The sequence below is a fragment of the Sorex fumeus genome, unplaced genomic scaffold (genome assembly GCF_029834395.1).
Source record: "Sorex fumeus unplaced genomic scaffold, SorFum_2.1 ptg000035l, whole genome shotgun sequence".
Taxonomy (NCBI): Eukaryota; Metazoa; Chordata; class Mammalia; order Eulipotyphla; family Soricidae; genus Sorex; species Sorex fumeus.
The window spans coordinates 30,359,698-30,431,786 of NW_026606092.1; the positions used below are offsets into that span (position 1 = coordinate 30,359,698).

The 72,089-nt window shown below is 42.7% G+C and overlaps 1 protein-coding gene and 1 pseudogene across 1 annotated transcript; one reads left to right on the top strand and one right to left on the bottom strand.

Moving 5' to 3' along the window:
- Window positions 1–26,827: 26,827 nt before the first annotated feature.
- On the bottom strand, window positions 26,828–26,935 carry LOC130027009 (uncharacterized; annotated as a pseudogene).
- A 28,581-nt stretch (window positions 26,936–55,516) lies between these two features.
- CXCR4 (C-X-C motif chemokine receptor 4) lies at window positions 55,517–59,560 on the top strand. The gene is made up of 2 exons (XM_056117646.1): window positions 55,517–55,613; window positions 57,965–59,560. The coding sequence occupies exons 1-2, from the start codon at window positions 55,599–55,601 to the stop codon at window positions 59,009–59,011; spliced, it is 1,062 nt and encodes a 353-aa protein (XP_055973621.1). The 5' UTR covers window positions 55,517–55,598; the 3' UTR covers window positions 59,012–59,560.
- Window positions 59,561–72,089: the final 12,529 nt, after the last annotated feature.

Below are 72,089 nucleotides of genomic sequence, written 5' to 3' on the forward strand. Positions count from 1 at the left end.
ACGGTCCCATCATCTGTCACATGTCCTTGTAAAACTTTTATGTATTCTTTCAGCCACACCATCTTGAGAAGTTGGAGGCAGTGTTAGATTCATTTTTCAGGAAAGGAAACTGAGGAAGAATTACATTTTTGCTTTTGTTTTGTTTTGTTTTGTTTTTCTGCTATTCTGTTTTGAGGGTCATGCCTTGCAGTGCTGAGGGGTTACTCCTGGTTCTGCGCTCAGGAGTCACTCCTAGGTTGCTCAGGAGGCCAGAAGACATGCAGGGAATGGAGCCCAAGAAGGCCATGTGCAAGGCAAATTCACCCCCACCCCCATGGACTATCAATCCAGCTCTATTTTTGCTTTGCCTTTTGATCCACATCTGGCACTGCCCGGGACCTACTCCCAGCTCTCTGTTCAGAGGTCATTCCTGGCAGTACTTGGGGGATCATGTAGTGCCAGGGATCAAACCCAGGCCTCCCATATGCAAAATCTGTATTCCAGCCCATCAAGCTATTTCTCTGGCCCAGAGAGTACTTTTCAAGAGAAAAGAAACATATCTTTTTTTTTCATTCTTTTTTCAAAGCATTATCCTGGCCCAGAGTGGGCAATAGCTGAGTGAATTGTTTGAATATTATGGTAACGTAGTACCGAATTTAATATTAACAGGGCAAATATATAGTCAATCAACTCCTTTGTCTCTTTCGTTCATGTGATATCTAGTATCTAACACAGCTACACACGCACTATACATTAGTTGAACATGGGAAATCTTAAATAAACATCATAGTAAATTTGCAATGTATATAGTTGATATGTGGTGTGAACCTCTCTAGCACTTGGCGTATATATAATGTGACACATTATACAGAACTTTTGGGCTGAAAATTATAGAAATAGAGCACCACCTAGCTTAAGATAAAATGAAGGAGGAAGGAAAAAGAAATTAGCACATACAACTACTAAGATGGGAATATTTAGGTTGGACTGAATACAAGAGCTCAGTCAATAGCATTAAGACCATTTCAAATGCACTTACCAGTTCAATGACCCTTTCATAGACTCATCTATACAGTGACAAGGTGCTCTGTTTTATTGTCCTTAAAATTCACAGAGAGGAGTGCCTCTTTCTGCTTAGTTCTATCATAAGTCCCAGGAACACCTCAGACTGCACCAGCTGGAGAAAGACCCTGAACCCATCAAAGAAGTGAGGTGAATTAGAGGAGGCTCTCTGCCTTTCTTTGGAAAATACAAATGACTTTTCTTCCCAAGTGACCTGGAATTGGTTCCCTCTTAAAAACAATTTGGGCTGGGGGGAGGGGTCAGGAGACAGCATAGGAGTTAGGGTGCATACCTAACTTGCAGGGTTTGATTCCTGGCAACACATAGTCTCCCACCATGGCCAGCTGCAGCCTGGAAGCTCCCAGCCCCTGTGTGGCCTGGGCATCTCCATCACCTCAGGGTTTGAACAGTTAGCAGTTAGCAGCCTTGCATCAGACCACAGGCTCAGATAGTTAAGACTCTGCTGCGTCTCCCAGACCCCAACCTGCTAAACACTGCCTGAGACACAGTGCTCCCCCCAACCAAAACAAAAATCAAGTTTTGGGGGTTTTGTTAGTTTAATATTTTTGTCTGTTTCTTTTAGAACCACATCTAGCGGTGCTCAGGGCTTACTCCTGGCTGTGTGCTCAATGGTCACTACTAGCAGGGATCAGGGTTGTATGGGGTGCCAGCAACAGAACCTGGGTCAGCCGTGAGCAAAGCAAGTATCTTACTTGCTATATTGTTTCTCGGCCCCTAAGTTTTGATATTTTTTGGATGAAATAAAGAAGGAAGACCACACTGGGCAAAAATCTCTGGCCACCACAGTTTAGCGGCAAGTAAAGGTTCAACTTCCCTTTGTGAGTTTTGAGGTTTTCGGAAGAAGATGCCCCAAACATACAAATTCCTCATTACTTCCTCAACCTGAGTCTGGGGATCCCTAGGATGCAACCCCAAGATGTAAAATAACTTTGGATATGGGGCTGGAGCAACAGCACAGCAGGTAGGGCTTTTGCCTTGCACACACCTGACCTGGGTTCGATTCCCAGCGTCCCATATGGTCCCATGAGCACCGCTAGGAGTAATTCCTGAGTGCAGGAATTCTCTGAGTGCAGAGCCAGGAGTAACCCCTGTGCATTGCCAGGTGTGACCCAAAAAAGCAAAACAAAACAAAACAACTTCGGATCAGCTCCTTTATATCCTCCTCCCAGCTCCAGGACCTGCTCCCTCCGGACTGGGGGTCTTTTCTGGCTGCGCATCGGTGATATAGAACATGCAGGAAGCTGGGAGGAAAGTCATTCATCTCGCCTCAACCCCAAGCCTTGAAAATCCTAGGCTCATCTGTCCCACTCACGTTTTTGCTCCATTTCCCAGCTCCCTCCTGTGGATGCATCTTGCTCCCGATTCTGCTGCCATTTTTCAGCCCTTTATAATGGGGCCTTTCCCTATCACACACCAAGTGTAAATCGTGGAGTGCTGGCGCATCAATCATGATCCTGCAATGAAGATGAAAGATGGTCTCCATTCTCACGCATCATCACGAAATCGGCATTGTGTTCTGAGAAGTCAGCCCATTTATGAGAGGCTATGATCTGTAACAGACTCAATGACACGTTTCCAAGTGCTCCTGCAGGACGGCCTGGGGAGGGGGGGCAGAGCCAGGAGAGCACTGCAGGGCTGAGTCCTCCTTCTCATGGATTCTGACAGCCCCAATCAAGCTTAGGACTTGGATTGCACAACTTTTAAATGCAGTAAAACAGGGCTTAGGTTTACCTTCTGTGATGCAAGAACCTTCAGTTATTTCCAACTTTCAGACAAAGAATCTACTCATAAAGGTTCAGGGCCTCGGCCTAAGGGGTTCAGGAAGATGGTATGAAATCATCTCTCCAGTGGCAGCAAACTCACAGCCCCAGGCTGAATGTGGAACACAGATATGTTTTGTTACATTCTAGTAGTGCTTGCATATGAGGACATTTTACCTTTAAAAAATCCAGAGGTCTCACTTTGTTTGAAGTGCAAAAGATCAGAAACTAGACCCACAACCACCAGCTGGGGCAGAAATTGAAACTGAAGCTCCTTCAATGAGGTGAACAAAAATTTACCAGTTCTTTATAATCCCCACCACCTCCTACTGTGCTCCCTTCATACCACTCATTGAGTCCCTCACAGACATTTGCTTCTGCAGTATCCTCTGACTAGATCTCCATCAAACAAGTTTTGCCTTTCAAACTCTTTGAAAAAATAGAATTACATATTACAAAACCATTTAATACAGGCTCCAGTGTGGCATAATACCTCTGAGATTCATTCGAGGTTTGGGTATTACGGAGAGGTTTTCCCACGTCTACCTGCACTATAGTCTTAACAGAGGTGAAGTTCTTGATTCGAAGTTCAGAGAGGTTGTCCCGGGGTGCTGACTCACTCTAGCTCAGCAGAGTCTCAGTTTGCAGAAACAGTGTCCGGCTGGTTGCTAAACTCAGCTGTTAAAAAGCTAAATGTAAAGGTAAGAAGTGCTCAGATGCTTCACTTCCTGATTATGTTACTAAATTTACTACGAACCACCTCATGAAATTAGTTCATCTCTCTTTCTCTCCCTCGTGGGAATACTACAGGGCAGAGTACGACTTTGCAACTTCATATTGAAAGTGACTTTAAATTCATTGCAATGGGACTAAGAAGTTTAAAGTGACTTTCAATCCATCACAAGGGGACTAAGAAATCTGGAAGTGCTATAAATCAGGGCCTCTCCTTGTTTCCTTCCTTCCCCCTCCACCCGGCCCCCCTGCAATAGCAGTTGTAAAACATATGTTTGCACACATCATAGGGTGGGGAAGTTTAAGAGTCTGGATCCTCCTTACAGAAGAGGTGTCTTATGTCATCCTCCTTAATACACACAAACAGACACACACAGACACACGCGCAAACACACACACACACCACTCACCAACAGCCCCTGTCATGTCCACTTGCTTCATAGATTCACGCTTGGATGAAAGCTTGTTCCCCCTTGGAAAGAAATGACGGGGCTTTACAGGGTGCACTTGTTTTAAAGGCAGCGGAAACCGAGAACCCTGAACTGGAACTGATATCCTGGTCATTGCTCTGTTCATAGGAGCGTGAAGCCTGATTCCATCTTCCTTCCTCCCTGTTGTCTGAATCCTCCTTGCACCGGATCTCCTCCACCCAGAAGGGAGTGACAAGAAAAATCAGTTTTCAAAAAAGGTGATCTGCATGGATGGGGGAGCTCCCTCAAACTGAAGGCCTGGTATGTACAGGGTCCCAGGTTTCATCTCCAATATTGTATGGTGTCCTGCCACCCTGCTCCCAAGATTAAATAAATAAATAAATAGATAGATAAATAAATAAATAAAGGTGTCTCCAGAGCCCTGGGCGCAAAGGCACACCTGGTGGGGCTGGTGGGGGTGTGGGGACTGGAATCATCAGAATAAGGCTGCAAACACAAGGGGATGAGGCGGGGGTTCTGGACTCCCCAACAACCACATGAACTGAATTCCCTTAACTCTAATGCTTCTCTTCAATGTTTCGTAGTTGAAGAATCAACATACCATTTCATTTGGAAAAATAATTTTTTTCTATTAAAGAGATAAATAGCACAGCGGTAGGGCATTTGCCTTGCACGCAGCCAACATGGCCGACCCGAGTTCGATTCCTCTGCCCCTCTCGGAGAGCCCGGCAAGCTACCGAGAGTATCTCGCCCGCAGGGCAGAGCCTGGCAAGCTCCCCATGACGTATTGGATATGCCAAACACAGTAACAACAAAGTCTCCAATGGAGACATTACTGGGCCCGCTCGAGCAAATCGATGAACAACGGGAGGACCTTTACCTTTACCTTTTAAAGAGATAAAATTTGCAAATTAGTGCCAAAGAATCCCTATTGGTTTGAGCCTACAAAGTGGTCTCTAAGTTTCTGCTCTTGCTACCTCTGCTCTTCCTCCCCAGGCTCTCCCCTACACCAGCCAGGCCCCAATAAAATGAAAATAAATTCATCACACTGTTCTCAAGTTCCTTGACTGCTTCCCTTAATAGTCTGGATAAAATCTAAAAGGTCTTCAGTACGTTTCATATAAGATTCTTCAGAACTGGAACTGGGGAGCTAGCTCAGGAGCAGAGCACATGCCTGGCAATTTGATCCTCACACCTCATGGCACCATTAGCACCACTAGCACCCTACTGACCCCTCAAGTAACTTTCCAGAAGTGGCCCTGCACCCCCAGCACTGTTGGGCATGACCACTATTAAAAAACCTCAGGGTCAACAGAGATTGGCCCACATTCAAAACAACAAAAGCAACCAGTGTTGGCATGGATGTGGAGAGGAAGGGATGCTCTTTCACTATTGATGGGAATACCAACTGGTCCAGCCTTTTTGGAAAACAATATAGACATTCCTTCAAAAACTAAAAATTGAGCTTCCATATGAACCCGTAATACCACTTCTGGGAATATATCTCGAAGGTGCAAAAAATCACAGTAGAAATGACATCTGCATCTGTATGTTCATTGCAGCACTGTTCACAATAGCCAGAATCTGAAAACAACCCAAGTGCCCGAGAACAGAAGACTGGTTAAAGAAACTTTGGTACATCTACACAATGGAATACTATGCAGCTGTTAGGAGAGATGAAGTTATGAAATTTGCTTATAAGTGGAAGGTCATGGAGAGTATCATGCTAAGTGAAATGAGTCAGAGAGAGGGACAGACACAGAATTACTGCACTCATTTATGGAATATAAAATAACGTGAGACTGACACCCAGGGATAGTAGACACAAGGGCCAGGAATATTGGGCCATAGTTGGAAGTCTGTCTCATGAGCTGGGGGAGAAGGCAGCTTGAATAGAGAAGGGATTCAATGATGGCTGGAGAAATCATTTGTGATGGGAGATGTGTGCTGAAAAAAAGATAAAGGACCAAATGTGATAACCTCTCAGTATCTATATTGCAAACCGTAGTGCCCCAAAGTAGAGAGAGAATATAGGGAAAGTTGTCTGCAATAGAGGCAGGATTGGGGGGTGGAAAGGGGAAGTGGTTATACTAGGGACATTGGTCGTGGAGAATGTGCACTGGTGGAGGGATGGGTGTTCGATCATTGTATGACTGAAACTCAAACATGAAAGTTTTGTAACTGTATCTCACGGTGATTCAATAAAAAATAAATAAATAAGTAAAATTCAGGGTCAGATAGTACAGGGGATTAAGGTGCTGCATTGCTCAAGCCTGACTGGGATTCAACCCCTGGTACCAAATATGCTCTCCCAAGCACCCCAACAGCAGTAATCTTTAAGTACTGAGCCAAAAGTAAACCTTCAGAACCACTGAGTGTGGCCCCTCCAAATTTCAGTGAGATTTGACAGATCTGTTCTGCAGCCTCTATGACTACATCTACTCTCACTACATACTTAGCACACAGATAGCCTTTGTGCTGTCCTTCACAGGCATCAAGCGTGGTTCACACAACTCCTACTCCAGGACTGTGATATTATTCTGGAAGGCTCTTTGCCTACCCCCATGGTCAGTTTCGCCAAAGATGACCAAAGGTCACTATCAGTGAAGATTTCCAGAATCCCACCAATAAAATCCATACATTTTACTCTAATTCTCTCTCTCCTTAACCTGAAATACCTGTTCTAGAACTTAGCAACTGAGCAACATTCTTTCCTAAAATACAGTCATCGTGAAAAAGAAAAAAAAAAAGATAAGCATAGACCATTCTCCAAAGCCCAGAGATAACATTGTGCTCAATTTCTTTATAGTGTTTTCATTTTCCTCTCTTTTAATCTTAGTCTTACCAATATCGTTGTACACAGTTAATATCACCTAGATCTACAAAGTTTATCAAGAGAAGCAGCAATTTTCTACCCTTCCTGATTTCCCATTTCCCATTTTTGAGGGTCATTGCTTCCAAATCTCTTTCCAAAACCACAAGAACTTTTAAGCATTATCTTTATCATCCTTTCTCAAAGGTGATTTTGAAGATCTCCTACCTAAACCCTCACCAGACACACACACTTCCCATGCCTTGTCTGATAGATATATGGTACTCCAGGTTAAGTCAACATTCAGTGATACATACCCACACCTGTGCAAGCACAATGGATCACAAGGGGTTCCATGAATAATTTTTCTTTACAATTATTTCTTGCTCCTTATGTTGTTATTTTATGACTTTATATAAGTACTGTTTTAATTATCATTTATTCAGTTTTATTGTGTCCTGTTTTATTCCTTCTTTCAAATTCTGTGTTCAAGTGCTTTATCCATATTAAAACCCCATGATAGTTGCCTCAATGTTCTCAACAAATATTCAGACCCACTCTTTGTCTTACCAATTTACCTTCTTATAATTCTCTCCCTCCCAGATCCTCCACCCAGATCCTCCAAATTCCAGTAGGCGGGGGTCACACCCACCAACTGGCCCCCTGGCGCCGTGTAATCCCATCAGCAGCCAAGACTCTGAGACTATAAAAACCAGCTCCCGGAGGAGAAGAGTGCAGTCTCCTGCCCCCGCGCCTGGCTATTCCTCGCCGGGGCCCCTTGGAGGGGAGCGGGTTGAGCTTTCCTCCCCGCCATTCGAGGCCGCGCGACATCTTATCATGACATCTCATTCCTACTTTGACAAACTGGCAGGCTACCGAATGTAGCCGCTCACACGGCAGAGTCTGGCAAACTCCCCGTGGCGTACCCAATATGCCAAATACCAGTAACAATGATGGGTCTCATTCTCCTAAAGAGCCTTGAATATAACCTCAGGGCCAGGATGAAGGAGACGTTACTGGGGCCTGCTCGAGGCAATCGACGAATAACAGGATGATTTGTGATTTTGATTTTGTGAATTCTCTCCCTCATGTGATTCACCTCCTCATATGATTCCATCCCAAGCACTTTTGCTGCATGTCTGGACGATTGCTGACTCCCAGAATCTCTTTCTGCATCTTCCTAAGTATGATCTGTTTCATGCCTGTGACACCTTGATTTTTCTTGATTTACTCTTTTAGTTCAGTTCAGCACAAGCTCCACAAGTTTCCTAAGAATGGTTACATGGAGAACACACACTTTTTGAGATTTGCACATCTGAAATGTTTCAATTTTGCCCTCACAGCCCATTAATAATTTGGCTGGAAGTGAAATTCTAGGACTGAAATAATTTTTCCTCAGAATTTTGAAGGCACTGCTCCAATGTCTTCCAGCTCCCCAAGTTTCTCAATAAAAATGATTCTCATTAGTGATATTTTGTAAGGGACATGGTGGGGGTTTTTTGCTCTCTGGAAGATTTTAAGTTCTTTCTTGGGGCTGAACTGTAAAATGTCATGCTGATGTTAGTGTGGGACTATTTTCACCCATTGTGCAACTGTGAGAAGCTCTTGGTGGCTTTTCATCCTGGAGACTCAGGTTTTTTTTTCAATTCTAAGAAAATTTTATTGAATTCTTTCTTTCACAGTCCATTTCTCCTTTGATCTCTCTTGTCTGTCGTTCAGAAATCCCTATTATTTGGACCTCCTGTGTGACTCTTCTCATTTCCTCCTCTTTTCTCCCCGTTTAACACACCCTTTGGTCTTTGACTCTATTTGTTGAGAACTTTCTTCAACTTTTAGAGTTTTCCACTGTTTTCCTTTTATTTCTGTCATTTTTTTATTTCTAACATAGCCTTTATATCTGCCAAATATTATTTTCCAGAGCATGCCATATTTTTACATTCAGAGTTGCAGTTTTATTGACATCTTTGAGTATCCAGTGACAATTTTCTCCTTCCCTCCTTTCTCTCTGCTAAATATTTTCCTCTCCCTATACATTCTGTATCCTGCAAGCTCTGTGTGTGAGCGTGTGTGTGTGTGTGTGTGTGTGTGTGTGTGTGTGTGTGTTTCCTGGACATTTGGTTCCTGCTTGGTCTTTCTTGTCAGAACCTTTCCTCAGATGTCTGGTAATCCTTGGCCATCTGCTCCTCTGAGAAACAGGGAACTGAACACTGATTGGTAGCTCTGTATTTGCGGGTGGAGCTTGCTGAGTTTTATGTGCAGTGATCAGGCTACACTAACTTGGTTGGAAAACTCCAGTTTTCTGACCAAGAATCTTTAATTCTCGTTTGAGCTCATCAGGTTGTCCAGAGAACACATCAAACTCCAACTGAAAAACAGAAGCGTTACTGCCAACATTCTTGAGGATGAGGCTCAGCATGCTGCATATACCACTCACTTAAGCACCCTACTTATGTCCACTCCTCCACCCTCCACCAGTCTGAAAGTCTTCTCCAGAGAGAGAACACTCCACTCTTCTGACAAGGCTGCCCTACTCTTTTCTGTGGAGAAGAGAAGAGGGTCTAGAAAACCAACTCTGAAGTTCCCTCTTCTTTAATTTTACTTTTATAGATGCCCCGATAGCAGAGGCCGGGGTCAGAGGTCACTCCCAGTGGCAGTCAGGAAGGATATGCCTGACAGTTCAGTGACAGGATTGGACTTGGGGTTCTCCCACATGTAAGTCATGTACTCCACCACTTTGAGTATGTAGTTCTGAAGATCAAACTGAGGTCAGCCACATGCAGTCAAGTTCTTTACCCTCTCAGGTATCTCAGTCCCTCTCTTTACACACAACACACAACACAACACACACACACACACACGTATGAACACCATTCAAAATTAACATGTCACCTCAAATTCCTGAATTTTCAGAGATGTCTTGTGCAAACTAGGTTGGGTCTCAGCTTTCGCCCTCCACGCTTAAAACAGCTTTCACAGGCCTCCATCTTTGGTCCTGTTATCCCACTCTATGTCACCTTAACTATCAATATCTATGTCCTGAAAAGTACCTCTAATTGGGCTAGGGAGAGAGCTCAAAGGGCTAGAGTATATGCCATACCCCATGACACATGGACTCGTCAGCTATCCCAACACACCCAGGAGTAGTATCACAGTATTGAGCTCTGCCAGGGAGCCACCTGAAAAGGTGCTTTTGTGTATCTGTGGGGGATTTCACAAAGGGAGCAAGGGAAGATACATATTTTCAATCTGATATCTATACTAGCATCCCACAGTCTCTTTTGGTGTGTGTGTGTGTGTGTGTGTGTGTGTGTGTGTGTACGCATTGGAAATTGAATCTAGGACTTAATGTATGCAAAGAAGGTGCTTTGACCCACATTCTTGTTCCCAGAGTCCTTATCTATTTGTTTGCTTACTTTGTGTTCATATGAGCTCTATGGTGGTAAGAACAGGTAATTTGGTCACTTCTAATTAGAGAGAGAGAGAGAGAGAGAGAGAGAGAGAGAGAGAGAGAGAGAGAGAGAGAACAGCTGGCAGGGTATTTGCCTTGCACATGGACAACCCAGGTTCAATCCCTGGAACCACATGTGGTCCCTTAAGAACCACCAGGAGTGATCCCTGAGTACAGAGCCAAAAGTAAGCCCTGAGTACCACTGGGGATGACTCCCAAAACAAAACTAAATACGTAAATTGATATATAAGTAAAAAGTAAAGAAGACCCCCTCCTGCTCTACTTCAGTTTTAAAGATTCTATTCTCTTCATTTCCCGGGTTGATTCTAACTTCCCTTCTTAAGCTATGTTTTCTTAACCCCAAAAATCTCCAACATGGCTGTTACAAATATTTATTCTTTTCTGACAGTTTTCAGGTTTTTTTTTTTCTGGTACTCTGTCACATCTCTCTCTCTTTCTCTTTCTCTATCTCACTCACTTTCTCTCACTCTGTCTTGTGCTCTCTCTCTCTCTCTCTCTCTCTCTCTCTCTCTCTCTCTCTCTCTCTCTCTCCTGCAGTCTCAATTTCTATGTGGAAGCTTCAATTTTCACTCAGTAATTTTCACTCACCACATTTATCACATTTGTAAGAGATGGGTCAGACTAAGCGAATACTTGATTCCTAACTTCTTAGGAAGAACATAATTTAGCTATCTCTTTTTTAAAAATCCTACCTGAGACTTTAACTCAAGCTATGTTTAAAAAGAAAACTCTCTATAGGACAAAAGATTACCAGAGTTCTAGGAGCAGGTGGGTTAATAAAAGATGGGGATTTTGAGGGATTATTGGAAGGGAAAAAGGCCTAAGCTTCTAGACAAAGAAAAGCCAAATTAACACTCACAGTGCTCATACTAACCCTATTCATCCACCCCTTCTCTCTTGTATCCTTTAGCAAAATACTAGAGTTAAATTGTTTTTTAAAAAATGATCCTCTTTTTTATTTGATAAGAAAACATTTATTGTATTTTTCTAATATGTTCCAACACAAAGAGAACAAATCAGATATGGTTAGTATATTTAGGAATTGAAAACCTAGTAGGAGATTCATATTATAAAGAAGTAAATTAATATTTTCGAACATTAGTAGTTGTTACAATGAAAATCAGTAGGATTCAATAATAGAAGAACTAAGAGCAACTTGCTCAGATGTGACTGGACAGAGAAAGTACTCTGAAAAAAAAGATGATGAAAAATCTTTATCTTTTTCTCTCTCACACAACGTTTAATTTCCCATTTTGCCCACAAAAATTTCCCTTCATCCTCTGGAAACGTAAACTTTCCTGCCTCATGTGATACCCTCATTAGGTATGTGTCATCCATCAGCACTAAGAGAGAGTTCTAATGGATTCAAGCAAGCCCATTCCCTCCCTTCCACCATCAACTACCAGCCATAACTGGTGAGTACCCAGACATGGAATGCAATTAGGGCCACAGATTCTATTCTATTCTATTGACCCTCCCGTTGATCGTCGATTTGCTCGAGCGGGCCCAGTAACGTCTCCATTGGAGACTTTGTTGTTACTGTGTCTGGCATATCGAATACTCTCGGTAGCTTGCCGGGCTCTCCGAGAGGGGCAGAGGAATCGAACTCGGGTCGGCCATGTTGGCCGCGTGTAAGGCGAACGCCCTACCCGCTGTGCTATAAGGAAAACCTGTGCGTGAGCCAACTCTAGCAGAAAAGCAGAAGTGCCTCTCTGGGGAGGGTAAGGGCTAAGGATGCAACTCCTCAATGGCAGCAGCCACTTTGCATCTATAAGGAAAGAACTGATGCCCAACAGTGAAGGAATAGGGACATAGACTACGCCTTTCTTTCAGCTAGCACTGAGCTCCTGCAGAAGCCAGGATGTCACTTTATTTAGGGTTTATTTGAAAAAGGTTTTATCACAATAAGAGCAATATTGGGCTGGAGCGATAGCACAGCAGGTAGGGTGCTTGCCTTGCATGGCAGACCCGGGTTTGATTCTTCCATCCCTCTCGGAGAGCCCAGGAAGCTACCGAGAGTATCCCACCCCGCACCACAGAGCCTGGCAAGCTCCCTGTGGCGTATTCGATATGCCAAAAACAATAATAACAAATCTCATAATGGAGATGTTATTGGTGCCCGCTTGAGCAAATCGATGAACAACGGGACGACAGTGCTACATTGCTAAGAGCAAAATTACAACTGCTACAGAAGTCATGTTTAAGCTAAAAACTAAGAATTCACTAAGAGGAAGTAGGAGCATTCCAGACATAGAAACCAGCCTGAGGAAACTGTAGAGTAAGGAAATTCTTTATTTTTTTGCTTTTTCGGTCACACCCAGCGATGTACAAGGGTTACTCCTGGCTCTGCACTCAGGAATTACTCCTGACGGTGCTCAGGGGACCATATGGGATTCTGGGAATTGAACCCAGGTCGGCCTTGTGCAAGGCAAACGTCCTACCCGCTGTGCTATCACTCCAGCCCCAGGAAATTCTTAAGTATATTCAGGGAACTAAGAGCAACCAGTGTGGGAGCTACAGGATAAAAGTGAATGGAGGCCATACTGGCATGGGGGCACATGGGAGGGAATTCCAATGTTTGGGTTTTATTCTAAGGAAATAAGAAAACCCACTCTGGTTTATATTTCATAATTATGTATCTGGAAAAGGTAAGAAGAAAAGGATGGATTAGAAAAGGTGAGAATTGAAGAGGAAAATCTGGGAATGTACCTTAGTGCTAAAACACGTGCCTTGCATGTCAAATACCTGGGTTTCATCTCCAGCACCTTTAAAAAACAGTAAACAAAAAATACTAGAAGAGCCATATCATAAAAGGTATACACCCAAGCACTGCATGTGTAACCCTGGAGACCCCGCAGCACCACTGAACTGGGAAGCATCACACCACTGGCTCAAACATTGATCTCTCTTGTCCAGTTGGCCAAGTAGCGCTGGGTGCAGGCCGTGGGTACCCTGGCATTGTCTGGCAGGATGTGCCCTCCAACCCCTGCCCTCCTACAAAAATAAATAAATAAATAAATCGTGAACCTAGAAATGAAAATACACTTTCCCTACCCATAAAGATGTTTCCATTGAAAGGGAAGCAATTATTCTTAAAGTTAAAAGAGCTGAGGTAGAGATAACTACAAGGGTCAATGGCAAACCAGGAGAATGAATAACTGAGTTATTCATGGGAAAGGCAAGGGTGACTGAGAAGAAACAGAGTTCTTGATTTGCAGGAAGTGCTCAGTTCAGTGAAGACAATGTTCTCAGAAGAATGGAATGGCTCAGTGGAAAGACACGAAAAGTTGGAAAGAGTTTGTATCCAGGGGACAAGTAATCATGTCCCTGACTGATTTTTCTGCATTTTTTTTCTGCATTTAACTGATAAACTCGCACCAGTGGGTTACAGTACTGCTTTCACACTGAAAATACAGAGGAGCTCATGCTCACCAACTCTCTTTCTCCTCCCTGGCAATCATGGAGGAAACCTGGTGAAATGGAAATAACCTGTGGTCAAAGCAGTCTGACCCTCAGAGTCCCCATGAGGAGAACAGATCTTTTGCACCCAGACACAGCTGTACTCAGGTGCTTCAGAGTTTGTATAAAGATAGACAAAACCCTTGTTTTCTTAGGCCATCAAGATCGTGCAGTTGTTAACTTCATCTGACCAACACAGAGTAGAAAAGGACAAGATTAGACAGGCGGGCAGGATCAGAACTAACCTGACTCTCAGGGGCCTTGCGCAGAGATTGGGCTTTTGTAGAAATTTAAGAATCCTAGAGGAGTAGAGATAAATATGATATTATGAGTTCATCCTACTAAAGAGTGGGATGGATAGATAGATGGATATTTGGCTTTGGGGACTGAGGAGCTGAAGTAGTTTATAAAAGCAGACAAACTAGAAAACAGGTATTGAAATGTCATAGGAAAAAGATGACAAGAGCATAAGCCAAGTAGCAGTATAGAAATGAGTGGAGTATATAAATTTTACAGGTACACTAAGAGGGGTGACACACAATGATTGTGAATAATTGAATATTCAGTTGAAGGGAGGTAAGATGAGACAGAGAAGGGAAGTTTGGCTTCCTTAACTTCCTGCTTCCTTAGTCTTAAGAACAAACATCATCATCACCATTATTGTTGTTGTTGTTACTACAGTACCAGGGATCAAACCCGGTATCTTATACATGCAAGGAAGGTGCTCTACCATTGAACCACATCCCCAGCTGGATAACTTTAGGGAGGGAACTTTAGGGAAGGGTACAGGGGACTTAGAACACACATGTTAGTGTTCAGGGGCTACTTCAGGGGAATGTGTGGTTGTTTCCAGTGGTATTGAGGGTCCTGTGGTGCTGGAACTCCTGTGTGCAAAGCATGCACTCCAGCTCTTAAAATTATCTTTCCAACATCGTGGTCACAATTTTTATCTCTGTGGGTCTGACCATTGTCAGTGCCAAGAGAGGCATAAGAGCTAAAGGATATGACTAAGTGGATTTGTGACATAAAAGAAAAACACACGCTATGACTCAGAGACTCCAAACTGAGTCTGGTTTCTTTGGCTTCAGTAAGTTCATTGAACTGATCAACTTTAGTTTTCTCATTTGCAAAATTGAAGTCAGAGGACATACAGGTCTCCAAGGTCTTTTACCATGTTAATGTCTCAAAACGAAGATAAAAATGGGGGGAGGGGATGAAGATGGATGAGAAGTCTAAGGGAAAGGACAAGCAAGTGAAAAGGTGGATGTGGTTGCTCACACTGAGATCCTCAAACCCAAGGTTACCACCAAAATCTATCTCAGTATCATTCAATTTGCATGGTGAATATTTTGCTTCAGACAACATTTCATTGTTTTTTATAAATTTGTACCTTCAGTTGTTGAAATTATTATTATCCCTAATTCACAAAAATAAGTCAATGATTCAAAAGTGGTATTGATGAAAATCATAATTTAAATACTGTCATTCAGGATAACGTGTTCAATGTATAGAACAGATTCTATGCCAACAAAGGGAAGAAAAACAGTATGAGCCAGGAAAAGTATGAATATAATTGATATCAACCAACAACAACAAAAAATACCTTTAAGTCAAGAATCTGAAATGTGACAAGAAAATTCCAAAAATTGAATTGTATTGAACTGGTGATGTGTTTGCCCTCGACCTCCAAAGTGGCATCTGTTATAAAAATGTTTTCCAGTAACAGCAGGAAGCCATGAAAATTTCAGTGTTATTTTCCCACAAAGTACAATGACTTCTCTGATAGAACTATAAAATATTTCCAGAACAAGTGCAAACATTGTAAGTAGTTCTTCATCAATTTTATTGCCAAAGGTGATGGAGAAACCAAAGCTACAGAAGTGTCATAAAGAATGCACTCCTTCATAGGAAAATAGATATATGCTGCACTACTGTCTAGAAGTTAAAAAAAAAAACAGTTCCACAAGCAATGCTAAATATTACATTGAAAAAGAAAGCACAACTATCAGCAAAATTTCTTTTTCAAAGACTCTTGGCAGATATCACATAATCTCCATAGTGCATAGTGTGAAGAAAAGGTATTATCACATCTATGCCAGGGCAGGGACCTCAGGGGAAATTTGGTCCAGTTCTACAGGCCTTAAAAGGGTCAATGCCAGATAATAGCAATGTGGAGCTGTTCAAGCCAAGTGGTACTGGAAACCATCAGGATTATTCAGACTATGCTTGAGACACCATGCAATGGTGGGGATTGAATTTGGGGTCTGCACATGTAAGGAATGCACTCCAACCCTTTGAGTTATCCTCTCTGACCCTCATTTTGTTTTAAATATAGACAAACTACAGTTGAGGGTAGGACAAATATGTAAAAGAGAAGAACTTGATTCCACCCCTAGACTCTTTTTAAAATAATTTTACCATGATATATAATTTATATACTATATAATTTATCCACCCAAAAGCATTTCAGTTAGTTGACTTTGGTATATTACATTATTGAGTTTTTATGACACAAAATTTGATATTTTGACCATTTTAGTGTGCAAATTAGTAGCACTGAGGGTATTACCATGCATCTCTCAACACTAGATATGAGACCTTTTTTAATTGGGAAATAATCAACCTTACAAATAGAACTGAAAATTCATGTACCATGTGAAGATGCTTTTCACTTATCAATGCCCTATTTGGGGGCCTGGGACTTGAGCCACATTCAGTGGTGCTCAGAGGTTACTTCTAGCTATTTCTGTGTTCAGGGCTCACTCCCAGAAATCCAAGAAACCGGCAATGATGGTAGATTGACCTTCGGTTTGCCACGTTCAAGGAAAGCATCTTTTTTTTTGTTAGTGAGACACCATGAGGTACAGTTGTATACTTACAAGTTTTTGTGCTTGGATTTCAGTTATACAATGATCGAGTACCCATCCCACCACCAGTGCCCATTCTCTACCCCCACCAATCCCAGTAACTGTCCCACCTCCTCATCCCCCATCCCATCCTGCTTCTGTGGCAGGGCACTCCCTTTTGTTCTCTTTCTCCTTTTGGGTGCTGTGGTTTGCAGAAGAGGCATTGGGTGGCAATCATGTTCAGTCTATAGTCTACTTTCAGCATGTATCTCCCATCCTAGGCGGACCTTCCCAGCACCCTTTATTTGGTGCTACCTTCTCTATCTGAGCTGCCTTAACCCCTAGAGTGTGTGGCTGGCCTCAAAGCCATGGAGTGAACCTCCTGGTATGTATCACAGCTGTTCTTAGGTGTTAGTCTCTTATTTTGTTACTTTATGTTACCCAGATGAATGCAATCTCTCTATGTCTATCCCTCTCTTTCTGGTTCATTTCACTTAGCATGATATTTTCCATGTAGTACAACTTGTATGTAAATTTTATGACTTCATTTTTTGTAACAGCTACATAGTACTCCATTGTGTAGATGTACCAAAGTTTCTTTAACCAGTCTTCTGTTCTCAGGCACTCAGGTTTTTTCCATATTCTAGCTATTGTAAACAGTGCTGCAATGAACAAACAAGTGCAGATGTCACTTTGACTATACTTTTTTGTCTCTCTGGGGTATATTCCCAGGAGTGGTATTGCTGAGTCAAATGGGAGCTCAATTTCTAATTTTTTGAGAATCATCCATACATCTTAAACCCTGTATTATCTCTCTATCCTCTCAACACTTGGCACCGCATAGACACCACAGGAACCCCTGAGCACAAGTTGATATTACCTAGAATTGTGCGTGCATACAAGAGAGAAGAAACTGAAAAAAAAGTTGTCCAACTCAAGGGTTTACATACCATTTTTTAATCTGTGGGGATGGAGCAATAGTACAGTGGGTAGGGTGTTTGCCTTACACACGGTTGACCTGGATTTGATTCCCAGCATCCCATATGGTCCCCCCGAGCACCGCCAGGAGTAATTTTTGAGTGCAAAGCCAGGATTAACCCCTGTGCATCGCTGGATGTGACCCAAAAAGGAAAGGAAAAAAAACATATTTTGAGCTGATGTAAAGTGGGTACGTAGAGTGGCATCATTTGGATAAAGTGCCATCTCTGTGTGCATCAAGGACAGAATTCATTCCCAATTAACTGAAGGGGGTGAATCTGAACATCTGTCTGTTCACTGCTTTCCTCAAAGATCATCTGGCTGTCGGCAATATGCCTTGATGGTCTTGATTCTGTTTTGAAGGTGTTCCCTTCTGAGACAAATAGTAGCATGCAGAGTATTATCCTGGCATACGCTTAGGATCAAAATCTGTTGAAGGGAGAGAAAGAAAGCAAGATAAGGAAGGAGTTGAACTGTCAGACGATACCAACACAATCTTTAGCTATTCCTCAGAGAGTTGTGGGTCTATTTCACTTTAGAATGTAACTGAATTGGAGAGGAAGAACCACAACTTTAAACTCCATCCTTGTTTAATTTTGGATTAGTCTGCTGTACTAGGACATTTCCTCAGCCCAGGAGATCCCTTGAAATACTGTAAGCTATCTCCCAGCAGCATTCATCCTAAGGGAAGATCTGGGAGGGGCATCGTGCTCTCCAACAGTCTTCATACCATGAACTGCTTAGATCCACATTTTGGTATAAACTCTGAGAATATCTATTAGTGGAAATATAGAAGGTTACTGAGGTGAACCAGAGTCCCTATCACTGAATCTGGTCTGAGGACATCAAATAAGACTCATCATTCCCACTGCTTCAGCTCATCTAGATCCCCCTACAACCTAGCACCCATCCTCACTAACACATCAAGTGGTTTCACAGATTAGCTAATGGCAGCACTCAGAATGTAACCCATAAAGGGTCTGAGACTTGAACCATGCTCTTCTGAAACTAGAGTGACTGTGTTTGCTCATTTATCATTAAAGATGGGTACCCACTAAAAAGGTGACTAATCTGGGTGCCACATTCCTCCCTGCCCTCACTGTCTAATTAATAGTAATCCCATTTCCTTCTCATGATCAGGGCGAATTTCCTTACCAAGCTGGTGACTCCTCTTATTACCTGCTGGTCTCTTGACAAAAGGAACATAAAGTGTGGGATCTTCCTCTGATCTCTTACATATTTGTTTATGGCTTTCTTTGGGACCCTAAATTCTGAATACGAGAAGCAAAAATATCTGTGTTTTCTGGGGGCAGAGAGATACGATAGCAGGTAATGCATTTGCCTTGCATGTGGTCATCCCAGATTCTGACACCAATAACCCATATTTTCCCCCAAGCCTCACCAGAGTGATCTCTGAGTATGGCCCAGTGTGACCCCAAAATAAAACAAAATATGTATGGTTGGGGCCATATATTCTCTCCATCCCTATCATTGTGACTACTTCATGCATGCCTCATTGCACTGGAACAGTTGACAAGACCATCTGATGTCAGCTGGTAATTTGCTTTGCCTACTTGGCTGTTTGTTTCCTCTTCCACAATGGATAAACTTAGGGCTTTACCATAAAAACTGTATTTACCCTTATTACTCAATTCCATTTGCACTCGCACATGAATCTACCCAAGAATTTCTAATTTCTAGTCCCTCAATAATCTTCTAGACCCTTGAATAGTCAATCCATTCCCCACTGATCTTGTGTCTGTATTTTTTCTAACCGTTATACTTCTTAACACAAACGTATACCACTCAAACTATGCTCATAGGCAAGGATTTTTACATTGCACCATGTCTCAAGGCTACTCTAAGTAGAACCATAGCAAAAATCACCATGATTTTCAACTTACATATATATGCTAAGTCAATTCATTCCTGAGCTTTACTTAGATTTCTTGTTTTTGTATCTGCTTTCCCAAGCTGGATTTGCCATAAAACTAGACACATACTAAAACACAGCATGCATTTTAGAGTTTCTCTTGAAATCAACAAATGAAAAAGCAAGACATCAGGATTGGGCAGAAAGAGAATTTGAAGTTTGATCCAAGCCTGCATCAACTGGAACTGAGTTGCAGGGTAAGGCAGTGAAGCTTCTCCACTCAATACTGATCATTCAGGCACCAGTTAAGAAGTGTGACATTGGGCAAGCCATTTTTTTTTTCAACAAAGTCATCCCCATTAACCTGATGGGTGGGATATATTTCTATGAGATTCACTTGCTTGCAAGGCATGGAGGGGCAGGGGACAGGCAAGGGCCATCAAGATGGTTGGAAACAAGTTCTTCATTCTGAGTGATTATCTGGGAGTAGACATCACAAGACCCACCATTAAGGAAATGATAAAATTGGGAACATGGTAAGATTGCAGCTGCTGAGATAATGACATATGTTGGCTATTCTTAGGGAAGCATATGTGAAAATGAGAGTTGAGACTGCTTTTGTGACCATTTCTGTGATTTCATGTGGCTTGCAATGAGGGCACATCTCACTGATGTACTAAGGATCGTGAAGATCCTGAACCCGTAGGGTCACTTTAAGGATCAAGTATTAGAATTTATTTTTAAAGACTGAACTGTGAAGTGAAGAAAACTGGCTGGTGGGCTCCATAACTCCCAGAGAATTCTCCGGGCTCCATACTGAGCCAATATCACTGGAAGGTCCCAGATGGGGTAGGTACTATCTCCCCACCTTCTCCAGATGGAATCCCATCAATCATGAGCTTCTACAAGCATGGCTCTGGTATGCGGGCACCAGGACTATTCTTCCGAACCATGTGGGGTTGCCAAACTGGGCAGTTCTGCCCCAGTCAGCCCCTGATTCCGGAAGTCACGCCAACAACCCACCCCCAGCACCATCTTGCAGCACACAGCAGCAAAGAAAACTGGCGGGCAGGCTCCACAATTCCCGGAGAATTCTCTGGGCACCATACTGAGCCAATATCACCAGGAGGTCCCAGATGGGGTAGGTGCTATCTCCCCGCCTTCTCCAGAAGGAATCCAAGCCACCATGAGCTTCAACAAGCATGGTTCCAGTATGCGAGCACCAGGACTATTCTTCCAAACTGCAGGACCACTTACACAGCCGCAGGACATTTCCTGATATGCAAAGTGAGCAATGGAAAGTAAACGATCTAGCGTCTATCTCTGGAAGGCAGGCGTGAATGGTGGTGGGAAAATCTGAGCAAAATATAATGCCCAACTGAAACATATTTGGACTGTGCATTTAACTACAATGCTATGCCGCCCTGGTAGGAGAAGGGTGTTTGTCCCACCGCCTGTTCCCCCTTGCAGTGGCGACATGGTGGCCTCCATCTTTTAGAGCCTAATGGACAGCCAGGTATGAGGCTGCATTGATGAGGCACGCAGAGCCTCATGGGATGGGGGGTGGAATCGGACCTGCTCCCCGCCCTGACAGGGCCCCGGGTTGCCACACACAAATGCCTCCTCTGCCTCCTGAACAACCATGATCCCAGAGGCACACAAACCAATTTCAGAACCCAGGGGCTTTTGGCAGTAATCCCAGTAGGTTTATTACTAGAATATCAGAAATCCAAAATTGCGTGGCCACTATTGCGGCCACACAACACCATATGCTCTTCATAATCAGCAATACAAAACAAATTATCTAATGAGGTCTTTTTGGCAAGTCTGAATGTTGGGAAAAATTCCAAATAACAATGTTGGGTCTTTTGTCGTAATATTGAATGTGATCTACGTAGAGAGAGAAAGTAAAGTGGAAATCTGCCACACAGGCGGGGGGGGGGGAGGGGGGTGTCGAGACGGGGAGTATACTGGGGTTCATAGAGGCGGAAAATATGCACTGGTGAAGGGATGGGTGTTTGATTATTGTATGACTGACCAAGACTTAAACTGAAAGGCTTTGTGACTGTTCTCACAGTGATTCAATAAATAAAACTTTAAAAAAAAAAAAAAAGACTGAACTGTGGTTTAAGTAACTCAGAAATGCTTTTAAAAATTATTCATTGCCAGCATTTAATGACTTTCCTCATTTGTTGGAAAATAAACCCAATTATGAATTATTCATATATTTAAAAGCACATTTGAATATGGCAGGAGACATAAATAAATATTTTGAGAGCCATATGGAAGCCAAGAGTAGATTAGGAATCTGCTGGCTGTTCTCTCCTGATTTGCAGCACCAACCACTCCACATTTGGGTATGATAAGCTTATCTACTAAACCTCTGACAAATATCAGACATTGTTCTTAGGGAAAGCCCTTGTGATAATTTCTGGATATATGCATGACGAAAATATCCAGAAGCAAATATGTGTGACTTTCCTCCAATCCTCACAATTTTGAGATATGATGTTCTAATTTTAAAAAATATATGAGAAATAATGAAAGAAGAAAAGAATAATAAAGTGACCTGGACTAGCTCTGATCAATGAATCAAGTGGTTGATATAAATATTGCTGATATCCTCATGAGAGATTGCTGGCAATGTCATCCAACTAACTCACTGTAATGGTACAATTACCATCTAATTTGAAATTTGTGTTCATTTTTGTTTTCTGGTGAATATATTTTGTCATCAATTTGTTATCATTTACCTAAATTGGTCGAAAGAGGTTTCACACATGCATCGCTAATACACCCCTGCAACTAGAGCAGCTGTGTTTTCCTCCACTTTTCCCACATTGTATGCACTTTCATAATATTTAATCTCTTCCCTTCCCCTTTTTGTTTGAATACACTGGGTGGTGGTACTCACTAGGGGTTATACTTTGTTGTTGTTGTGGCTCTAGGGATCACAAACAGCAGAGCAGCCACTAGCATCGTACTCACCATGAGGGGGCTGCTGGAATCCAGCTTCATGACCGTCATGATTTTCATGCCAACTAGCCAGAACTCTATTGCTGAGTCATCCCCTGGTCCCAGATATATATCTTTTCAATAGAAAAGTTATACATCCTGCTGTTAAAATTAAATTTGACAATCACAATACTAAATTATCTAGAGCCCCCCCGTGGGGCCGATAATTATTTTGTTCATTTCTTTCCTTTGTATCACCTTCATTGCATTCATTTATTTGTTCATTATGTGTCTCTGACTGAAATACAACTCACTGAGTACAGGGACTTTGTTCCCGTCACCTAGAACAATGTCAGAAACATATTTAGAAAATATTTCTTCAGTAGGAGAATCAGTGAAGTTTCACTTATCCATTCGTCAGTTGTTTCTCTGACATCTGTCCATGCATCCATAATATGAGAAAGTCATTCATATTAGTGATTTTTGCTTTGTCTTATTTTTTAAAAATCTGAATATAATTTATAGACACTTATACAGGTGATTATATTATGTGAAAAAACATTTAGAAGAGATTCTTTTTATTTATTTATTTATTTGTTCGTTTGCTTTTTGGGTCAGACCTGGTGATACACAGGGGTTACCCCTGGCTCTGCACTCAGGAATTACTCCTGGTGGCGCTCGGGGAACCATATGGGATGCTGGGAATCGAACCCAGGTCAGCCGTGTGCAAGGCAAACACCGTACCCGCTGTGCTTTTGCTCCAGCCCCTAATAAAGATTATTAATGTGTTCATAGGCCCAAGATACTGGTGATTTTGGAGAAGGTTCTTCCCCAGTTGATGATAATGACAATGGGACAATCAGCCAAAGGAAGGACTGGGAGCAACACTACTGGGAACATAAGCTGTTTCACCCATTTTATGTTTTGTATGACTTTCTCTTTTAATAGCCTCCTCTTACTACCCTGCTAACGCAATTTAAATTACCTCCTTTGTATAATAGGGTATATGCCTAATGCTCAGGAATAATTTCGTTGGTCTGCCTTCTGCCCTTCTAGTATAGTTCCATTTGCTGTCTGATATTACTTCGGCAGTTTCAGCTATCTTTCCCAAGTTTGCTCACACATATTTTCTAAAAAGCAAGCTGCGCAATTTAGACTATCCCTGGAGATTATTGACCAGGTCGGGTTCGCATTTATGAGCACATAACTGAAACTGACATGACCTTTTACTGGAATTAATAGCTCTTGGAACAATTTGCCTTCACAGCATTTTGAAAACAGTTTCATAATACATCTGAGAAACAGACAGTTTTTAATTAGTGTCACTAATAGCTAAGTATTCAGAGGTGAACTAATTTAGTGACTGAACCAGTGAAAACAAGGAACAGAAGGTGAGTTTATAATCTGTGCAGGTTCAAGGTGGTAGACATTTCCACCTGTCTTTGGGGTGATGTTAGGGAGCCGCTCTTTTGTCTGAGATGAGTTTCTGTTAGCACTGCCCAGGAATTATGGCTGCAAATTCAGTAATGCACACACAATATCATACTGAAACACCCGGTGCTTCCTTCCTCTCGCCCTCGCTAGTTAGTTTCTCCCTTTATTTAATTTTAGTTGCTCTAATTTACAAGCAAAGCAGCTGCCAGTGTGGGGAAGAGGTGCACCATTCAGATTCATGGTTTATGGTTTGCTAAATGTAAGCTTGCCTAATCCTTTCATATCATTGGATTACTTTCTCCAAGCAAATTTTCCCAGCTTTCATCATGAGAATGGGCTCCCTGCCAAGAAACCACTCATCCCAGTCCAGGTCCACCTGGCCTTTCCCGATTGTCAACTCCTCCATCTTCTGCCATTAAAAAGGCTTCAGACTGAATATTTGCACAACCATTTCTGAAAACCAAACACGCTATCATTGTTCCATAGGGTCACTAATCTGTAGGCAGGGATTGTGGTATGAATTATTATAAGGAGGCAGTGTGAGAGAGAGAGAGAGAGAGAGAGAGAGAGAGAGAGAGAATGTAAGCCTTTAATCACTGTGTTAGTTTTCTCTTTATATCATCTAATCAGATTTCAAATTAAAAAAATTATGAAACTTTAAATAATAAACAAGAGGGATTTATAGAAAAACCATACACCTATAATACTAATGCTGCTCTACAGCTCTACAGATGGCTGCATTTGGCAGGTTAAGAAAGCATCCTGAAATTCCTAAATGTTCCATAAACTCTACATCAATTAAAGTTTTAGTGGGTTTTTCAAAAACATTCATGGTTATTTGCTGCCTAATTCCCTCCACAGGTCTAAAGGGGAACTTCTTGAATTTCAAAGGGAAAAGCTTCTTTGTAACTATAAAGCAGAACAAGAGTCTGATTCACACACACACACACACACACACACACACACACACACACACACACTCCTCTGTCAATCAGGTTTGAAATTCAGAGTGTACGTAAACTCTCATGGAGCCCTGCACACAATAGTACCTTGCCATTCATCTCTGATTTTAATCTATTTTCAGCTGAGCCTTAACTGTAAGCAGGCAATTAGGGAAAAAGAAGTCCAAGAGAGCCCTTTTTGACTTTGATACCCTGATTCATGAGATTTTAAACCTGAGGAATGCATAGCTTGCACAGGCAAATACCCAGACATTCACCTTGAATACTAAATCCCATTAAACTGTTATGAAAACAAAAGGGTCTTCTGCATGTTTTCCTCTGTCTATGGGAGTCTGAATGAATGAAGCATTCAAGGTGTTGGACAGACACTGGAGAGTAATATAAGTGGGGTTTTATTATGCTGTATTATTTATTTACTTGAGTGAAAAGTGGCAAAAGAAAAATCACGTTTTCTTTGACCCAGAGTTTGCTTTCCTATTCTTTGACCTTTCCACTGTTTTTAGTGCTGTCACAGCCAAAGGAGGAGGTAGGAGCACCTTTGCCAGGCTTGGTAATGACGTTACGCAAAGTGTTGGCCTTTCATCCTTCCCACTCCTTCTATCTTTCAGATGATGAAACAGAAAGGCCTTGCAATCCACTCTCAAAAGGTAGCACTTCTGGTTTAAATGAAATAATCCACATGAGCCTCTTTGAGAAGAGGTAAGAAATGCCTAATGCCTGAATGGACACATCTCCAAGACTATAGGTGGCCCACAGATATGTGTGAACATGCTCAATGACAGTTCTTAGAGGGAAATGCAAATCAAACCACAATGAGATATCAACTCACACTAGTAAGAATGCCTGTGCCACAAAGATTGGTAACAAGTGTTGACAGATGTAGAGGGGAAAAGGTTGGTGAGAATATGAACTGGGAGGGAGGGAGGGAGGGAGGGAGGGAAGAAAAAAAGGAAATGGAGATAGATATATCATATATCATATAATACAGTAACCACCCCTAGACATATATTCAAAAGATACAGAAAAGTAATTCAAAAAGATATTTGCATTGTTTTTTAAGTAGAGCATTAATTATATTAGCCAAAACTTGGACTCAACTTAAATGCCCAGTAGCAACTAACTTGATAAAGAAGCAGTGATATGTATATTCAGCGGAATACTTCTTTGCCAATTTGAAAAAAAATCAAACCATGCTTTGGGGGACAAAATATATAAATCTTGACGTTGTCATGTGAAATAAAACAAGCAAGGAAGTATTCCATACCAGATATGAAAAAGAAATGACAATAACCAAGCAAACTGGTGAAAAATAAAGAACATTAAAACTGATTTTACACACATGATAATTATGGTTATTATTAGAGCAAATTGATGAACAACAGGAGGACAATGACAGTGACAATTATTAGATGAGTAGAGAGGATGGTGGTATAAATTTCTGAGGGGGGTTTGAATGGTGGAATGGCACTGAAACTTTGGTGGGGGGTATATAGTGAATCTGATAAACATATGCAGTTCTGAGGCTAAACTAAAATTTTGCAACATTGTAAACCAATGAGAAATCAAATTTTTAAATGCCTTGCTTTATGACATCTTAATTCTAAATATAAATTCTTTAAAAACAAGCTATCATAATCTTGTGAATATTTTTATGTGACATCTAACAAATGGCATAGGCCGATAAGAACCTCAAGTGGAACTCAACTTCCATTCCTAGAAGTCTGTTTGGTTTGATATGTGTTCATGCTCCCAAGTTTCACTTTGTATTTCTGTGTTCATCAAACTCTCAGAGTCAATGCTGAAAGTCAAAGTGAAACCCCCCAAGAAGAAAACCACACTGATTTTTCACCTGCTTTAATGGTATTTTTTTTTTTTTAGAAATTGACATTAAATCAGTCCAGTTCACTCCACACTCACCTTTTAGGATATATAAACCACCTCCAGTAAATGTCAAGCAAATTTGATTTGTCTCCAAAATGCTCACCAACAGAGGGTTGTAAATTAAATATAAACCCTCCACATTGATTTCTTTCCTCCTCCACCACCACCAGCAGCAGTGCAGAATCTCTAAATTCACTCTGAGAGGCACAATCCGGCCCCTCAAATGTGATAAGATCTGCTTTCTGTCAGCACCTCTGTTCACGGTGATTTCTAAATGTTTTCAGTGACCCCTGCCTAAATATCTCAGTTCAGTTAAGTATTTAAATGGTTGGCAGAAGAAAAAGAAGGCACTTCTATATTATGTTCCTGTTATAGAAACTTCATGACATCTCAAGTTGTCAAGTGTCATTACCAAACTTTTCTATCACTATGCACACAATAATACTGCAAAGAAACAGGGGTGAGAAGGGGAGAAACAGTGTGATGAACGAGGATCAATGGGGAGAAGAAGAAAACGGGTAGAGTAAAAAAAAAATCCCAAAGGTGGGTTTCTTTTATCATTCATTTCTGCAACATGTAGAATTTTCACCTTAATTGATATGTGTTCTGATATTGATATCCGTCTGATTTGAACAGCACAAGTCACTGTGGGGCTAACTTTAGGTGGTTTGCCCTGGGTCACACTCGTCAAGTGCAGCTTCTCTGGGTGCTTCTCTGTCACCTGCAATGATAAGTCAGGGCTCACTCAAGTTACCTCTGAGGCTGCAAAGGAACTGAAGAATTGAAGAACCAAGAAGAAAGCCAAGATGCTGCTGCTTGAATGTACAGAACGAATGTACAGAACGAACAGCAGAAGAGATGTTCAGCTTTCTTCACATCTCCATATTCACAGAACGAAGGAACTGACCCCATCTCAGAGGCAAAGCTGGTCAGCTGAGCAGAGGCTGGGGGAGGGGGAACAGTGATAAAGGAGGAGTGCTTGGAGAGTCTCTAACACCTCTTGGCATCTGCAGAGAAGGGGAGAAGAGGGACCCTCAGCAATCTGATGAGCAGTTATGCTGCTTGTTGCAATGCAACAGTCCAATCCTTGGACTCAAAATCTGAATATCAAGAATACCCTGCCCTTTTGTGGAAATGGAAACACTAGGAGGCTTTATTTTGCAATAAAGTGAGACCCTTGACTCTCTTTTTCTTTTGTTTTCTGTTTTCATTGATCCAATTCAAAAGGATCCAAGTTGGGGAGCAGATGAAAAGATGTAAGACTAACCTTGGAGGACTGTAGAAACAAGGGGCAAGGGCAAATGGTCCTCAGTTGAAAGCTTGCCTCAAGGGCTTGGGGAGAGGGCAGTTGGGATAAAGAAGGGACCATTATGACGATGATAGTTGGAAGGATCGCTCTGGATGGGAGATGTGTCCTGAAAGTGGGCAAAGGACCAAAGATAATGGCTTCTCAGTGTCTGTTTTCCAAATCATAATGCAGAGATGCAGGGCGCGGGGGAGGAAAGAGGCAGGCTGAGGGGCTGGGATGGCAGGAGGGATACAGGGAAGATTGGTGGTGGGAAATGCACACTGGTGGAAGGATGGGTGTTGGAACATTGTATGACTGAAACCCAATCATGAAAGCTTTGTAACTGTATCTCATGGTGATTCAATAAAAAGAAAATAATAAAAGAAAAGAAATTAGATTCCCTTAGTCCACCAAACTGAATGACAGGCGACTCACGGTGGCAAGTTCTTGTGGACTGTGACTTCTATCTTTCTCCCTTTAGGAAATAATCTCATGCCTGGAAATTGGTAGTTATTCAATCAAAGTACTGAATTTGATGACCAAGAAGCTAAATGGTCATGGCTAGACACTGCTTGATATCTTTAATCTGCTGATCTCAGGAGGTTATCAAGGCATTTGTTCCCAGGCTCAACTAAGTCATGTCAATCAAGGAAGGCCCTAAGAGCCGCACTCAAGCTCAATTTGCCTTCTCTGCCATGTAAGTGGCTGTTTCTTTTTTGGAAAATGCAAGAGTGACCCATCTTCCCGCCTTTTTGTTTTGTTTTGCATTTTTTTCCATCTAAAATTCTTTTTTTTGGCCTCAAAACATAGTATGTATTTTCAAGCTGCAAAGAAACCGTTGAAAATTAAACCACAGAACGGCATTTTAATGAGAACATGATTACCTAACACCCCACTGTGGTTTCAGATGGCATAATGCCAACCTGCCAAAATGCTACCAGAAACTCAGAGCTTAAAAAAGAAGAAGGAAAAGGGAGGGGTGGGGGGAGTAATTAGCATCCCCTTAGTGAAGGTAGGTTTCTTGGATGGCCTCCAAAAAAGATGTCTCTAGAAAGACGTAGGTTATTGGTATCTGCAGTTGAACCAAACTTTCTTCCTGTTTTGAAAAGTTCAAGAGAGAGCAAGGGGCGGACCCCCTTGATTTAGTACATAATGTCCTGAACTCGTGTTTTTAGCACCAAAGCTTTGCTGTGAGCTGAGTGTATCTAGCCTGGTCTATCTCACCCACTTGCCTTCTGCGCACTCACTTGCTATTTCTGTAGCCTAGGTTACAAGACCGCAGGTGTTGAGGCATAGAAGTGAAAGCTCGTCCAGCCCCTCAGTGCAAAGCCAGAGAGAACCCACTCCTCCCTGGTTTGGGCTTACACTTCAAGTACGTCTCAGGGTAGAGAGGATGGTGGTTCCAGCCTGACCCTGGGGTCGTCTCTCACGGACCTCCTCCCTCTGTTGTCCAACTATCCCAGCACTTGAGCACTGGGAGGCTGCAGTTTCATTTCCACTTTGATTTCCTGACCTGACCCCTGAAATACCTCCCACAGTTGTTTTACCAGCTGTTCAACAATCATCAGGTGGTTCTTAGAGGCCACAGGGAAAGGTGGGTCCCGGTGCATGAAGACAATTGTTTGGAATCCCTTCATCTGCAGAGGAAGAAATGAAGGTCTGGAGAAGTTTAGAGATCCAGCCAAAGTCGTACAATTACTCAGCATCCTGACTTCCAGGTTGTGGGTATTGCTTTAGCCATACCATACCATTGGTATTACTCTAACAATACTCACCTCGTTTACATATTTCAAGAGAAAAGTGATTTTTTTTCCCATTTTCATTTAGGCACCAGGATTTTCAATGCCATTAATAATAAAGTTTCAGCCACACGCTGTTTCAACACCACACACATCCCTGGAATATCAGCGACCCTCTTCCCCAGCCCCCTCTCACCCCTTCACTTAGCAAATTTAGTTCTATTGCTTATCTCTCAGGGTGTGCTACTGATGTCCATTTGTTATTCCATTAATATTTTCTCATATATTACACTTTGGAGAGATCATTCTGTATTTGTCCCTCTCCTTCCGACTTCACTTAGCATGATACCTTCCATTTCTGCCCACTTAGCAGTGAATTTCATGATTTCGTCTTTTCTTCAGTAACAGAATCACATTTCGGTGACTCCTTGAAGGCAATGTACTGGATACAGACCAGACAGAATATTTACTATTTTTCTTCTTGCAAAGCATTCAGCACAGTGCTAATTCCTTCAAAAGATAAACAACAACAGATAAGCATGAGGCAGAGAAACAATACCAGCTTGCACAAGGCAGGGTATAAGGAGGCGCCTCAGAATGTCCGATGAAAAGCAAAACACTCTTTGCTCCAGTCCACCTGGTTAACTTAACTGGTTTTATCTTAGGGGTTTTTTTCTTCAGTATTTCAATTACTTCTTTTACGTTTTATCTTAGTTTTGAAGTCACTTCTTAGGAAGCTTTTCTGGATCTGGTCCACATTGACAGTAAGCAGCTGTGCATATGTCTGGGTCCCCAAAGCTTTCCATGGACACGTTCCTGGCTGGTTTAATGCACTAGACTTTGGCATATGTGCCTGGAACATAGTCTGTGCTTCTTGGACATTTGAAGGAAGAAGGGACTGAAGGTCCTTCTGAAAACTTTTAGTCAGCAAGTGGGATTTTTGATGGACCCCAAGATGAGAAGGAAGTGTAAGGTGGTCCAAAATGGATGCAGACTTGGATCTCTCCCTGCAAGACCCCAGGCGTCCTCCCAGATGCCTGGAGAAAAGCAGCTCTGAGTGCCTGCCTTTCCCTCTTCACTCCTCATGCTGCGCTGATCTCCTCCCCAACCCAGGTCAGTTCATCCGCCGGTACTTGAACCCGGGACTTGGATCTCTCCCTGCAAGACTCCAGGCGTCCTCCCAGAGCCTGGAGAAAAGCAGCTCTGAGCATCTGCCTTTTCCTTTTCACTCCTCAAGCTGAGCTGATCTCCCAAACACAGGTTCCCGTGGGGGCGTGGCCAACTCAGAAGTGGGCGTGGCTTCCGTAGAAGTGGGCGTGGTCTGTTTTTCAGCGGGCCAACGCTCACGCCGCTGCAAGTACTTTAGCCATACTAAGGAACCTAGTCCCCAAGCAACCTAGTCCCCAACCTACACAGCAATATGAAGAAACAACGCAAATCCCCACAACATGGGGAGGACAACGAAAAGAATCCAGAAGACTCTGTCGACACTGCTCACCTAAGGAACCTCTCTGACAAAGAATTCAGATACGAAGTTATGAAGATGTTCAATCAACTCAATGAAACACTCAGATATCCAATAACATGACAGAAAAAAATCGACAAATTACGCAAAGAAATCAGAGCAGAAATGTCACAAATCAAAGATTCTGTAGATGAAATGAAAAACTCAGTCTCTTCTCTCAACAATAGAATGACCGCAGCTGAAGAGAGAATCAGTGAACTGGAAGATCAGATGCACCAAGCCAACAGGCAACAACAAACAAGGGACCTCAAAATAGCTATACAGAGAATCAGAGTCCTAGGAGATGATTCCAAGAGGAACAACATTAGAATCATTGGATTAACAGAAGCTCAGGGAAACAATCCCAACAAAAAAAACACGGTTAAACAAATCATTGCTGAAATGTTCCCAGAGCTCCACAATGCAGCCATTCAGGTTCAAGGAGCCCAAAGTGTACCAGCTAAAAGAGACCCTAACAAAAACACTCCAACACATATCATAGTTAGAATGATTGATGCTGCCGATAGAGATACAATACTGCAAAGCAGCAAGGGCAAAGAAGGAAATCACATACAAAGGAGCACCCCTTAGGCTCACAGCAGATCTAGCAAAGGAAACCCTCCAAGCCCGAAGGCAATGGCGAGACATAGTGAAAAAACTCACTGAAATGAATGCTTCACCAAGAATACTCTATCTTGCTAAACTCTCACTCAAAATCGAAGGAACGGTACACTATTTTCTAGACAAACAGCAACTCAGGAACTTCATAAACTCAAAACCAAACCTAAAACAAGGGCTAAAGGGGCTACTATAAGACAAGACAAACCCTACAACCACAACAGACCCTTACAAAAAGATGACACAAAACCCTGTAACAATAATCTCTCTCAATGTCAACAGTCTAAATTCACCAATTTAGAGACACAGAGTGGCAAAATGGATTCAGAGACAGAACCCAACATTCTGCTGCCTACAAGAAACTCATCTCAACAGTCAGAGCAAACACAGATTCGAAGTCAAAGAATGGAAAATAATCCTGCAAGCAAACAGCTCCCTCAAAAAAGTTGGGGTGACCATACTAGTATCTGACAGCATTAATTTCACGTGAAAAAGATTAGAAGGGACAGCGAAGGCTATTTTCTATTCATCAAGGGATACATACAACAGGAAGAAATCACACTTTTAAATGTATATGCACCTAATGAGGAAACAGCTAAGTATTTAAAACAACTGCTAACAGATTTTAAGGAGGACATTGCTAGCAACACAATAGTAGCTGGAGATTTCAACATCGCCTTATCACCTCTGGATAGATCAACAAGAACAAAGCTCAGCAAGGAAACATTGGCTTTGAAAGAAGAAAGAGAAGAGAAATGGCTTATAGACCTATACAAGGCTTTACACCCCAAAAAGAAAGAATACACATTCTTCTGCAGCGCACATGGAACATTTTCCAAAATAGACCATGTCCTAGGCCACAAAACATACCTAAATAGAATCAGGAAGATAGAAATAGTATCAACAATCTGTTCAGACCATGATGCACTGAGAGTAAAAGTGAATCACACACAGACACGGAGAACCAAATCAAACACCTGGAAATTAAACAACTCAATGCTTAACAACAAGTGGATCAGGAAGGAAGTCAAGGACGAAATCAAAAGATACTTGGAAACAAATGAGAATGAAGACACGAGCTACCAGAACTTATGGGATGCAGCGAAAACTGTTTTAAGGGAAAAAGTTATAGCTCTGCAAGCATATCTCAGGACAGAAGAAAGGATGCACATAAACAACTTGACTTCACAGCTCAAGATCTTAGAAAAGTATCAACAGAAGGAGCCCAAATCGGGCAGAAGGAAAGAGACCATAAAACTTAGAGCAGAAATCAACGACATGGAAACCAAAGAAACAATCCAAAAGATCAATGAAACCAAGAGCTGGTCCTTTGAGAAAATAAATAAGATAGACAAACCACTAGCAATACTCACAAAGAAACAGAGAGAGAGAGAACCCTAATAAATCTAATCAGAAATAAGAATGGGGATTTCGCAAAAGAAACCAAAGAAATTCAAAAGATCATCAGAGACTACTTTGAAAGACTTTATGCCACGAAACAAGAGAACCTAGAAGAAATGGATAAATTCCTGGATTCCTATCATCTCCCAAAATTGAATCAAGAAGATATAAAGTACCTGAACAGACCTATTCACATCAAGGAAATTGAAACTGTAATCAAAAGTCTTCCCAAAAACAAAAGCCCAGGTCACAATGGATTCACTAGAAAATTTTTCCAAACATTTAAAGAGGACCTATTGCCAGTTCTTCTCAAGCTTTTCCAGGAAATTGAAAAAAGAGGAACTCTCCCAGTTTCTATGAAGCCCATATCTCTCTAATACCGAAAGGAAACAAAGACACCACAAGAAAGAAAACTACAGGCCGATATCCCTGATGAACACGGATGCGAAGATTCTCAACAAAATACCAGCAAATAGAATTCAACAACTCATAAAAAAGATCATACACCATGACCAAGTGGGATTCATCCTGGGAATACAAGGATGGTTCAACATTCAGAAATCAATCAACATACTCCATCATATCAATAAAAGAAAAGATAAAAATCATGATCATATCAATAGATGCAGAGAAAGCATTTGACAAGATCCAGCACCCGTTTATAATGAAAACCCTCGCCAAAATGGGGATAGAGGGGACTTTCCTCAATATAATTAAAGCCATCTACCACAAGCCTACAGCAAACATCATCCTCAATGGGGAAAAACTGAGAGCCTTCCCCCTAAGATCAGGGACGAGACAAGGATGCCCACTGTCTCCACTACTGTTCAATATAGTACTGGAAGTACTTGCAAAAGTGATTAGGCAAGAAAAAGATATTAAGGGCATCCAGGTAGGGAAGAAATAAATCAAGCTCTCACTATTAGCAGATGATATGATACTATACTTAGAGAACCCTAAAACCTCTACCAAGAAACTCCTAGAAACAATAGACTTGTATAGTAAAGTGGCAGGCTATAAAATCAATACCCAAAAATCCATGGCCTTCCTATATGCAAATAGTGAAGGAAAAGAAAGTGACATGAAGAAAACAATCCCATTCACAATTGTGCCTAGGAATCAGCTTAACTAAGGAAGTAAAGGACCTGTACAAAGAGAACTATAAAACGCTACTTCAGGAAATAAAAGAGGACACGAGGAAATAGAAAAAATATCCCCTGCTCATGGATGAGGAGAATTAACATTGTCAAAATGGCAATACTTCCCAAAGCACTGTACAAATTCAATGTGATCCCTATAAAGATACCCATGACATTCTTCAAAGAAATGGAGCAAACACTCCTGAAATTAATATGGAACAATAAGCCCTCACGAATAGCTAAAGCAATTCTTGGGAAAAGGAAAATGGGAGGAATCAACCTCCCTAACTTCAAGCTCCACTACAAAGCAGTAATAATTAAAACAGAAACAAAGGCAGAGCTGTAGACCAATGGAACAGAGTTGAATATACTGACATATCCCCCCAAGCATATGATCATCCAATCTTCGATAAGGGGGCAAGAAAAGTGAAGTGGAGTAAAGAAAGATTCTTTAACAAATTGTGCTGGCAAAACTGGATGGCTACATGCAAAAAAGTGGGCTCAGATCTCTGCCTAACGCCATCTACAAAAGTAAGATCAAAATGGATTAAAGACCTCAACATCAGACCAGAATCCATAAGGTACATTGAAGAAAAAGTTGGCAAAATCCTCCATGAAATTGAAGCTAATGGTATCTTCAAAGATGTCACGCCACTGGCCAAGCAAGTGAAAACAGAGATAGACAAATGGAACTATCTTAAACTAAGAAGCTTCTGCACCTCAAAAGAAGCAGTGACCAAAATACAAGACAGTCTACAGAATGGGAAAGGATATTCGCCGAATACACATCCAACAAGGGGTTGATATCAAGGATATACAAAGTATTGGTTGAACTCCACAAGAAGAAAACATCCAACCCCATCAAAAAATGGGGCGAGGAAATGAACAGAAACTTTCGCAAAGAAGAAATCCAAATGGCTAAAAGGCACATGAGAAAATGCTCTCCATCATTAATCAACAAGGAGATGCAGATCAAAACAACAATGAGATATCATTTCACACCACAGAGACTGGCCCACATCCAAAAGAACGAAAGCAACAGGTGCTGGCGCGGATGTGGCGAGAAAGGGACACTCCTTCACTGCTGGTGGGAATGCTGACTGGTCGAACCCTTTTGGAAAACAGTATGGACGATTCTCAAAAAATTAGAATTTGAGCTCCCATTTGACTCAGCAATACCACTCCTGGGAATATATCCCAGAGAGGCAAAAAAAAAAAAGTATAGTCGAAGTGACATCTGCACTTGTTTATTCATTGCAGCACTCTTTACAATAGCCAGAATCTGGAAAAAACCTGAGTGTCCGAGAACAGATGATTTGTTAAAGAAACTTTGGTACATTTACACAATGAAGTACTATGTAGCTGGTAGAAAAGATGAAGTCATGAAATTTACATACAAGTGGTACTACATGGAAAGTATCATGTTAAGCAAAATGAGTCAGAAAGAGCAGTATAGACACAGAAAGATTGCATTCATCTGGGGAACATAAAACAACAAAATGGGAGACTAACACCCAGGAGTGGCCAAGACTAGTACCAGGAATTTTGCTCCATGACTTGGAGGCCAGCCACACGTGCTAGGGGAAAAGGAAGCTCAAATAGAGAAGGGAGCACCAAATAAAGGGTGTTGGGAGGATTCTCCCAAGATGGGAGAAACATGCTGAAAGTAGACTATAGACCAAACATGATTGCCACTCAATGCCTCTCTTGCAAAACACAGGACCCAAAAGGAGAGAGAGTGAACAAAAGGGAATGCCCTGCCACAGACACAGGGTGGGATGGGGGAATGGGGGTTGGGAGGGATGCTGGGACCCGTGGTGGTGGAGGATGGGCGCTGGTGGAGGGATGGGTACTTGAAATTGTATAACTGAAACCCGAGCACAAAAATTTGTAAGTCTATAACTGTACCTCATGGTGTTTCACTAATAAAAAAAATTTTTTTTAAATGGATGCAAACCTCTCCCCATTAAAAAGTCACCATCCTCTGTGTGGGCAGAGATCAAGGAAGTGACTTTGGGATTTTCAGCATGAAGATCCCGAAAGTACTGTTGGATAAGGTACAAGAGGACAGACCCCCTGGAAGCCAGTGATGCTAAGGTGGTGATGGCCAACCAAGCAGAAAGGTGTATTACCCTTTGAAAAAAGAAAGAGAATTAGAGAACAAAAATCAAAGGCATGAGCACTTTCTCGGGCATGCAGCAAATCCCTCGGCTCAGTTTGAGATTCTGATTTTGCAAAGCAGTTTCCTCCTCTTACAACACAAACTCTGAGGCTCCCCTTTGGTCACTGGGTATTTTTCAACACCTGAAAAGACAGTCTGAGTTTCACCTTGGAAGAATGCAAAACAGTCAGCTGCAGGGAAGGGAGAAAAAATGAAATTTGTTCTCTCAATCTCAGATTTCTTTGAAACACAGTGATAAAGGGAATTCTGACAGGGCAAACTCATTTCTGCCAGTGAGTGGGATGAACGTTTAATGTGGTGACTCAGTGACCCGGAAAACCATTTTTCTTTAGGGAACTGTCCCTTCTGATTCTTCTTATCTAGACGCCTTTACCAAGCAAATGAGTATCATCTTTCACTTGGGGGCACCTGGTAGGCATTTAAAGAAAGGAGTTCCGAGAAGAACTATAATTATCAACAGCAAGAGAGGGCTCAGTTTCTGCTATCTTACAGCTCACTCTCAGCCTTATCAAAATTAAGGAACAAAACAATTTGTCTGGGAAGGTGTGTGGAGAGGGGGAGTTCCATCAAGAACAAAGAGTCTAAAGGAACAATAGGATTTTGTCAGTACCAACCCAGCCCTCCTCCCCCACATCCAAGGTTTGTAGGCAGCTAGAGGCTGCATGGAACACAGCAGACATTTCATGTCAACTCACACCTTTCTAGCAAGATGTTAACTTGGAGGAAATTCCAGGAAAATGAGAGGTTACAAGAGAGAAGAGGTGTGTTCCTACAGGCGTCCAGATGCCTGAGCTCTTGCTAGCTAGTATGGCCTTCTACTTCAACCAAGAGCACAGTGGATAGAAAAGCATGCCTCACCTCTAATGAAGAACCTGGGGAGGAGGGGTCAGAGAAATAGTATAATTAAGGCTTATCGTGCATGCAGTGGATCCTTAGCATTAAATATGGACCCTCCAAGCAGCTCCAGGAGTTACTTCTGATCACAGAGACAGGAGTTAGCCCTGAGCATCACAAAAAGTGACCCAATGCAGCCCCCCCCCCACACACACACAACAAAAGTAAAACCTTGTGTATGTTGATGATAGTACTGTTCCCTCAACCACCACCACAAGAAGATCACCTGGAGGTTATAGGTTAGAGAACTTAGCAGTCCTGTGGGCATGCCATTGTGCACGGGGCAGTCAGATCCTACTAAGCTAAGGATACTTTACATTTGCCCCACATGGTAGGTATTGGGCAAAGGGGTGGAGAAAGAGGGGAGGGGAGCCAGGGTCTTGGTGGGAGATGGGGGGAGTGATTAAACTTCCTAGAAACATCACAAACAGCCCACATCCCAGTGACTTCTAGGATCCATTTGACCAAAAGTCATTCCTAATGAGAAGTCACTGCTTAGCAGGCAAATGGGAGACCTGGGGAGTGGGCAGTGGCCTTGGATGGAGTGCTTTGCCTCCCATAGATTAAAACAGACATAAAAAATGGTGACTCAGAGCTGGGGAGAAAGCTTAAAGGGCAGCGCCCCAGTCCAGGACCCTCAGAGAGCTGGTGTTCACAGATTTTAACAGTGATAGCTAAACTCGGGTCAAGAAGGAGGCAATGCTTTGCATTGCCTTTATTGTGCTGAGGGAATGAAAGACTTATCACATTTGCAGACTAGCCAGAGAGATAGTAGAGAAGGTTAGGCACTTGTCTTGTACCCTGCCAACCGAGGTTCAATCTCTGGAACCACAAAACAGCTGCACAGCCCCAACAGGAGTGATCCCTGAGCACAGAACCCTGAGTAAGCCCAGGTGTGGCCACAAACAAAAATCAACTAACTTTTCGGAGTCCTTGAGCTCCAGAGCCAAAGCTTGTCAGCCACTGGCTCTACTCCTTTGGCAAATGCAATGTGCGTGGAAGGGCAGTTGAGGTTCCTAAAATAGTTTCCTAAACAGCTTTCCCCACAGTCCTCCATTTCAACAGCATTACTCTCCCATGGGCTGGAGCGATAGCACAGCGCGTAGAGAGTTTGTCTTGCATGCGGCCAACCCTGGTTCAATTTCTCTGTCCCTCTTGGAGAGCCCAGCAAGCTACCGAGAGGATCCAGCCCACATGGCAGAGCCTGGCATATTCAATATGCCAAAAACAGTAACAACAAGTCTCACAATGGAGACTTACTGGTGCTTGCTCCAGCAAATTGATGAACAACGGGACGACAGTGCTACAGTGCTAATCTTCCACCATTGGGGTGGTGCCCATTTTACATTTGCCAATCTCCATTGTGACTTTGAGGTCATGACTGTTTGTCCCACCTCAAAAGGTTGTCACACCCTGTGTTCCCTGGTTTCATTTGTACATTGGGGTTCCAACTGTCACTCCCCAGCCAGCACATTGGTTTCACTTCCCTGGCCCTAATTCATTCGTAGTGTGTGTGTGTGTGTGTTTTAAGTAAAAATCTATCTACCAGGGTGGGGGTGGGAAGTAAGAAAGGGGACATAAATATAAAACACACAGGAACCCCTCACGCATCAGTGAACACCTCACAAACAAAGGGCACTGCAAGGAAGTATTTTTGTCTTTACATAGCGGTCTTCTGTCTCAACTCAGACTGACATCAGAAACACCCAGAGCATTTTTTGAAAATCATATACCAAAGGCCCCTCCCAAGCCCTACCAAGACAGAAAGGACAAAGTTGAGGCCCAAGAATTTGAATTCCGTTGAGTAGTTAATCTCTGGTTGTACCACATCTCTACATGTCACTTCTCAAAGGTTTCATAGTGGATCCTTGACCAGGATCCCATCCAGGATAGGACGTGCATTTAGAGCACTTAGAAGGACCCTCCCAAATAATAGCCATCTTATTTAGATTGTTTTGGGTTGGCAGGTCTCTGCTGTAAGAAAAGTAACAACAAGTATATAGAAAAATATTCCTTCCATCTAATTCCTCAATGGACATCTCCCTGACTGTATCTCTGGCTTTGACCACCAGACAAAACCCATGTTCCCCAGAGACTGCCTTTCCTCTGCCAGGTGAAAAGGTCACTTTTAACAACCACAAAGTTTCCTGAATCACCCTATGAAAGCTAACCATGCTGTTAGTGTTTATTGGTGAAGAACATTCTAAAATACACACACAAAAACCTCAAACAAATAAAACCATTATTTTATTCATAAAATAAAATACACTTTCCAAAAAACTTGGTTCTTTTATTAATCACAACATCGTCATATGCACTTGAAAAACTGTAGTGCATCATTCATCTGCCTAAAGTCATATTTGGAACTGGCGAGTATTGGGCCCCTTTACAATAACTTCCCTGGGAATGGGAGCTTGCCCAAAGACTGTAAATCAGCATATTACCACCCTGTCAGGGTCAGTGTGCACCCACTGTCCACCTGCACTGTCCATGGCCAGCACCAATGTCAGGTGCCCATGCATCTGCACTCACCTGAGCCCTTAACATGACCCACCAAATCCAACTGTGGAAAAAGAGCGGTTGAATGGAGTCACATGCGAGCACCAAAGTGCAGAACAGTGATCTGAGGCCAAAAGGGAAAGGAAAAAATGGGTCTGAAAACAGTCTCTATGGCTTATGTATAATAGGCCGGAGCTGCATGTTAAAGGTGGCCTGGGAGACTCAGTAAAGTGACAGTTAGTATGGAAATTAACTGCATCTTTTTTTTTCCTGAAAAGTTACTGTGGTACAGTTTACAAATAAACGCAACTGTTGAGCAGGACATGGCAAGCAAACAACTGTGCAGGTTATTTGCAATGTTCTGCAAAATAAGTAAAGTAAGTAAAGTAAAGGTCCTCCCATTAATCATCGATTTGCTCGAGCGGGCCCAGTAACATCTCCATTGGAGACTTTGTTGTTACTGTGTTTGGCATATCGAATACGTCACGGGGAGCTTGCCAGAACCTGCTCTAAAGTTGTGTTTGTGACTTTACAGTTAAGTCACCCTCAAATTAGGCTAATTTCAGAGTATCTTTGATAGGCAATTCCAACAATGAGCCAGACCAGGGGTAAGTGGTGAAGTAGCCCTCACTTCTCTGTCTCAGCTTGTCCTCCATCACTTCTGCAGAGCTTTCCTGAGGTTCTCTGATGTGAAGCCACTTCTTCCTTGGAACTTCCAGGCCTGTCCCTGTTGATTACCAGGCTGCAGGGCAGAGGAAGGAGGATGTCATCATAACTTGTTTTTAACATAATTCATCTGTGACTATAGACGTAACAGGTGGTGGGATTCAAACTGTTAGAATGTAATGGGTGTCAATATGATCACTTTTTTTTTAATATCATTAGAGAGGTTGTTTTTTCCGTCTATATTTTCTTCTTTTCGCACTTAATACACTACACAGGTGTTCAATTCCTATGTAAGAATTTGCTCTGATTTGACAGGACTTTATCCCAGATAATTGGCTCCAAGTCAACCTAGGAACAGGTCTTAGAAGTACAGAAGAAGGATCTTGAAATCTGTAAGCTTTTGGTTTGTTTAGTTTAGATTTTTTTGGTTTTTTGATCTGACAAGTTTTGTCACCTCTGATCCTCTGATGATTATCTTTTAAACATATACAAGTAACAAAAGTCACCCAGTGACGTCAATAACAGGATATCCCCAATGACTTGTATCACATAAATGTACACAAGATACATCCAGCACCCAAATTTAGAAAAATTACACTTTTATAAACATTATGGTATACCTATATTTACATATAACATAGTTATAGCATGTAAATATTTATAAATATACATTTTTGTTGGGCTGGAGCAATAGCACAGCGGGTAGGGCATTTGCCTTGCACATGACCGAACCAGGTTTTATTCCTCCATCCCTCTCAGCAGAGCCTGACAAGCTCCCCGTGGCAATTTCAATATGCCAAAAACAGTAACAAGTCTCACAATGGAGACGTTACTAGTGCCCACTTGAGCAAATCAATGAACAACGGAGGACAGTGCTACAGTGCTACATTTTTGTTTAGAAGCTACACCCAGTAGTGCTCAGGGGCTACTCCAGGGAGATTTGAAGCTCAGGGCTCACTTCCAGTGGTGCCAGGGATCAAACCTGGGCCTTCTGCATGGAAAGCATGTACTCAGTCCTTTGAGCACTCACAGACCCCCAATAAATATATTTTACACTTAAATGTTTTAAGTTGCTGATGGTGATAGGGGGTGCAAGGTCACTTCAGGCAATGTTTTGGGGACCATAGAGTTCCAGGGTCCAGTGCATGCAAGGCATGTGCTCTACTACTTGTACCATATCCTTGGACCCTATAATTTTGAATATAAAAGCAAAGATATTTAAATTTCCTCCAATAGCTTCCTCTCCCCTCCCAAATAGTGTCTCTCCCTAAACCCTGATACCCTAGCAGAATTCTAGTTACCCTACCTTTTTCTTCTCCCTCAACGAGATATGACATGCTAGTTCCCAACTCATCAGCTTTCTTTCAATTCCCGCCACTAACCAGCCAACCCAGACCTACCATCTCCCACCTGAGCTTCCAGAGAGATTTCTATCTGTCCACTCCTCTTCGACACCCACCTTCCAACACTTTACTTCTTTTAGAATGAACAAATACTTTATGCTTCCTCATGAATTACTCTAAGGCATGTCTTTCACCATGCTCTTCTCCAACTCAAAGTCTCCAGTTTATCTATATTCATCGCCTTTCTATAAGCCATCTGTCTCTAACTGCAGGATACCTCTCCAGACAGCACTCCAGTCTATATTTCATTCATGCTGGTTCCTGCTCCTTCTGCAGTTCCATATTGAATCTTTTTAAATCTTTCTCATTTCAGTTAGCATGTTTTCTTTCATGCCCAATTTTGGCAAAGTCAAAGTGCTGCTTTCTGAATTGACATGTCCTATGTGAAGACCTCCTCCTACCCGACTTTGTTTCCTCTGTCCTTGCTTAATCTGTCCATCCTTCTCTGGTTATGTTACAAGCTTTTTCATATACAGCTTTATCTCAGTTTGTATTGTAATTAATTTTTCTCACAATAACGTGGGACAGCAGAAGGGAGAAGGAAAATTCTGACTTTACATTGTTGTCCTTCTTTTCTTTTTTCCAACTTCAGATTCTATGCTGGCCTCAATATTCAAACCATGCTTCTGCAAAATTCATTCAAAACAGCAACTCTCCTTTTGTATTTAAAAAAATTTTTTATTTAAAAAATTTTAGGCACAGTAAGCTTTGGATTTTAGACACAGTAATAACAATTCAGTTAATGACAGAGTTTCATGCATACAATGTTCCAACACCACACCCCCACCATATTGTCCCCCAACCTACCCCCTCCATACTCCATTATGGTAAGCTCAGTTCTGTAGACCAGTTCTCAGGTTCTGCTGCCGTTGGCCACTTGTTATCGCCTTTCTATGCTTCTAGATATTCTGCATATCAGAAAAATCAATCTGTATCTGTCCTGCTTCTTCTGACATATTTAATTCAGCATGATACTCTCCAGATCCATACACAAATGGCATGATTTTGTCTTTTCTCACAAAGACAGTAAGTTCTGTGGATGGGACACAAAGGTTAAAGACTGCAGCCTGGGGGTTAGAAGATCAGAGCATTCTTAGCGGTTTTCTCAGTTCAACCAAAGGTTAAAGCAGTTTTCAATGAGAAAATAAAGCATAGACTTTAAAAAGGTATAGAGCTAAAAAAACAGAACAAAGCTTAAGGTGTTTTCCTTGCATGTAGACAATCCTGATTCCATTCCCAGCACTACATATGGTCTCCCAAGCACTACCAGGAGTGATCCCAACATATATTACTGAACACTGAGAATTGTAAGGTGTGTTCCAAGACCCCTCCATCAAATTTGAAAAAATGTAGACTGAATTTTGTTTTTTCCCAGCATTTCAAAACAGCTGATTATTTTTGCAAATCAAAAAGCGAGCCACAGATAGGATGTGAATTCAAGAAGATCATCTTGGCTGCAGAACAAATAAACCAAATCTTTTGTGCCTATTCAGACTTTCAATAATGAAGCAAGAGATTTCTTCTTGGACCCACCCACAAAAGGTTAAAAAAAAATGTTCCTGTGGAGCACAGAAAGGTGGTAAAGTAGCTTTCTTGTCCTACCAGAGATGCCTTCTCATTTTCTTGGCTTTTCTGGTACCACTGAGGCACTTCTAAACTTTAAGAAGCCTAGAAAGAATTTTATGGCAGTGACAGGGTGAGCCTACCCCTTTTAGTAACTGAGTTGGGGGCACAGGGTAGGCACATGACAAAGGAGAGAAATCACAGGAACTGCTGGGATATCCAAAAATTCAGAATTACTGCAAGATACAGGTCTGGGGAGATCAGATTGTGTGTGCGTGTGTGTGTCTGTGTGTTTGTGTGCGTCTGTGTGTAAAAGAAAGGGAGCTGGGGAAAGGGTCTTGGTTGAAGGAAGGTTTGTTTGATTGAAATTTTTGCTAACTTATGACAAAAAATCTTATCCTATTCCATGAAAAGCAGCAGGTAATTAAATAAATAAATCACTGACACTGTCTTCCCATTGTTCATCTATTTGTTCCAGCTGGCCCAGTAATGTCTCCATTGTGAGACTTCGTTGTCACTGTGTTTGGCATATCGAATACGCCACAGGTAGCTTGCCAGGCTTTGCCATGCAGGCAAGATATTCTCGTAGCTTGCCAGACTCTCTGAGAGGGGCAGAGGAATAGAACCAGGCTTGGCCATCCCCGCACAAGGCAAATGCCCTACCGCTTTGCTATCGCTCCAGCAAATCGGTCACGGTCATGGTCCTCCAGTTGTTCATTGATTTGCTCGAGCGGGCCCAGTAACGTCTCCATCGTGAGACTTGTTGTTACTGTGTTTGGCATATTGAATACGTCACGGGTAGCTTGCCAGGCTCTGCCGTGCTGGCAAGATACTCTCGGTAGCTTGCTGGGCTCTCCGAGAGGGGTGGAGGAATCGAACTTGGGTTGGCCATATTGGCTGTGTGCAAGGCAAACGCCCTACCGCTGTGCTATCATTCCATCGCTCCAGCAAATAAATAAATTTAAATAAAACACACACAAAAAAGTAACAGCCTGCCAGAAACCCTAACACTGAGGTGAAATTTACTTGGTAGAGAACAAAACTCTGTGTCAGGCTTGGCCCCTTCCTCAGACAGTCTGATTTCAATCCGAGTAGGGAAAAGCTTGCAGAGAGAACTGGAACACCCTCCCGTGCATCTCAAAGGTGACGGTATCTCTCAACTGACTGGCTGTGCAAATGGAGACGGTGTGGAAGGAACGCATCCCAGTTTTTCAGAGATATCCTAAATGATCATTGCTCTTGACTGCTTGCAGACCCAACACATGAGAGGATTTCCAAACCATCAAATCACACCGCAGGGGATTCAGGACCTCTCATCTCAAGGGATTGCCACAGCTCAGTTCCCAAAAGCAAGCAGAGCCAGGAGGACCCATAGACCCAGTTCCAGGAATGATTTCCCAACCACAGAAACAAAGAGTAGAAGACACAGTCAAAGAGATAGCTCAAGAGGTAGAGAGCTTATCTTACATGCAGCCGACCTGAGTTCAATCCCCAGTGTCTCTTATGGTGCTCCAATCCCCACCAAGTGTGATCCCTGAGCTCAGATCCAAGAATAAACCCTGAGCACAAGGTGAACTCTCCCCATTCTCCCCAAAAGAGCAGAAGACAAGGAGGAAAATAAGAAATGCATTATACCTTGATCTATTCAAATAACAGCAAATTAGTTTTGTTTTCTTCATTAAAGAAAAAACCAGGGGACTGGGGCGATAGCACAGCGAGTAGGGTGTTTGCCGTGTACGCGGCCTACCCAGGTTCAATTCCCAGCTTCCCATATGGTCCCCTGAGCACCACCAGGGGTAATTCCTGAGTGCAGAGCCAGGAGTAAACCCTGTGCATCTCCGGGTGTGACCCAAAAAGAAAAAAAAAACGTGGCTTCAGGGTTGGAGCTATAGTACAGCAGGTAGGGTATTTGCTTTCACATTGCTGACCCTGTTCAAACCCCAGGATCCCTTATCGTTTCCCAAGCACCACCAGGAGTAATTCCTGAGAGCAGAACCAGGAGTAACCTGTGAGCATTGCTGGGTATCATTCAAAAAAAAGCAAAAAAAGTAAAAACAAAAAAGAAAAGAACTGTTCCCATAGAAAGCCATTCCCATTTTACAGAGATTTTAAGAAATGTCGTATTTACCTTGGAAGGAGTTGGAAGGACGCTAAATGATAAATGTTCCAATATTGAAAAGGAACCATATAGGGCTATGAGGCTTCAGATCATTTTTAATCAGTTAACTCAGTTTCCCTTCATGCAATACCAAGCCATTATAGGGTTAATCTTCCACTTTAATAGTCTTCTACTTTTCCACATTTTCTCTCCCTGGAGAGGTGAGTACATCTAAAAGTCTCAGGAGGCCTTAAAAAGTCTAGCACTAAATCTTTTGAGTCACTTAATCCCCAAATCTTCTATGTTTGGAGATAATTTCCTTTATGAAAAGAAATCCTACCCGGGCCAGATTCCACTTTCAAACCTGCTAATGGAACAAAGAGGCCTCTCATTAGACTCATCCCTGTGGTTGCAAGGGGTATGGGTGGGGGTTGGGGGGGGGTCTCAGGAAAGGCAGGCTTACCTTCATCCATTCTCAGGATGGTTTTTGGATGCCACTCTCTTTGGCTTCCTCTTAGAAAACTGTATTCAGCCCAGCTCAGCTCAGTTAGGGTCAGAGGATAGAAAATAGGGGAGGAGGATGCCTAGAGAAAAGATGAATCCAGCATGAATCCCTTAGTGGGTTCAATGATTGGATCACCCCTTTAGTTGTAGAAGGGAATCCTTAAAATGGAGACCAAAAGGGTTCAAAGATCCCTTCCAGGGCCAACCTGGAGAGATCTCTCAATGAATTTTGTCTACTGGAAGCAGATTACAACCTGTGTAGCACTGCATGATCCCCCCAGCACCATATCAGGGAGCGACAGAGTAGCTCCTGAGTACTCCCAAGTGTGGCCCCAAAACACGAAGATGCTTTCCAGCCCTGAATCTGAGGCTCCCTAATTCCAGGAGATGCCCTTAAGGCACATCTGAGAATCCTGGTTTCTTTTATTTCCTCCCCCTCGCACAAATCTCTCTTCTGCCCCGCAGTTAGAGGCAAGAATATCTCACACTTTATTTAAAGGTCCATTTCCCTTTACCTCACTTGTCTGGGTAATAGTGGAGAAAGCTATTTGCTTTGGTTAATCAAAGCCCTCCACTGTCAAGAAAGACGTTTCAGCGCTGAGATATGAGCCTATCCCAATAATAGGTAATGTTTATTGGGTGCTTCATAATCATGTACACCGCGCTACTCTAAGAACATCATGGCATTATCATATTTAATCCTCCGACAACACCAAAAGTGAAATGCTACTGTTATCTGGGCAGTACAGCTAAGAAAAGACTTGAAGACATGTTTGCACAGGATGTAGACCGATAAATTGGATCCTAGTAAATATAGCAAAGAGGAAATAAATATGCTTTAAACTACTAAAGTGATATCTCTGATATTGAGTTAGGGCATATGTGTAGATGTGTAGAGTTGGCACCCAAGTCAATTGCAGTGCTCTGTATTCTGAACCACTCAGCTGCAGGGTTGGACTGGCAATCCACTGGTCTATTGTACATCCCTCCTTTCCTCCCCTCCCTATTTAAAAAGAAGAGGGAAGAATGTGCCTTTTTCTGAATGATGCTGTCCCACAATAGTTGACATAAATAGCAGCTCAGTGTCCTGTATCAAGCAAGAATACTGAATAAAATAGGAAGCCTGCAGACAGAGAAGGGGCTAAAGGCTTATAGCAGAGCTTCAGACGCGTTTTGTTCCTACTCTTTAGGGTCACAAATTGTAGCTGGGGGATAATTGGAAACGCCCAGGAATATCAACTCAAGAAAATAAAAGTGATTAATTTCAACTCAGAGAAGTTGGCAAATTATGGTACAGAGATCACGCAAAAAGGATTCTAAAACCACTTCTGGCTTTTTCCACTACTGCCTTAGTCTATCCTTGAAAGTTCTATAAATCCCACCCCCCTTCCCTTCTTTTCTAGAGCCAACATCCTAGAACAATGTAAACTAGAAACAAAAAGAACTTGTTGATGAGATTATATGGTGCCAGAGCCGGCCTGTGGGGGTGACCGCCAAGCTGCTGGAAATAGGGGGAGATGTGGGGAGGTCAACCATTCCCTGTTCTGTTGTGCCTGGAATTTTCAGTCACAAGTCCCACATACTGGGTTTTCTGTGGATTTACTCCTGGGTGAGGCTCGTCCAAGCATGTGGAGAGTGGCCGTGAATATAACGGTGGTTGAGTTCTGGAGGTTTTCAGCTGCTGGTACTGGCTCTACTGGGGTGGGGAGCAAAAAATCACCTGCCCCCTTGGGTCGCCCTGAATGAAAGAGTCTGGCGCTGGGTCTGTAGGCATGGCTATGGCATATTGTTCTGTGCTCTCTTCCAAGAAATTTATAATCTCATCAATGGCCATGATCCATAGACTCAACAATAAATCACTCATACTTTATTTACACCACTAATATACCAAGAGTAGTACACCATATGTGATGGGGTTTAAAGTAGAAGGCAACCAATTTTAGGGGGAAATATATTTATATTTATATATACATATAAGTATATATATATATATATATCGCTGGAGCGATAACACAGCGGTAGGGCGTTCACCTTACAAGTGGCCAACATGGCCGACCCGAGTTCGATTCCTCCACCCCTCTCGGAGAGCCCGGCAAGCTACCGAGAGTATTTGATATGCCAGACACAGTAACAACAAAGTCTCCAATGGAGACGTTACTGGGCCCGCTCAAGCAAATCGACAATCAACGGGAGGGCCTTTACCTTTACCTTTACCTTTATACATATATAGAAAATCTTCACACTTTCCTCTAAGAAGCCTTTTTGGATCATTTTCTAGAAGATTATTCATAGCAATCAATATAAAATAAATTATTTCAATTCTGCTTTGGGGGCTGGGTTTGGGGTTCAGGATGGAAACATTCAAAATATGGTGGTAAAAAGGTGCAATGGTGGTGGGACTGGTGTTCTAATATTCAATATAATCAAATATTGTGAAAAACTTTATAAACAAAAATAAATAAAATAACTTGTATTTCTTTGTTTTTGAATCGATATCTTAAAGTTGAGCTTTCACATTAAAAAATTAGGACTTGGACCAAGGAGATAACTCAAGAAAAGAGCACGTGCTGAACATGCACAAGGCCTAAAGTTCTATCGCCAGCATTGCCTGGTCTCCTGCTACCACCCTGAGACCTTGGTAGACAAGTGTCACACAGCATTGCATTGAGTTCCCATAGATTTGTCAGTCCACTGCTGGATTAAGCATCTCTGGGAGTGGTCCTTATGCCAACCCCACTTTCACAGAGTGTGGTAGCCTAGAGTGTTTAAAAAAAGAAGAAATAAATAGGGACACACGCACAAATCTTGGAACCAAGCAGCTTGCTGCAAAGATTCCTTCGGACTTTGCAATAACACACTTTCGCTGGGCCACTTCAGACAGGAGCAGGGGCCATCCCCCCACAGGACCCCCTTAGGAATCCCGGCAGCCTCCATCTTCTGGAACTCAAGGAAAGGTCCAGGTATGTGGTAGCAGTGGTGGCAAACAGAGCAGGAGTAGGCCCTTCTCCTTCCCCCCATCCCTGCCCTATGGGATTCTGAGATGACGCCCACAAACTGCCACCAGCTACTTAAGCCCCTACATAGCCATGATCCAGAGACACACACACAAATCTCGGAACGGAGTAGCTCACTGCAGAGATCTCTCCAGACCCTAATTATTAAAATTTTAGAATTCTTTGTTATGGATAGAATATGTGGGACTGGTGTCGAAATATTATATGTAACCAAAGTAGAGAGAGTATTGGGGAAATTGCCACACCATCAGGGGAAGGGTTGGAATGGGAGGAGGGAGTGGGGGGAGGGAGGGGTGGATTTTGGTGGTGGAAAATGTGCACTGGTGAAGGAATGGGTGTTTGATGACTGTATGACCAAAGCTCAAACATGAAAGCTTTGTAGCTATATCTCACGGTGAATTAATAAAAAGGGGAGGGGGGAAGAAACAAATCAATTGGACTTTTATCTTAAAATTTTGAAATATGTGATGAATGCCCGTACAGGGCATATAATAGCAGTGGCCACATCCTTTCGATAGGGCATATATCTTCCAGTTTTCCATAGAAACCCTTAGGTTTTTTTTTCCTTTTTTTTGCATTTTTCATTTATAATATCTGAGGTTGGAGAATTAGCAGAGAAGTAAAGGCATTTGTCTTGCAGGCAGCTCACCCGGGTTCAAATCTTGGCACTACATATGCTCTTCCAAGGCTCTGCCAGGAGTGCTCCCTGATCACAGAGCTAGGAATAAGCCCTGAACACCACTGGGTATGACTGCACTGTAGCACTGTCCTCCCGTTGTTCATCAATTTGCTCAAGTGGGCACCAGTAACGTTTCCATTGTGAGACTTATTGTTGCTGTTTTTGGCATACCAAATACGCCATGGGGAGCTTGCCAGGCCCTGCCGTGCAGGCAGGATACTCTTTGTAGCTTGCCAGGCTCTCCGAGAGTGATGGAGGAATTGAACCCGGGTTTGCTGTGTGCAAGGCAAATGCCCTACCTGCTGTGCTATAGCTCCAGCCCTGGGTATGACTCAAAAGCCAAATTCTATATGTTTGTAGGATGTTTAGTTTTCCACTGGGTCTTAAACTTACAAGATAGCTCTGAGGACATAATTGTGGCTTTGGATTTAAAGTACAGTCCCTGCAAAAATATTGCATGGATTCCCCCTAACTCTCTCTCTCTCTCTCTCTCTCTCTCTCTCTCTCTCTCTCTCTCTCTCTCTCTCTCTCTCTCTCTCACACCCCCCACCCTGTCTTTCCATTCATCTAAGACAATGAATTTTGGCGAGATCTCAAAGCACATCGTTTTTTGTGATCAGATCACCACATTTCTGGGAGCACCCCGACTCTGCCATGGGATGCTGAATTCTCTTTAGAAAGTAAAAAGCTGTAGGCATTGCCTCTTGTCACATAGCTGCCTGAAGTCACTATCAATAAATTACTAGTTTAAGGAAAACAATGACAAGCCTTTTCCATGGAGAACAGGGTTTGCTCTCTCAATTATTTCCTAAAGTCATGCCCTGTTTCCCAGCTTGACACCATCATTTCTGAGGCAACAGCACTGAGTCTGTTTGTTGTCTTTGAGTTGCACAGTGACACCGCACCTGTCACAGGAGCCCAGTAAACTGAGAGAGCAAAGCCGCCTTCTGGCTGAGAAACTGGTCAAGTAATGATCATTGCATCGTTAATTAAGTGACTGCTTTGTTCAAATGACTTACCAGCGTGGCTCTAAATAGGGTGTATTTGTTTTTCAATCTAGTTTGTGTGTGTGTGTGCGCGTGTGTGTGCGTGTGTGTGTGTGTGTGTGTGTGTGTGTGGAAAATTTCGGTGACTATTCTCTACTGCTAAAAAGTTTTGATGAAACACTTATAATTCTATTTCAATGAAGTCTGACCTTTTAGAAAATTTAGCAACCTAGGTACACAATAAGAAAGTCAGGAAATCAGAAATACTTTTCCTAAATCACTGCAAGATGGAAGGCTTCGGCTTATTTTCCAAAATTCCTTCTTTCCAGTAGAGGTAGGAAGCAGAAGGTGCTAGGAAAGAAGAAATGAGAGATTGCTTCTTTCACCTCCTATTTGAAAACATACTAAAGCTGATAGCATTGTCCCTGAGATTTGCAACCCTCTGTTAGAATCACAAGTCCCTTGGGAAATAAACTCCTTTAAAGAAAAATCTCTTGGGAAAACATTAACTTTGTCCCTTTGAGCATGCCCCCAACAACCATCGAGGAAGTTCATAATTATTTTTTTCTTTCTTAGAAACAAAAGTGGCCCTTGTGGGGTTTTTGGCTTTGTTTTATTTTACTTTGGGCTGGAGCGATAGCAAAGTGGGTAGGGCGTTTGCCTTGTACGCAGCCGACCCAACTGACTTGGGTTCGATTCCTCCGCCCCTCTCGGAGAGCCCGGCAAGCTACCGAGAGTATCTTTCCCATACGGCAAACACAGTAGCAAGTCTCACATTGGAGACATTACTGCACCCTTTCGAGCAAATTGATGAACAGGAGGACCGTGCTTTCTTTTCTTTTATTTTATTTTAAGAGATTGGGTGGGGGGGGCGTGTTGAGAGGGGTGCAGTGAAATTGGGTAAGGGGCTTCCAGCATCCAGAAGGCATTTAACGTGCTGCCTCCTACTCTCAACATCTGGGAAGTTTGGGTGAAGGGGGTCTGTCTCTAAATTCTCGTCCTCTCCCTCCACCAGTTTCAAACTTGTTTGAGGACATTGTATAGTTTCTGTCATCCACACACACATGCTCCTAAGCAAATCCACCAGATGCAGAGAGAGCAACAGGAGGTGGCAGCAGGCTGGCCATGGTATCACTGGATGCGTCCCCTCTAAACCTGGCCAACACTAGTTACTTCCTGGGCGAAAGCCAGCCTGAGAACTTGGGGACCCTGCCAAGGCTCTGACAGCCTTGAAGCCCAGCTCTGTTGCCAGAACCACACAGGAAAGTCATTAATTCATTAAAGAAAGGCTCCGTGAACAATTAGAGAGCTTGTTATTTTTCCATCCATGGGCTAGCAGCATGGAGAATCTCCGAACATTCCCTTTAAGTGTTCTGGAATATGGGGATGAGGGCAATAAAGACACACATATAGAAACGGACTCTCTCACATGGAGCCACTCTAAGGAGCATGGAAATAAACAACAAAGGACCTTTCAGAGGTGGGAGATTTCAGAAAGCAATTGGCAGCAGTCAGGTCAGAGAAAGGAGACACAGTATGCAGGGGACCTGGACTTGGGAGTCCAAGAGAGGCCAGCTGCACATACCCAGAATGAGCTCAGTCAAATTCTCCACCCCCCCTTTGTACCTCGGTTTCCCTGCTGTGGAATAGAGAGGGTACACATCATGTAGAAGTGGTTGGGGATGACATGAGGCGGACTGCACGTGACCAGCACCCCCAAAAAAAGCTTGAGAATTTTTGCTTTGTTTTGAAAAACATCAGAAAATGATTGCTTTTTAAAAATGCAGTTTTAAGTACTTTTGTCTCAGGGGGAAATATGAGGGTATCTTTCCTTGGAAAGAGGAAAGGAGAACTACTATGAAAAAAAATCAACATTAGGGAGTGAAAAGTAAGGGAAGGAAGCTAGTGTTTCATTTCTAAACATTCATTCTGCTATATATGAAAATGTTTCATGTCTATGTTTTTTTAAGTTGAAGTCCAGAAAAATGCAAGAAATAAATGAAAATCAAATTATTTCGCCCACTGAAAACACCAATAACATTTCCTAAAGCATATTTTATTTATTTATTTATTGTTGTTGTCTGGTTGGTTACTTGGTTGGCTGATTTTTTTACAGTAACAGGGGATTGAAGCATATGCAAGCAAAGTGGTGATGAATATTTTGATAACTGAGATTATACTACATAATGCATTGTTTTGAATCCTGCCTTTACATCTAAATATTTCATAAAATTGTCATTAAATGCTCTTTATAAACATTTACAATTTTAAATGGAATTTTACATAAGGAGGAATAAAAATTTGAACCATTCCACTTATAATAGACATTTAGGACTGTTTAGACAGTTCACTATGTAAATAGTATTTCCTTGGTTATCTTTATGACAGAAAAGATATTGCCTTTCAGACAATTTTCTAGAAGTAGAATTATTGTTCAAGGTTCGCATTGAACACAAAATGTTTTCCAAAGAGGATATCCCAGCGCGTTACCACCAACCACAGGGGTAGAGGTCTTATCAAATTCTGAGACTATTATCATTGAAAAGAGTGGTTTGGGATTAATTTGACAGTTACCTTATTAAATAGCATTTCCTTGTTCTCTGGAGCTGTTTCCTTTTAGCAGATAAAGCTAAGAGGATTTAAAGGAGTCGTCAGATAAAGAAAGGAACTTTCTTTTGTCTGCAATCAACAAATATTTATTGTGGGAATCATTTTTATTCCAGATTTATCTTCTCTCCCTTTGGGGCAGGTTTGTGGGATTCCACGGTTCAGATTTTAGTCATTGGGGAGAGTTTTGGGGTAGGATGTAGCTAGTATTCTGGCTCTGCCAACCAAGCTTCATGAGAAGCAAGCTCTGAATTTTTTTAAATGAATTTTAATTGGAAATGTTCAAAATTCCAGTCCTTCAAAGGATAGATACCTGTTCTACCACATTTATGAAAATGTGAAGATTCTGGCTAAATACAGAACAAAAGTGCATTTTGAAAGTTTTTTTTAATTCCACAAAAAAAATCAATATTATTGATTTTATCTATTCATGACTGGGTCTGCAGTCTCTGCGTCGCACTTCTTGACCCCCAATATCGACTTTTCAGTAGGTGAGAACCTTCCTCCCACAAATATCAGGAAAGGGACCCCAGACAAAGGAGGTAAATGTGAACTGAACTTGGGGGACCACCTCCAAGATGGAAGATTTTATCTGGAAGAAAAGCCTGTTTATATGGTTCAGTCGATAAGAGTCCACCCCTCCGGACGGTCCTGGGCCAGGGTGGGAGTGGGGTACTCCAGACTGGGATCCGGAAAGGAGCGTTCCAAATCCTTACTCACTCCTCCCGCCTGCTGATGCTCGCTGGCACCTCGGTCCCCACCTTCACGCTTGCAGGCGCGCGCGCCTGCGGTCACAGTTTCTCCGTCCGACCCCTCCCTCGCCTCCTGCCCCACCCAGGCTGCGCGCCGGCGGGAAAGCACTGCCGGGCGCCCACTGAAAACCCAGCCCTGTGGCACCGCTCTGGACCAGCAGCTTCCTTCAGCCACCCCATCCCGCCCTACTCTTCCACCTTATTTCTTGGTGCCAGGGTGCAACCCCCGCATGGCTGAGTGGGATAGTGAAAGATGCTTCATGGGTGCAAGCCCGACTTGGAATCCCCAGCCCACGCTGCCAGTTTATCCCTGCTTCCCTTTTCTGCACTTGGGGACCTTGTCCTTTGCTTTCAGGCTCTGTCCCTAACGCCGAGAGCGGTGGCGCTCAGGGGACGCTCAGTAACGGTCTGACCACCGAACTCACCGCTGCCGCCTTGCGTAAGGGTCACACCCACGGGATGTTGTGAGAATGAGTGTTTCTTAATCACTGCGTGATCCTTTGACATTTCTCATTTGCTAGTTTTCTCTTAACCATGAAACACTCCTTTATCATGATTAAAATACTACTGACGAATTGGCCACTGGGGAATATACCTACTTCTTGATCACAAGCTCCCTCTAGAACGATGCCAGCCCAGTCTCTCTTTTTCGGAGAGGTTTTTTTCCTTTTCTTTTCTTTTCTTTTTTTTCTTCTTTTCCCTGGTGGCTGACCCCTGACCGGGTGCTATTCCCCGTGGAGGTGTGTGTGCCTAGCTCTGCAGACCAGCGCTCTGAAGAAAGTATCTTTATCTTGTTTTCTGCGTGCAATTTGCACCTCCTGCTAGACCGGCGGGTAGAAAAGTCAGGTGCTGGACTCACTTTCCCGCATTGCCGCCTACCGGTTGGGTTATTCCAGCAAGTGATTTCCCCCTCTCCGGGCCTCCGTGTCCCCGTTTGTGACGGTTCCCGGGTCTGATGGGCTATCCACGTGAGCCAGGATGGATGCTACTACACTCAGCCAGGGATGCGTCGGTGGCCCGCGCTTCCAACCTCCCGTGGGCGCATCCTGCGTTCCCAAGTGGAAAAGGAGTGCCACTCTTTGGGTCTCCCCAGCTGGAGACTCACAGAGGGACCTGCAAGCAACTGCAGCCGCGCGGGGGCTTCCCGGGCTGACCCCAAGGGGGCCGCCGAGGACGCACCCCGGGTTCCCCGCAGCCCTCCAGTCGCTCCTCCGCTGCCCACCCCGCCCCCGCCGCCCCGCCCCGCCCGCTCACCCGAGCTGCGCATGCCCAGCCCGCGGCGCGTGTTTTTATAAAAGTCGCGCTCCGGCCAGAAACTTCAGTCCGAAGCTGCGGGAGCAGGTAGCAAAGTGACCTCAAGGACTTGGGTGCTCTGGTGGCCACCGCGGCTGGAAAGCGAGCGGAGACCATGGACGTGTTCCCTGTAAGTCCGCTTTCCGTTGCCTTTTTTTTTTTTTTTTACCCCTTCAAGGCTACAAAATAACCTGAATTTTGGAGCGCACCCGCAAAATCAGCAGAAAGGAAATTGGACGTGCCCCGGGAAGGAGCATAGAAAAAAGTTGTAGTGTGCATGGTTTTGTAGGAAGGGTAGAACTGGAATATTTTGCTCTGGAAGCAAAGGAGTTCGGGTTGGAACGGCCCGTTGCGGGGGTCGGTGGAGGGATGGGGGGAGGGTTTGGCGTTTGTGTGTCTTTCCCTCCGGAATCCCGCGGCGCGCGCCGGGCTTGCATGCTGTTTGCAAACAGAAGGACATTCGGTTGCACTAGTGCAAGAGAAAGGGTGCACCGCAGTCCCGGGACTGAGCCCTTGGGTTTTTTCCTTGGAGGAGAGAGAGGCTCTTGGGGGGCGAATTCTGTGATCTGAGATGAGCGGCGGCGCTCTGGGGATGAGTTCCCGGAGAGAAAGCGCCCCCGATTAAACTTCAGGCAAAGGCACCCTTCTCGCCGACTGCGCGCGCCTTTGCAAAACTTTGCGTGGCCGTCGGTGCCCGGCTACTAACCCCCACCCCGGGGCATAGAGAGTCGAGGGCGGGAAAGGTGGGCAGAACCCTCCGTGCGGCGGGCTCGACGGCTCTGAGTGTTGCGTGCAGTTGGGTGGTTGCGGGGGAGCCGTCTGATGCTCTGTGGTCGAGGGAGAAGCCTCGGGAGCCGCGGGCGGGCAGTGGGTGGCCCCCAGCGTTGGAGTTCGGGAAGGTGGCGAGGTCACCGAGGGCGCACAGCGCCGGAGGTGCGCGCCGCGGCACTGGGTGTGGATTGTGTGGTTGGTGGGGCACCTGGGCTGCGGGTGGCCGCGGCGCCAACAGACAGGTGCTGACTGGGACCGTTTGGCCAATTGCGCCGTTTTAACCGTCGGTGGTTTCCTGAAGCCTTTTGAAACCCTGTTACTACTACTGAGGCTTTTCGTTCCTTCCCAGCGGCGCGCGATTCAGAGGTGCCGCAGAGGAGCCGCCCAGTCTGTGTCCCCGGCGCCGGCGGGGACCGTGGCTGGCGCGCGGCGGGGCCCACCCCGGGAGCGGCTGCCCGGGGCGTGGTGCACAGATGCGCGGGCCCGGGGACTAGACCACCCGGCCCCCAGCGCGCTCTCTGCCGGGAGGTTTCTTTCCAGCTGCAGACGATCGCAGGGTCCGAGGGGAAGGGAAGGGAGAGCCACCCCGGAGAGTTAAGGAAATGAAATTTAGCGTGAGGACCAAGAGCGTAGACCCCCCCAGGCCCCTCCCGGAAAAACGCTGTGTTGCCTAAATTTCGAAGCGCGCCAAGGGTTCGATCAGCCTCAGCCTGGCCCAGAAGACTCATGCGTCCCTCTCCACCTCTGTCCAGGAGGCTAGCCGAGGTGGGAAGGTGTCCACTCTGACACTAACCCCCGGTCCCAAAAACCAAACACTCTAAATTCGAATGCACCTTTAATGCTCCATTCTCTTTCCCCCTGTACGTGTTGCTTGGAGCACTGAAAGGTTTGTGTCGAGATAAGTACTCAGGAAACAATGGTTGGTGCTTTTCTAAACAGGCGTGTTGGGAGAGAGATAGGACAGTGGGCTAGGTGTTTGCCTTGCCAACAGCCAACGCGTTCAATCCCAGGCAGTGTGGTCCCCACAACATCTCCTGGAAGCCAGGAATAAGCCCTGAGCATTGCTGCAGGTAGCCCCCAAACCACCCCAACCCCATAAAGAGACTGAGTCTTTGGGATGCCCTCACAGCTCTCTTCCTCCCCTCTCCTTAATTCGGCCCCCCCTCCAACTCCCCACCACACACACTCACATATACACCAGCACAGCCACCACCTTAGCACCACCACGCTGCCTAAGAGTGCCCTCTGTGTTTTGTTTTGGTGGGTTCCCCTCCACCCCCATGGTTTTTTTCTTCCGCTCTAGTGGATGAGGCAGAAGAGTTAGCAAAGATGGGACTTTGAACCCCTCAGAGTCCCAGCGCCCTTTTGTTCTAGACAAAGAATTTTGTAATTGGTTCAACTAAAGAAGGATCTAAAGGAAGTGACTGGGGGAGGGGCCATGGGAAAGAAGGCTGTTTCTATAATAAGGTTCTGTAATAATTCTCCTGTGCCCTCTCCCAGTACTTGGGGTGGCAGTGCTGAGCCAGGTTGGGCTTCCTAAGTTCCTCTTATATACCAGAAGTTTCATGTGTCATAAGTTTCTTTATAGCAGAAACTTATATGACCACAGTCATAAGTTTCTTTATAGCAGAAACTTTTTTTTTTCATTTGAACTTGGATAATGCCTGCTGAACTTGAAAGTGAATGTGTATCCCCTTGACTCTTTTGCAGATAGATTCCTCAGATAACTACACAGGAGACGACTTGGGCTCTGGTGACTTTGACTTCAACAAGGAACCCTGCTTCAGGGAGGAAAATGCCCATTTCAACCAAATCTTTCTGCCCACTGTCTACTCCATCATCTTCTTGACTGGCATAGTGGGCAATGGGTTGGTCGTCCTGGTCATGGGCTATCAGAAGAAACTAAGAAGCATGACCGACAAGTACAGACTACATTTGTCTGTGGCAGACCTCCTCTTTGTCCTCACACTTCCCTTCTGGGCAGTTGATGCTGTGGCAAATTGGTATTTTGGAGACTTCCTATGCAAAGCAATTCATGTCATCTACACAGTCAACCTGTACAGTAGCGTTCTCATCCTGGCCTTCATCAGCCTGGATCGGTACCTGGCCATCGTCCATGCCACCAACAGTCAGAGGCCAAGGAAGCTGCTGGCGGAGAAGGTGGTCTATGTCGGCGTGTGGATACCTGCTCTGCTGTTAACCATTCCTGACCTCATCTTTGCCAATACCCAGGTGATCGAGGACAGGGTCATGTGTGACCGCTTCTACCCCAGTGACTCCTGGATGGTGGTGTTCCACTTTCAGCACATTGTGGTTGGCCTGATCCTGCCAGGTATCGTCATTCTGTCCTGCTATTGCATCATCATCTCCAAGCTGTCACACTCCAAGGGCTACCAGAAGAGAAAGGCCCTCAAGACCACAGTTATCCTCATTCTGGCGTTCTTCGCCTGCTGGCTGCCCTACTACATTGGGATCAGCATTGACTCCTTCATCCTCCTGGAAATCATCAATCAAGGATGTGACTTTGAAAACACAGTGCACAAGTGGATTTCCATCACTGAGGCCCTCGCCTTTTTCCACTGTTGCCTGAATCCCATCCTCTATGCATTCCTTGGAGCCAAATTTAAAACCTCTGCCCAGCATGCACTCACATCTGTGAGCAGGGGGTCCAGTCTCAAGATCCTCTCCAAGGGAAAGCGGGGTGGACATTCTTCTGTTTCAACCGAGTCTGAGTCTTCAAGTTTTCACTCCAGCTAACACTCATGTGAAAGACTTCTACTATAAAGAACTTTTGGTTAAAGTTACACCTTTTTCCAGATACAAAAGACTGACTGACCGATACTGTACAGTTTTTACTGTTGTATTTTCTTGGTTTTTTGGTGTGTTTTTTTTTTTTAGTTTTTGTGAAGTTTAATTGATTTATTTATATAAAATGGTTTTTCTTTTGTTTGTTCGTTTCATGTATATGAGAGTCTAGGCAGGACCTGTGGCCAAGTTCTTAGTTGCTGTATGTCTGGTTGTAGATTGTAGAAAAGGGAACTGAACATTCCAGAGTGTAGTGAATCACTTAAAGCTAGAAGTGATCCCCAGCTGTTTGTGCATAAATAATCTCTCCATTCCAGTGGAACATTTCTTTTTCCTGTTCCTAAGATGTTTGGTTACACTATCTGAGTTTTGCAATAGAAATGGCACTTATAACCAAAGCCTGAAAAGGTGTAGGAATGCTGGTTGTTTTGGTTTTCAGGAGTGGATTGATTTCAGCACCTACAATGTACAGTCTTGTATTAAGTTGTTAATAAAAGTGTGTGTAAAACTTTCTTAGTGATGTGTGCGCTTTTTCTCTTGACATTCCTTTGACTAGCATAAATAAAAAATAATTAGAATATATTTATGCCATGCCGGGTACTGCCCTAACACTTATGACAGCTTTGTGATAGGCTCTTGGTTCTGTTAACTGAAGTGACTTGGCTAATGGCATTGAGTAAGTAGAAAAGCTAATATTTTAAGCCAGGTGACATGATTTCAAATCAAAACTCATCATAGCTTTTCAATTCAGAACCTTAGAAATGTGTAGCCAGTTCCTATTGTTACAAAAGTCATTATTCCAAAGGCAAAAACATGATTAAAAGAAGAAAAGTATGCAACGTCATGTTTCATATTTTACTCTTCCCTTTTGTATAATACAGGTCTGTGCTGTGCCAAGACTTGAGACCTTTTCTTCTGTAAACACTTAAATATAAATAGCCTCACTGACTTGCAGACACTTTTTATCACTTGCACTTTGAAGGCAATAACCAGAAATTGATACCATTTCATTACCCCCTGCCTTTTTTTTTTTTGTAAAAATTACCCACTAGGCCTCCCCAGAACACCTGGCCATAAGTCAACTGAGTTGTTTTTTGAAAATAAAAGCCAGAAGTGAATGTTTTCCTCATAAAATTAACCATGCCCAAAATAGCCCATTTGCAACATTGTTCATGCAAATCACAACACTTGCTCTATTGCGATACCTATCCCCTTAGGGCTTCAGCCAAGCAAATAAACATTACATTGGTTAGAATACAGTAGAAAGGTCCACTAAAGCAAACTTCCCACTGCCCATATTTTGTACAAGATTTTGGGAGTCTTCTATAACATAATCCTCAACTATTCACACAGCCATTATGCAAGCTCAAGTAAATTTTTGTTCTGGTGTCCATTTAAAAATTAATCTCTGATACCAGAGAGATGTATAGTGGGTAAAGTGCTTGCCTTGAATGCACCTGACAGGTTCACTACCGACACCACGTAATGGTCCCTCTGAGGCCTGCCAGGAATGATACCTGAGCACAGCTGAGTATGACCCCAAGTTTTAAAAAAATAAAAATAACTTCTAAACTCTAGGAACTATAACTATCTCACTTGGGAGCACAAACGGCACTCCAGGCATGTACTCACAGATCATAACCAGGATATAATTAAGGTAATATTTGGTCTACTTTTTATAATTGTTTCTGGCATGGAAAATGCATTTTGGAGGAAAAATTGCAATGCCTTATCTTTCTGAAGCAAATTACATTTGTTGAAGGCAAATTATAGATCCTGTGAAGGGAAATAACTTAATTACTTAAAATAGAATCCAATTTGGCTGTACATTTTTTGCTGCAGTCTATGGATCTGGGATAATTCAGAGTGGTGTTCCTAGTCCACTTTGAGAACACAATTAGATTTTATAAGGGAAATTACCTTGAGATTTCTTGTCTTTCCCTGGGAAGCCTAATTGGATCACTCTTCATTTAAGCATAGTTATACATGTACGTTCTCAAAGGCTCGGTCTTACAGGCATGACCATTGTAAAAGACTTCACTTGAACTTTCTCTATAAATATTTATTCTCGAGGAGACAATAGAAGAAATCCTTGGAAGGAATTCTTTTTCTTTCTCATCTTGGCTTGAAACCTAGTCACTCCAGATTCCTCTCCACTGCCCTGGAGTCACAACAAAAGAAACTGAGCCGAAACAAAATTCCCAGTGTCCCTAGTCTTAATGGATATTTCACTCTCCTCTGAAACAAAGGTGGGGTATCTCTTTCAAAAAAAAAAAAAAAGACTTGGCTCGCTCCTCCCTGCCCCAAAAGCTTTCCTTCATGGTTCTCTGTCCCAGTCTGCTAGTTTTCTGACAGTTTCGAAGCTTTCTGTGTCATGGTCTGTGCCACGAGCCTGGGAAACCTATTCTGGTGGCCAGCCTGGCCCTGAAGTGGCCGATTATTCTCTCCCTTCATCCCCTATGAACAGGACCCCTTGAGGGTCAGTAATGAAGACCCAGTCACACAGTGGAAACTAAAATATTTAAATCGTATGCATGCTTCCAAGGAAGGCATAAACATGAAGTCTGAGTTATTAATAACATGAAGCCAGTAACTGAGAAGTAAGGTGGATGTTTTTATCTTGCAAAGCCTTTGTTTTCCTAAAGTACCCCTTGGAAATTCACCATCCCCAAGTGTGGGGGATTTTGTGGTTAGGTCTTTATGAAAATAATAATTCACAACATTCTTTTAAGAAGATAATGTTTAGGCTTAATTTAAATAATGCCTCTAAAGTGTCTGTGTGAAGCTTCCTCCTAGCTTATGTCCAATAGTGAATAAAAGTTCCACTAACACAATTGAACAACATGATTCCCACCTAAAAATCAGGAGGGGCAAGGACCACTGGAATTCACTCTGCTTTAGAAATTCCCATTTTTCAGGGCCAGAGAGAGAGAAAGAGAAAGAGGGGGAGAGAGAGAGAGAGAGAGAGAGAGAGAGAGAGAGAGAGAGAGAGCGCTCAGAGGGTGAGACATTTTTCTAGCATGTAACTACCCTCAGTTCCATCTCTGGTACTGCATGTGGTCCCTGAGCACGGCCACAAATAAGCCTCTGCACAGAGCCAGGAGTAACCCCTGACTAAGCCCTGGGTGTGACCCAAACCTCCCCAACCCCCAAACCCCACCCCCACCCCTGCCCCAGAAAACAACAAAAACAAAAACAAGGAAATTCTCATTTCCCTAACTCTTAGAAATGTGACATTGGAGCCTGACATGGTAGGGATTTACCCAGATTTTGAGGAAGCCCAGTCACTACTGGATTGATTTCCCATGAGTACAGCCTGAAAGAGCTTATTACTATAGGCCCACAGGCTGAAACGAATCTGAAACGAATCCTTTCAAAGCTTTGTCTCTGAGCTAGGAGTGATTTTGTACCACCCCTTCCTCCAGCAATTGTTAAGTCTGGAAACATTTTAAGTTATCTTGGTGGGGTGGGGGGATGTGCTGAGGGGGAGGATAAGGAGCTCCTGAAACCTAGTGAGCCCACACTGCAGGTGCTGCCCAGCAGCCAACCATGTGCAGGATAGGCTTGCACAACATTCATACAAAACAAAGTGTCAACAGCACAGACCCAGCCAGAGAGATGAAACAGCTGGTCAGATGTGTGCTTTGCAAGCTGCCTACCCTCCTTCCATCCACAGCACCAGCTATGGTTCCCTGAGCACCACCAGGTGTGACCCCAAAACCCAAAACTGAAAAGCATACATAAAAACTGCACAAAACAGAGAACGCTCCCCCCGATGCCAGGGCCTCACATACACAAGGCTAGTATCAACCAGCTAAACTGCATTCCTGGCCAAAGAATCCTTTCAGAAGGTGAGGGTCTTGGGATGAAAATAATTCTCAAAATAAGGATAGCTCCAGGCAGTATAGTCCCATGAAATAACAGAATGGTCATCAGACAAGCCTTCCAAGGTTTCCCTTCAGCATCTTTTATTTGACCTCATTTGGTTGAGCTCTGATTACCTTCCACTTAACTCACACAACTCTCTTCCACCCGTTTCCACTTTACTTTGTCATAGAAAACATCTTTCTGGTTGTTTTCTTCTATCCTGCCATGGTACAAAGAAATTCCACATGGTTAACAGGTGGTTAAAAACTGCTGAGGGGTCTGTAGTTCCCAACCAAGATCCGTCTCTTTAAAGACCACAGTGCCTTGGGGAGCCAGTGAGGAAGCATAGTGAGTGAGGTGCTTGCCTTGCAAGTGGTCAACCAAGAGTTGATCCTCGATACCCCATATAGAACTCCATATGGTCCCCGAGCCCCACCCGAAGTGACCCCTCAGCAGAGTTAGGACTAAACCCTGAGCACAGCATGGTGTGTGTGTAGCCCAAACTGCCTTCCCCACACCAATAAACCACAATGTTTACTCATTGAATCCTCACCAGGGTCTGTGACTCAGTTTGGAACACTTCCCCTTTTCTCCCTCTTATTAAAAACAAACAAGGACTGAGGAGATGCCATACCTCATCATTGCTGTTTGAAATTGACTTGGATTAATTTATATTAATTGTTATACCCAACCATTAAAATCTTCAAACATCTCTGGAAAAATCCTTCTTGCAGCAGAAAATGCAGTGATTTTCAGGTTGAGTTGGGGAATCCATAATATCATAATGTCATACAAGGGGAAAGAATTTTTCAAAATGGTGCAAATAAAAGTGCCCAACCGAACCAAACCAGGTGTGGGGTGTTTATGTGGCTGAATCAGTCCACAATTAACTTGATTTACATACTACAGTTCAATTAGCTAGAACCCAACTCATCAACACTATGAATTAAAAGGAATTACTTCCTCATATTTGACTCTGTCAGAGTCAAATTTTTTTAGCATATTTATTGAGCACTCACTCTTAATTCCAGGCACATTCATATTTGTGTTTCTTGTAGGCATCTCATCAGTGAGATATTGCTAATTCTATTTTCACAGTCAAATTAAGTTACAGAGAGACTATGCTCTTGCTACAGTGCATTTTATAAATGTCATTGAAAGAACCACCAAGCAAGCCCCAAGTTCTTGATCAATGCTATTCATTGTCTATCTTTTCCTGGTTGAACCCTGTATAACAAAATCATTCACCTTGAGGGCTTCTTACATTCCAAAGCACTTTAATTATTTCATTCATTCATTCATCATCCTGTTATTCGTCGATTGCCTCGAGCAGGCCCCAGTAACGTCTCTTTCATCCTAGCCCTGAGATTATATTCAAGGCTCTTTAGGAGAATGAGACCCATCATTGTTACTGGTATTTGGCATATTTGGTATGCCATGCCACGGGGAGTTTGCCAGACTCTGCCCTGTGGGCAGGCTACAATCGATAGCCTGCAAGTTTGTCCAAAGTAGGCAGGTTTCGGGAGCTGGATTTTATAGTCTCTGAGTCTTGGCCGCTGATGGGATTACACAGCGCCAGGGGGCCAGGTGGTGGGTGTGACCCCTGCCTACTGGAATTTGGAGGATCTGGGTGGAGGATACTCAACTCCAATCCGAGTAGGCTTGGAGATCTCGGCCCCGGAACCCACGTGGCTTTGTCCCTCTGCCAGTATCTTCATGTGTACGGAGAGTGGTCTCGGCATGGTGGTGGCTGGTCCTGGAGGTCTTCCGCTGCCAGAGCCCTGGTCGGAGCGGGGAGGAAAGCTCAACCCGCTCCCCTCCAAGGGACCCTGGAGAGGAACAGCCAGGCGCAGGGGCAGGAGACTAATTAAAACACTTTAATTATATAATATTTATAATATATAATATTTAAATATAATATATAATATTTATATAATATTTAAATAATATATAATATTTAAATAAGACTGTTTTCTAAGTGGAAAAATGGAGCCAACATTTACCCACCATTTCATCAGTGGTAAAGGCTGATTTGTAGCCAGACAATCTGACACAAGAGTTTTCCTTCTTTTTTTTTTTCTTTTTGGGTCACACCCGGTGATGCACAAGGGTTACTCGTGGCTCTGCACTCAGGAATTACTCCTGGCGGTGCTCAGGGGACCATATGAGATGCTGGGAATTGAACCCGGCTCAGCCGCATGCAAGGCAAATGCCCTACCCGCTGTGCTATTGCTCCGGCCCTAGTTTTCCTTCTTAGACACTATAGTAATTTATTTTCTAAGATATCCCCCTGAATAATAATCATGAAGTCAAAAATTCTTCCAGGCCATCTAATCTTCAGGATTCCATGCTAGACAGTTATTTGATTGTACTTATTAAAGCAATAAAGCATACACCTGCCTGTTATGTTTTATACTTAATGGTGGTGGTATGATGGAGGCATTTAGTGATGCTGAAGTGGAAAGTAAGCCACCAGGGCCACACTCGGAGGTGCTGGGGGAGTATAAGGTAATGAGGATCAAATCCAGGATCTCATACATACAAGTCTCTTGCTCTATCACTTAAGCAACTGGACAAGGGACAGGCAAGGTCAGGCAGGGCTAGGCCAGAAAAGGTAAGGCGAGGAAATGGGTTGAAATAAAATTAGCTTCAGATCTTGACATAATCATTTGCTGAATGACTAAATGAATGAAGCCCCATAAATTTCTACCCCTGGGAGTGCACCATGCACTAAGTATTCTGAATAACATGTTGTGCCTTGACAACCTTCATTCTTTCAGGCAGTCTTTTATAGAACCATTTATTGACCAATACTGATCAAGCAAGTATGTAAGTGACCGACAGTGTAGAAGACTATCAAATCCTCTAATGTTCTCAGATGGGACAGAGTTTTCTAGAGTACTCTCAGACTTCTCATCTTCCTTACATTTTCAGAAATCAAAACTTCTATATCCATCCAATTTTCCTAGTAATACCCCCTCAGTCTTATTTCTACTAATTCCCCATTTAGGGGAGAGCAGACCTTACAAGCAGGGTTTTCCCAATATTGATAATTCTGTTTCACCAACCCAGGGGAAAGTGTTCTCATCCGTATAACACCAGGAATTCAGTCTAACAATAAAAAAGAAAGGCAATCCTCTATCCACAGAACATAACTTATTGGGCCCCTTAGGATTGGAGAAGGAAATTAAGACCATCATTTCAGACAACATGCCACTTCTTTGACAAGCCTTCTCAGTCTTTATCAGTCAAAAGTGAACTTTTTTATCCTAAATTCTTAGCACATGAAATCTGCAGTATGCAAACGAACACAAAGAAAAGCCTTTTGGAGAGCAGAAAGCAGCCATTGTGAGGGTGATTGCCACTATTTGCTTTTAAATAAATTTTACTTTGCAACATTAAGTGCAAAGATCTTTCCAGTCTAATTTACAGTAAATTGATTTGATTTAATGAACTAAAATCAGATTCCATAAGTTTGTGCCTATGCTGACTCAAATTATTAAAAGTTAGCTCAGTTGGTATGAATCTGTTTCTAAAGCCAGGAACAAGGGTGAATCCCATTAGCGTTGTCTTTAATGTTACCCATCAATGCAAGCTCATTGAGTGCAAGGACTCCATCTGTCTTGTTCATAACTGTCTACATTTAAAACATTTTTAAAGGGCCAGAGACTAAATCTTTGAGGTTCTACACAATAATATTATCTGTCACTACTATTCAACGCAGTGGTTATACAAGGAAATCGCTCAGAGGCATTACATATTTATGAGACTATTAACTAATAAAACTTTATTTGTACCTATCTGAAATTTGCATTTCAAATTTGTACCTATCATGAAATATGATTCTTTTGAGTTTCCCTTCCAGGTTTTATAAAAATGTAGAAATCAATAGCAAAACAAGAAACAAGAAAGAAAGAACAAACAACAACATCAAACAAGAAACACACACATAATATAAAAAACATTCCTTGCTGCTGAGTTGAAAAATAGGTCATAGGTCAAATGGGACTGGCAAGCAGTATTTTGCTGAGGCCCGGTTTTAAAATGCTAAAAATTAATAACAATAAAAATAGATTAACATAAATTACTAAAGCATTTAAAAAGTGAAACTCTAAATATAGAAAGGTGTACATTTTAAGCAAAGGGCATAAAGAACCCTGCTCCGTTGGATTCCTTCAACTCTATTAATTAATGACACCTGCCACGTGGAGAGTTCTTTACCATTTTCAAAATGTGAATTTCCCAAGTAGGATCTTAACGCAGTCTGGTTTGCCCCTTCTTGATTGGCAAGACCCTGCTGTTTTACTGGGTCTGTAACCTGGTAAGGATGGTCTGTGATAACAGAGTTACCCTTTCTATCCACTCTGCTCCAACAGTCACCTCTCCCTAAGAGAGAGTGGGGATGGCATCTCCTTTTATGACTCTTGAAGCCTGAACAGAGACATCCCTCTAATAAAACTTGTTGAAGTGCATTGACCAACCTTCCTCGGACATGAGCAATACCACTTTTGCTCCTGCAAAGTGATAATCACTAGTCACAACTTCTGGCAGCAACTTCCCCAGACAGTCAGTAAACAGGACAAAAGAGAAAGCCATAATCCACAGCAATGAATAGTGTTTTGCAGCCACAAGCTGAGTCTCAAAAGCCCAAGAAAAATCAATGGTGCAGAAAACGTTTTTGGATCTGACCCCAGCTTTGTGGGGGACTGAGGACAATTCTCCTATCCCTTTAAGCTGTCAGGTGCCTCGTGGGAATGTCAAAATTAATCGCCAAGAGGGCTGCCACTATTTGGAGCATATTACAAGTATCTCCACATGAACTTCAATGCTTTTCAAAACGTTCTTTCCAAGTAGTATACCCCAATTTGTGTCTCAGACAAGAAGATACAAGAAACTGAAAATAAATAAATAAATAAATAAATAAATAAATAAATAAATGAAACCTGGAAAGTGCTATCTACTCTGAAGTGGGTTCTGGTTTTTTGTTTTTGAGGGGTTTTCGGTTGGATTTTTTGCTTGCTTGTTTGTTTTATGTGTATAACAATACAGAAAAATAATTGCTCCGTCACTAGAGTCCAGAGTAAAGAAAGTCAAGCTTGACGGGCTAAAGTGGCCCAGGAAAACCTCCAAGGTTGGCTGAACTGAAATCCTCTCTGTGGGGAGTGGAAAAGAAGAGAGAAGTGAGGAAGTAATAGAATGGAAAAGGACACGCAGTGCCAATTGAGAAAAGAGGAAATAAAAGTGATAAACAAAAATATGAGGAAATGTTCAACCTCACAGGCAATCAAATAAGTACAAATCAAAACAACAGCACACTGCTTCTTACTTATCAAACTAGCAAAGGTTTTCAAAGTAATGACATCCCCAAGGGCAAGGAGGCATTCAGCCAGACATCAAGGGAAGCAGCTTGCCAGGCATAAGCTGGCCAAAGCCTTCCAGAGTCCTGGCAGCTTTGATGCTCATCCCCTCGAAGCCAGCGAAACCGTCTCTGCAAATTTAACTTCATGAAACAATTCAAAATTTTAGAAAAGCTTTGCAGACAAGCTGAGTGTTGCGTCTATAAATTTAAATCCACTGCTATCTGTCTCGCAGCAAAATGAGGATTAAGAAAACTGTATTGAATCTATGAAGTAGAATCTAATCTATCTTCTTAAACGATGTTTACAAAACTACTGGAAAATGTTTATGATGTGTGAAGTGAAAGGCAAATTACAAGATGGTGCATACCTTTTTCTTATGAGTATGTTTTAACGTACAAGGCTATGAGGTAAGGAGAGAAAGAGAAAATATTATCAGTAGTTAATGCATAGGCATTTTTATTGACTCCTAGAGGAGTTTACTTTTTTCTCTTTATTTTCCAATTGTACTCATTTTTTTTTAATCAGGTATAGTGCAGGGAGGCAAGAAGTATACCGCCTCTTTCCTAAATTATAAACACTTTGAAAAGAAACCTGGTATTTTCATTTCTCTGTTTTCATTTTAATCAATTCAGGCCCAAGTACCTGTTATTAATAAATTTTGAACGAAATAGAAGTAGGCATTAGTGGGATTTTTCCAAAATATGACAGAAATACTAATTTCAAGACATTTAGAATCTACTAGTAGAATTTTACTTATAGTAGAAATGTTTAACAATAATTCCAGAAAAGTCACTGACAAAATTTAATATTTCTGAACCAAGGTAATGGTCTCAAGACAGTGTTCTGGAGAAATCCACAAGTACAGCAAGAGTGGAGATCAGGACTGTGTATCAGTAGTGATAGGCCAGAGGGGGCTTATGGTAAGTGAAGCTTTGTCAAATGAGCACAAAATCATGGCACCCTGTTTAAAAGGCGGCATGATGGCTCTCTGAGAGGTGATATGGATCTAGGGTATCTCAAAGGACTTCTCCCAGAGAGGTCAAGTCTTTCAAAATCCACAGAAAAATAAACATACTAGAAAACCCTAAAGGAAATCTCAGAAAGGGTTAGGCATTCATACATGACGGCAATACTGTGGGGCCTGGAATTGGGAACAATGTATGAGTGGTCAACCCTAAATACTACATTTTTTGTATTGTATTAGAAAGGAAATGTCATGGTGGGGAAGAACTTCCTTCGTTCTAGTAAGTCCCCCCAAAAAATAGCTGTGCACAACAATGGTGGTTTACAGCATGCACATAATACAAGGCTGGAAGGTGGGAAACGTCAGTAGAAAAGACTAATGTTCACCTCTGTAGCAAGGCTACGATAGCCCATCACTCAAAGTCCCCGAGAGATATTCAAGAATCCAGTAAACAATAAGGACGGAAAATTAAAAAATCAACATTTTTCTAATGGCTCAAATGAAATTAAAATTTCTAGCGTAGTTTAGATAACACAGTTACAATAACATTAGCGTTTAGAGTTTTGATATGCACAGTTAATGCATCCGACTGCCATCAAAGTACCAAAGCAATTTGATATAATTAATTCTGATATTTAAAATAATTTCATAGTTTATAATAATTTAATATTAACATAATTTAATATTTTGCTAGACTTCTGGGAAATAAATTGTCCTGCTATGAATATAAATTCTCTTCAGAAAAATTTGTAATGATAAAGATATTATCTGGAATGATTTAGGTTTTCAATCCACATGGTAAAAAAATCTACATTGAGAGTTTCAAACACATGGTCATTTATGAGTTAACATATGTTTCTTTTCTATGATGTATGATTTACTTGGTATGATTACAGGTTCACCCAGGAATTATCAAGGAATTTTGGCCTTATATTATGTTGTCTGTTTTTTGGATATACTTATATGAGTCATTGGCCATAAATTAGACATTTTAGAAAAGGTATTAATTATTTGCCCAATCTTTCATAAATTTTATTTTCCAAAATTCTATTGTATATCTCTTTCCATTAGTCTAGCATAAGGTAAAACACTTTAAATCAAGACCTTGCTTATTGGCATAGTTTATAGGTCTCTTAAGGGCTAAATTGCATGCCTGAAATTCACATGTTGAAGCCCCAGTTTCCAGTACCTCAGAATGTGACAGTATTACTTGGAGTCAAGGTCTTAAAAGAGGAAACTTAGCTCAAATAAAATCTCCAGAGTGGACTCTAATCCAATATCATAAGTGTTCTTATCAGGAAAGGAAATTAGGAAACATATACACACAGAGGAAGACTACGTGAAAACACAGAGAGAAGGTAAAGGAGAAGGAGGAGGAAAAGTAAAAATCAATTCTAACGCTTTCAATGTCGGACTCTCAACCACCAGAAAAGAAATTTCTCACATTTAATCCAGTGTTTCAACTGCTTATTCATGGATCAGTCTCAGTCCATGGGTGTCAAGAGGTTTCAAATCACTGTCTCACTGATGGTGGGAAATGTACACTGGTGAAGGGACGGGTGTTGGAAAATCATATGATTGAAATTCAATCATGAACAACTTTGTAACTGTGTATCTTCTGTAGTTCAAAAAATAAATAAATAAATAAATCAACAAAGCCACTGTCTTAAGCCATTCGGTCTGTAATGCTTTGTCAAGACCACCTTACAAAGTTACTACAGTCTCTATCTAAAGTGCTGTTATAGTGTATATTGGTCTTTTCTCTTCTTTTTAATCAAAGAGATGGAAGAAGTAGTTCTTATGATGTACTTTTTTTTAATGTAGGAGTACTGCTATTTATTCAGCCACTGATTAGCTGATTGAATTGGGCATGAACTCCACCTTACTTTTTTTTTCATAATTTTATTTATTTATTTTTCTTCTTATGTTTATTTATTGAATCACTGCGGGGAAAGTTACAAAGCTTTCAGGTTTAAGTCTCGGTCATACAATGATCAAACACCTTTCCCTTCACCAGTACTCATTTTTCACCACCAAGAACCCCAATATACCCCCCTCCCACCCCTCCCAATGCCTGTGAGGCAGATGATTTCTACTTAACTCTTCTCTACATGGATTACATTCATTTCGATAAAAGATGCACCATTATTGTTTAGAATTCCCCCCCCCCCCAATAATCAGAATTTCTGAAAAGGCATTGTGAAATACTTTGCTTTCTATAGCTGGTATGAGAATCATATAATGTCATATAATGATTTTGGATTTCTGCAAAGAGCCAGATCATTATGAGATTGGTTTCTGTGCGTCTGGTGTTATGGCTGTGCCGGAGAGCCACTTGTGGGGGGCAACTCGTGACCTCAGTAGGGCGTGAAGGACGAGCTGGTACCGCCCCCCCTTCCCATGAGACAGCAGTTACCCCGTCCTTTCCAGTAAGCTCTGAGGCAGCGGCCATCTTGCTGCTGGGGGTGAAAAAGGTGGAAGGGAGCAACACCCCTTTCCTCCCAGGGAGGCATAGCACTGTAGTTTAACGCATGGTCCATTCACTTTTCTGCCACAAGCTGCCGGACTCTGGATTAAGTCCTTTTGCCTCTGCAGCCATGGCAGTGCTGGAGAGCCGCTTGTAGGGGGCAACTTGTGACCTCAATAGGGCGTGAAGGACAAGCCGGTACTGCCCTCCTTCCCATGAGACTGCAGTTGCCCTGTCACTGCTGTCCCATACCTGGCTTTCCTATCAGCTCTGAGGTGGCGGCCACCTTGTATGCGGTCCAGATGCATTTTTGCCAAAAGCCGCTGGTTTTCGAGATTTGTTTCTGAGTCTCTGGGATCATGGCCATTAATC